Source organism: Helianthus annuus, chromosome 16, assembly GCF_002127325.2.
Source record: "Helianthus annuus cultivar XRQ/B chromosome 16, HanXRQr2.0-SUNRISE, whole genome shotgun sequence".
NCBI lineage: Eukaryota > Viridiplantae > Streptophyta > Magnoliopsida > Asterales > Asteraceae > Helianthus > Helianthus annuus.
In genome coordinates, this window is record NC_035448.2 from 130,358,263 (window position 1) to 130,430,351 (window position 72,089).

The 72,089-nt window shown below is 37.9% G+C and overlaps 4 protein-coding genes and 2 long non-coding RNA genes across 11 annotated transcripts in view; 3 read left to right on the forward strand and 3 right to left on the reverse strand.

Annotated features, from left to right (window-relative positions):
• The first annotated feature begins 15,982 nt into the window (after nt 1-15,982).
• LOC118488062 (probable galacturonosyltransferase 4) lies at nt 15,983-19,041 on the forward strand. Of its 2 annotated transcripts, none has more exons than XM_035985158.1 (8): nt 15,983-16,266; nt 16,343-16,377; nt 16,460-16,529; nt 16,613-16,728; nt 17,130-17,380; nt 17,494-17,851; nt 17,928-18,509; nt 18,602-19,041. In XM_035985158.1, exons 1-8 carry the CDS (start codon nt 16,149-16,151, stop codon nt 18,872-18,874), a joined length of 1,803 nt encoding a protein of 600 aa, XP_035841051.1. In that variant the 5' UTR covers nt 15,983-16,148; the 3' UTR covers nt 18,875-19,041. The 2 variants fall into 2 exon arrangements, with proteins under 2 accessions (XP_035841051.1, XP_035841050.1); XM_035985157.1 differs by having other exon boundaries at nt 15,984-16,266; nt 16,337-16,377.
• A 1,592-nt stretch (nt 19,042-20,633) lies between these two features.
• Nucleotides 20,634-24,231, forward strand: LOC118488063 (ATP-dependent 6-phosphofructokinase 2-like). Its single transcript, XM_035985159.1, has 2 exons — nt 20,634-21,306; nt 23,249-24,231. The coding sequence occupies exons 1-2, from the start codon at nt 20,674-20,676 to the stop codon at nt 24,068-24,070; spliced, it is 1,455 nt and encodes a 484-aa protein (XP_035841052.1). The 5' UTR covers nt 20,634-20,673; the 3' UTR covers nt 24,071-24,231.
• A 7,895-nt stretch (nt 24,232-32,126) lies between these two features.
• On the reverse strand, nt 32,127-35,974 carry LOC110917130. Its single transcript, XM_022161744.2, has 2 exons — nt 32,800-35,974; nt 32,127-32,727 (listed from the first exon to the last, which is right to left on the reverse strand). The coding sequence occupies exons 1-2, from the start codon at nt 35,497-35,499 to the stop codon at nt 32,398-32,400; spliced, it is 3,030 nt and encodes a 1,009-aa protein (XP_022017436.1). The 5' UTR covers nt 35,500-35,974; the 3' UTR covers nt 32,127-32,397.
• A 1,367-nt stretch (nt 35,975-37,341) lies between these two features.
• Nucleotides 37,342-40,931, reverse strand: LOC110915575. 5 transcript variants are annotated; one of them, XR_004883577.1, is made up of 8 exons: nt 40,478-40,931; nt 40,203-40,313; nt 39,737-39,911; nt 39,517-39,576; nt 38,379-39,446; nt 38,085-38,280; nt 37,736-37,924; nt 37,342-37,651 (listed from the first exon to the last, which is right to left on the reverse strand). It is a non-coding gene; the product is annotated as an uncharacterized LOC110915575 (long non-coding RNA). The 5 variants fall into 5 exon arrangements; XR_002579073.2 differs by having other exon boundaries at nt 40,203-40,931; XR_002579071.2 differs by having other exon boundaries at nt 38,379-39,911.
• A 28,370-nt stretch (nt 40,932-69,301) lies between these two features.
• On the forward strand, nt 69,302-71,998 carry LOC110918499 (glucan endo-1,3-beta-glucosidase 5). Its single transcript, XM_022162802.2, has 2 exons — nt 69,302-69,871; nt 70,676-71,998. Exons 1-2 carry the CDS (start codon nt 69,507-69,509, stop codon nt 71,781-71,783), a joined length of 1,473 nt encoding a protein of 490 aa, XP_022018494.1. The 5' UTR covers nt 69,302-69,506; the 3' UTR covers nt 71,784-71,998.
• Nucleotides 71,952-72,089, reverse strand: part of LOC110918501 — a 525-nt gene continuing 387 nt past the window's right edge. Inside the window, exon 2 of the long non-coding RNA XR_002581376.2 lies at nt 71,952-72,089. This exon is cut by the window's right edge and continues 65 nt beyond it. This is a non-coding gene — a long non-coding RNA (uncharacterized LOC110918501).

Sequence of the window (72,089 nt, forward strand, 5' to 3'; positions counted from 1 at the left end):
TGACTACCACATTTGCCGAGCCATGAACTTACTTTATGAGGCGGAAGACGGGACAGTGAGCTTCCAAAGGACACAAGGCTATGCATGGAACCCACAAGAGGCCCTAGTTCTCCACGCACCACCTCCCCACTACCAGTACCAACCCCATGGTGATCCGGGTCAATCCTCCTCACAAGGAGGCAGATTTCCTAACTTTCAAAGCTTACATGATCTTTTGCAGGAAAACCTCATGTGTACCAGGAACACCTACAACCTCGCCAACAACACATACCACCGGGTTGGAGCTATTGAGCGCAACATCAACGATATACAAGATGATATCGGTAGCATCCGGGAGTACATGGCGGGGCATGGGGATGGAGGTGATGATAGCGGTGAAGACATGGACGTTTGAAGAGATAAGGGGCGGGTTGATGATGAGCCCACAGGTTTAAGTACCCTTTTCTACCGAACAATTTATGGCCTGCGTGCCACTTGTTGAACAATTTACTTTCCTTGACTACTTTTTATTTCTGTTTTATTTTTCTACTTTATGTTTGGAGACAATTAACTGTGGTAATGTAGGATGTTTTATGTTTTCTTGGTGTGGTATTAAGTGATGAAACAGGTACAATGCAAGGGTTAGAGTGCTAAACCTTAGCACTTACAGGCCCAAAATGGAGAAACCGGGAGACGAAACCTGTTTTTCAGGCTCACAGACTGTCCACACGGGGACGTGTCCAGCCGACACGCCCCCGTGTTCATCTCCCAGACCTGCTGTTTGGTTACTGACCTGCAATTATTTGCCAGACACGGGGCCGTGTCTAACCCACACGCCCCCGTGTTCATCTTCTGTAAGTTTTCAATACTGGCAGTTCACCACGGGGTCGTGTCCAGTGGACACGGGGCCGTGTCCAGACTGCCAGTAACATAAATCTTTGTTTTTTTTACACTACACCACACATCCAATCAACCTAAAAATTTATTTTTGGGACACATTGAGGACAATGTGTAATTTAAGTGTGGGGGGGAAGCTAACACTTTGAAATTTTGCAAGTCCTAACAACAAGCCTTACACAAAACTCTATTGGAACCGCTAAACACCCAAATTTTTTCAAAAATCCTTTCATTTTTACTTGTCTAAAGTTTAAGTTGGGAATCACAAGATTAATAAGGTTATATTTTTAAAAATTTACAACCGAAAGCGTCGTGATACAAGAACCAACATAAGAAAATTATAAAATGGCATAACAAGTCTAGTTAAAATTTAATTATATATACTTGATCACATTAAAAACCCATTCCCACAAAAGTGAGTTTTGAGCCTTTATTGAGCATACAAATTTACATCTTTAGACTAAATGCTCATTTTTTGTTTCTTGTGTGAATAGCCGCTTGGTTCTTACAACTCTAGAACTTGCCACGTCGATTCATTCCCGGTCCTTACCAACTTAAACCCAAGTAAGTAAATGATGGAGGCATTAGGACTAACCATTTTTCTTTCTACACCATTATTTTTCAATTTTTTTTACCACCTACCCAAAATCCCCCTAGTTAACCCCTTTGAGCCTAAACCTTTCATTTCATTACCCTAAAAAACCCTTTTTACCCACCAAAAACCTTTTTTTTTTATTTTTCACCCCTTATTTTAGTAACAAAGCTCGGTCTTTCGCAAGCTCGTTCTTTTATGTGACTAAAATATATATATATATATATATAATGATGAAGTTAAAAACAAACAAAGCTATACAAACAAAAGCTTGTTTGGAGAAATACTTCAAAATAAAAAGTCACTAAAGAAATTTTTTTCGAAAACCGACGCTTTTTTACGCTTTTCACCCTTTTACTAACCACTAACCCAACCACCCACCTTTAGCCCAAGCCTAACCCTTCACCCAAAAAGTCCTCTTGATATTTACAAAGGTATAAAGTTAAAAAGGAGGAGGATTGATTGCTTGGCAAGCCTATGGAAGGCGTGAGTTCTATGCCGCTCTCGAGTGATTCACTAAAAATACACCTACGGCCGAGTGTTGAGTGATTTATCCCGTGAGGTATGTGAACTTGTATATAAATAAAATTTTAAAAAGGCATGTTATGCCCAAATAAGTAATTTATCCTATGAGACGTTCTCAATAAATCATAACGAATAGGATTGTGAATAAATAAAAATAAAACCTAAAAAGATCTTGGATTCCCGACACTCTATGACAAACCAAAAACTTTCTCTTCTACCTATTCCATTTGGGAGTGTAAGCCACATTTTAAAGAGTTTTGCTTGAGGACAAGCAAAAGTTCAAGTGTGGGGGTATTTGATGTGTGTAAAATGCAACATATAAATCACATCAATTAAGGCATAAAACTAACCCTTTTTAAGTGCTAATGTTGGAAAAAGAGTGTTTTTGTCTTCCTTTTGTATTTTCAGGATGAAATGAGCTCAAATTCACAAAAGAAGCAAAAAGACAACTAATTCTAGCATAAATACAAGAAAAGGAATAAAAGTAGACTGCCCGGACCCTCAACGGCATCCTCCAAAGCAAAGAAGAGAAAACAGAAGCCTGAACACACCCCGTGCTCAGCCAGCACGGGGCCGTGCCCAAGAAGCAGCATAAAAGACAAACTTGTAGAAGCTTCCATTGCCCACCACGGGGCCGTGTCCAGTGAGCACGGGGGCGTGGTGAAAGTACAGCAGGCGCATTAATTGTAATTGCGAATTACAATTAATGAGGAGAGAGACTGTCAGACGGGCACGGGGGCGTGTCCAGCGGACACGGGGCCGTGCCCAACCTTCTGTTCAGCCTATAAATAGGGGTGCTTGGTTTCATTCCATCTCATCCCTTGGCACACCACCTCTCTCACACCTCATCCACCACCCACCACCACCATAACACCATCATCCACCACCATCATCCATTGTCCATCGTAGAGTGTGTGTGAGTCGTCTCGGGATCCAAGATTGATCGTAAGAGTTCTTGACAATCAAGGCCGTGTTTGCCTAAGTCTCTTACATCACTTGGTGAAGACAAGTGTTTAGTATAATACTTTTTATTTTTAATCTTTTGCACTTTTTATTTGGTTTTGTATTAATGACTTTAATAACTAGTTGCTTATGTTGAAGGTGATCTTTCCTTATCGTTTGTCCGTGGTGTCTTGGCATTATTTTACTGTCTATATAAAATAAAAGATTTTCACCATTCATATCTCCACGGTCTATATGGAGGTATGTTGGCTACCTGGTCGGGGGTTAAGGGAACGGTTTGGTAAGGGTCTTGCCCTTGTTCAGCGTTTAGAGGTCCTGCTTGGGACCTGGGTCAAATTTAGTAGGATCTCCTTCAATGCCCATAGGTATTGGATGGCGGGGATCCAAACTCTTTGACCCCCTCATAAGTTAACTACTATTAATACTATAACCCGGCTATTTAGGACTGTATCCCTGCTGACTCAGACTACTTAGCCGAGGGTAACGTCACCGCCAAAAGCGGGGCCTACCATAATTTGCATTAATAACTTAATTCATTATCTTCCAATAATCTGACCCTTTAGGATTGTATCCTTGCTGACTCAAACTACTGGGTTGAGGGTAACATCGCCTTCAAAAGAGGGGCCTACTACAATAACTAAGATAATCTCTTAAACAAGTGCAAAGGTGCGAAAATAATCAAAGGTTATACTAATACACGAGTCGGATCCAAGTGATTCATCTTGTCTATCTGTTTTTATTTTTATTTTTATTTTTCAGCATTTAGTTAGTTTTTATTTTCTTAGTTTAAAAACATTTTTCTCACTTTTTGATTTGATTAGACGTTAAGGATAAACCGGTATTAAAAGCTCTTGTGTCCTTGGACGACCTCGGTATCTTACCAACACTATACTACGTCCACGATGGGTGCACTTGCCCATATGTGTGTTTAGTGTTAGTGAATATCGTGTTTTATAAATTTAATACTTGGCTAAAGGTGTAAAAAGGGCTTAATTATATATCTAAATTATATACACACCAACACACATCAATAACCATCGTGATCACGCTCACGTTATGAAGTTCCAATGAACTTCGTGTTGACCATAGGCTGGTCAACGCAGAAAGTCAAACAAAGTTTGACTTTAGCACAAGAAAGCGATTAAAAGTACGAAAGAACACTTACGAAGGGTCCCGGAAAGCTAAACTTGATCCAGGAGCTCAGGTATGAAGCAATGGCATCAACTTAGAGCTCTTTGATCAGTTTTGTGGGTTTTAACACAAATGGGGGGGTATTTATAGGAAAAGTAAAGCCGTTAGGATCGTTTCTTGAATATCATGCCACGATCCTATGCGTACACTTGTCAAGATGTTGTGGTGGCTTATAATGACCTTAACCCCAGAGATGGTGAAAGGGCATTGCCCTTTGGAGTGTTTGAAAGGCCAAGTTTTGCAAGAAAACAAAGTTTCTGCAACTGTAGGGGCCACGCGGCCCGCTTCAGGATCAGACAAAACTCAGGCGGGCCGCCTGGGCATGTCTGATCTGCACATACTTTCAGAAATGGCAGTTTTGGTCCCTGTTGCATGTTTAAGCCATTTCCGACATTTCTAAGGCCCGTAAAGCCAACTTTAAGGCCCTAAAATGATGCCTAAACATTGTGGACATGAAACATGCTCAAAAATATGTCGGATGTTGGTTCGTTTGGCCGTACGATCGCGATGTTCGGTTAATTACGACGGAATGCGCATAAGCGCGAAAAAACGATCCAAATGACGCGACGAATGGATTTTTCTCATGCCAAACACTAAGGCATAATATAAGGATGCTTACATAAATTTTTGGATGTCCGGATGTATTCAGAACGTAAGTTATGCGCGAAAGTGCAAACTTATGCACTTTTTGACACTTTTAGTCCCTGAATGATCCAAAAGTTTGTTTTAGCATACCCAACCTTTCAAAGCCTATTTCTAAGCTATGTAAAGGATATTTATGGTATTTTTAACTTATGGACATGTTCCGGAATGTTCGTTACAGTTCAAATTGGCATACTTTCGCAGTTTGTCAAGTTTAGTCCCTGTAAGCGAATTAACTTGTTTTTGCCATACCAAAGCCTTCAAAACTTATTTCTAAGTTATGTAAAGGTTATTTAAGGTATGTTAAGTATATGATGGTCTTCCGGAGTATTTGTCGCATTAAACTGAGTACGTTTACGCACTAGTTTGCGTATAATTCCCCAGAAAGCGTTGTAGAATTTGAAATTGAACAAGAATTGATATGTGCAAAAGATACACATATTTATACACGATCCTAAGTATGAAATACAATATTTCATCGGCTTGGTATTTGTTTGATGGTCGTGGTGACACAGGTGTCACAGTCTCCCCTACATTAGGAAATTTCGTCCCGAAATTTATTCGTAGGAGTCTATTTGTGACTTTGTGTCAAATAACCACCAAAGATATGCAAGGCAATATCCTGTCATTTCCTTGACGGAGACTCTTCAGAAATGGAAATGAAGGAAGAATCAAGGATATGCATTTTCCCTTCGATGGAAAATTTTCAGAAACGAAAATGCACAGAATGGGTTATTTTCCTTAATGGGTATCCTTTAGAAACGAAAATGCACAGAATGAGTCATTTTCCTTAATGGGTATTCTTTAGAAACGAAAATGAACGGAATGAGTCATTTTCCTTAATGGGTATCCTTTAGAAACGAAAATGCACGGAATGAGTCATTTTCCTTAATGGGTATTCTTTAGAAACGAAAATGAACAGAATGAGTCATTTTCCTTAATGAGTATCCTTTAGAAACGAAAATGAACGGAACGAGTCATCTTCCACAATTTCTTCAGAAACGAAAATGAACGGAACGAGTCATTTTCCACAATTTCTTCAGAAACGAAAATGAATAGGGTTAACTCTAGATACACGACAAAACTTGCTATGGTTTCTGTGCACTAAATTCCATAATTATGTATGCATCTATAATTACGTAATTCCTTGCACAGTCCGCACAGTTTGTTTTGTAATGTTTTGGGGAAGAATATCAAACTTGTGATGAGGGTGACTAGACTACCATAGGGTCCTTTTAATTAGATCGACAGATGATCTTTTTAACTAGGCCACCAAGGAGTCCTTTCAGCTATATCATCACATGATATTCCTAACTAGATTTTTGGATCAATCTGTTTAACTAGACCACTCAAGGGGTCTAATTATGGAATAGTACAATATAATCCAAGGGTCTTTACTATCACGTAAAAGCCCATTGAGTATTTAATATAGCACCTTTGGATATCCTACTATGAATCCTTTATACGAATGATATGGAAGATTCTACAAGGATTTGGATAACATAATTTGGATCACACAACAACACATAAGGGAACACATAAGCACAAGGTCACATAATTGTTTAACCGGATTATAATTTGTTATTAACTTGTTATTGATTGAATACGGATATGGAAACCAGTAGATGGACTTCAATGTCCCCTGGGATCTATCTAAAAAGATAGGAAGATATTCCAAAAATTCGATTTTTGTTTCCAAAGAAACGTAATATTCGAATTAAGGAACACATCAATTTTTGAATTTATGGAAATACCCTTAGGTACCCTATTAAGGATTTATAGTGGTACTTTAGGTATTCGCCCAGTGTTGTAACTTGCGCCTTGTACTTCGTTTTCCTTAGAAGAAATGAGTACTTAGGAACTTCATGGAAACGCAAGATATCATAACATGGAAAAAAAATTTGGGTGGTAGTTTGCTTTTCAAGGAATATGATTCCTTAATTGTCGGTATTGTAAGGGATATGTTCTTTATACATACAACCTCATAAATACATTGCAATGTAAATAAAAGATTTATTTATAAACAATGATAACAACTGTTTCATGGACCTTGACAACAAAAGAAAATAATACACAAGACATGATTATTTCTAAAGGGTGTTGTCTTCTAGTCGGTCAGATGCTCATCACGGTGCTGGATTAGCATTAGCAAGCTTTGGGCAATTTCTTCGGAAATGACCCATCTCACCACAATTGTAGCAAGAACCTAGTGGAAAGCGAGCTTGAGCAGGATTGTTGTCAGCTTGATTTGGTGCAACTGCAGCTCGACAAACCTTTGCTGTGTGACCTTTAAGTCCACAAATTTGGCATTCGCGGCACTTCACCCTAGCATGATGATGAAGGTTACATTGGTTGCACAAGGGTGAAGTTCCATTGTATGGCTTCCTAGCGGGGGGTTGAGCTGGTTGGTTGGGGACAGCTTGATCATTGTGAGTAACCATGGCGAAGTTCTGAGAAGCCTTTCGCTTCTTTGACTTCTTAGGGGATCCAGTCTGTTCATCCATAGTCTTTGATTCCTCGATTGGTTTCGATTCCTCGACCGGTTTCTTGTCCCCCTTTCAGAAAAGCTTACGTTTCCTGATCTGAGATTCAGTCAAGGTTGCAGATAGCTCAATGGCCTGCCTAACCGTAGTGGGGTTACTACCAGTAACAATGTCCTGAACTGAGTCAGGGAGGCCATCAATGTATTTTTCGATCGCCTTATTCAAAGGCGTAACCATGGAAGGACACAACAGGCTCAGCTCCTCATATCAATCAGTGTATGCTCGATGTTCGCCGCTGTCTTGCTTAAGATCGTCGAATTCCCTTTCTAAGGCCCTGACCTCGTGACGAGGACAGAATTCCTTCATCATCAGTGCCCGAAGTTCTTCCCACGTTTGAGCCAGTGCCCCATCGGCACCCCTATCTCTCATCACACCATTCCACCATGTCAAAGCTCGTTTCTCAAAGACGCTAGATGCGAATTCTACCTTTTGCTCGTTTGGACATTGAACATGTCTGAAGGTGCTCTCTAAACTCTCGAACCATTGCAGAAGTGCAGTCGCTCCTTGAGACCCAGAAAACTTTGATGGCTTAGCTGAGTTGAACGTCTTGAAGTTGCAGGGGGCATGATTGTTGTTGTTGGCTTAGTTCCATTGAGCAAAGAGGTTTAGGAATTGAGCAGCCATTTGCTGCGCAATGATCTCTGCCAGTTTGGCAGTTGCTATCCGGTTTTCGCGTCGAGGAGGCATTCTAAAAGAGAAACAAGAAAGAAAACAAATGAAATGGCATTGGGTAAGAATATGATGTTACAATTACCGGCCATAATCGTGGTTGATGGTCATTTGTTTGAATCCACGAAGCAAACAAACAACACCAAGGCTGAATCATAGTAAATAGATCCTCATAGTGTATCGCGAAAACATGCTCGCCTATAAGTGGACACTCACCCCAAGAGTTCCCAGGTAAGAGTGACTGGTCCGATTATGTGGATTTGTACGAACACTCTAGCCTTAGACAGAAAACCCAGGGTACAGGCATTCACTCTTCCAGCTTGCACGTGTTCACACTATTTCGGACCCAAAACTTTGACGAGAGTTTTGAAAGTTCAAAGGGGTTCAAAACCTTATAACAGAGGGTTCAAAACCTAGTAATCAATCATCCTAGAAAAGATGATTAGTTTTCAAAGCGGTTTTGAAATTTATGTTCTTGTTGTGGTCGTCGCCTAAGGATAGGTGACGGTATTGTTTTATGACTAAACGCAAGCAAACTCGCGTTAGGGTCCTAGGAAGGTTATAGACTAGGTCAAAGCATTACTAATAACCTAATTCCCTATAACCATTGGCTCTGATACCAACTTTTCTGTCACACCCCGGCCGCGTATAACATGCAACCGCGGCGGAAACGCCGGGGAGTGTTGGGACAGAATTAGTTGTTTCAAATCCATGGCAATTGAAGTTTCGTTTTATTAATCAAACATGAAAGTTTACATTGTTTTAATCAAGAACCAGAGAGTACATAACATAAATTAACTAATTCTTGTCGCGTTTTAAGTCACTAAAGCACAGGTCCGCCTAAGTATGTCTTGATAAGTCATATGCATCATATCCTGAAACACATGTGAAAGTAGGTACGTCAGCATAAAAATGCCTGTGAGATACATAGGTTTTGTGAAAATAGAATTCATGACTTATGTTTAAGAAAATGTTTAGTCATGAACCTTGTAATTTGCTTTGTCTTGTAAATCATTTGGAAAATGATAAGATCAGATGATGTGTATAAATAAAATGTAAGGTTAAATGAATAACCTAGTAAGATGAGTTTATATAAGATGAGTTGTTTGTAAAATAAAATAATGTCTTGTGAAGAATATGTTATTTGTGTAAAACGTAATATGTCTAAACTGAAATGATTTAGATAACGCTACGATATGTAATATTATACAAGCATTTATATATAGGAAGTACCAGCGGCGTATCCACCATGTTTGTACCATATTACATACGCCACGTTACTCAAACCATTTACCCAAACCAACCACCATGTGAATTGTTCATGTATAAACCAATTGTCAAGTGTTATTGTGTAAACCATATCGAAATGTCTATGTTCAATGTAAACCACCAAGTATGTATATCAATGTCAAAATGTTTATGTTTAATGTAGATCATGTAATGTGTACCCAAAATATATCTTGTATGGTAAGTGAGATGTATCAACTAAACCATATGTAAAATGCACAAAACAAGGTATTGAAGTAAAACATGGTTTAAATCAACGTTATGTTTTGTGGAACAATGCATGCTATACTGATACAAACATTTATGCGGTATTGTGAAAATGCATACATCCAAGCCTTGAGACTGTGGCGATAAACCCTTAAACGAATTTAAAGGTCTATCTTGTGTAAATGTATATCGAATTCGGTCATTCCTTCCAATCCAAACAAACCCAGGATTTCAGGAACGGGAGTTGTCAATTCCTATGGTACCACTACCTACTAACGAACGGCGTAGCTAATGTTAATGATTGTATTGTTCCATGTTAAACAAACCAAATGTCATACCAAAATGAAGGCATGTGATGTAAGCAATTGTACTAAGTATGCACACAATGGGCATAAATAGCATGAAATGTAATGTGAAACAATGTACTAGTATGCACACAATGGGCATACATAGCATGAAATGTAATGTAAAGCAATGTACTAAGTACGCACACAATGGGCATACATAGCATGAAATGTAATGTAAAGCAATGTACTAAGTACGCACACAATGGGCATACATAACATGAAATGTAATGTAAAGCAATGTACTAAGTACGCACACAATGGGCATACATAGCATGAAATGTAATGAAATCATGTACTATAATGTACTAACGAACATAGCAGGTATATGATGTGAAAACATGGAAAGCATGAAAGTAACAAGTAGGCACATGTGTTCCACCCCAAAACAGTTTGGAAAACAGTAAAAGAGGGGTTCAATGTACTCACCTGAGATTGCTTTGAAGTTCTTGTGTAATAATCACACAATGCTAGAGATCACGGAATATCAAACGGCACCTAATAGGTAGCTATGTTAATATACCGGACCTAAATCGGAAGATCGGATAGTACGCGGGTTCGTAAACCAAACGAGCATGGAGACTCGTGACATATGGTTTAACAAAGCCTACATACTAAAATGAAACCTAACCCAAGTGTTTGCGACCCATTACGACCCGTTTAGGTAGCTTATGCAACCTTAACGCGTCGTTCGCGTATAACGCGTTTGGAACGCCTAACATCGTGACCACAAGGTATAACCTCGGAAGGTTACAGCTATGGTCACCTAATGTGTTTGGTCGGATCCTAATGATCGACCAAATGGGCCGGGTTCGAAAGTATAAGCGATGGTTTAGAACATGCTTAACTAAGTTTAGAAAACAGGTTTGGCATCAAAACAAACGGCTAAACTTGATCCAGGAGCTCAGGTATGAAGCAATGGCATCAACTTAGAGCTCTTTGATCAGTTTTGTGGGTTTTAACACAAATGGGGGGGGGGTATTTATAGGAAAAGTAAAGCCGTTAGGATCGTTTCTTGAATATCGTGCCACGATCCTATGCGTACACTTGTCAAGATGTTGTGGTGGCTTATAATGACCTTAACCCCAGAGATGGTGAAAGGGCATTGCCCTTTGGAGTGTTTGAAAGGCCAAGTTTTGCAAGAAAACAAAGTTTCTACAACTGTAGGGGCCACGCGGCCCGCGTCAGGATCAGACAAAACTCAGGCGGGCCGCCTGGGCATGTCTGATCTGTACATACTTTCAGAAATGGCAGTTTTGGTCCCTGTTGCATGTTTAAGCCATTTCTGACACTTCTAAGGCCCGTAAAGCCAACTTTAAGGCCCTAAAATGATTCCTAAACATTGTGGACATGAAACATGCTCAAAAATATGTCGGATGTTGGTTCGTTTGGCCGTACGATCGCGATGTTCGGTTAATTACGACGGAATGCGCATAAGCGCGAAAAACGATCCAAATGACGCGACGAATGGATTTTTCTCATGCCAAACACTAAGGCATAATATAAGGATGCTTACATAAATTTTTGGATGTCCTGATGTATTCAGAACGTAAGTTATGCGCGAAAGTGCAAACTTATGCACTTTTTGACACTTTTAGTCCCTGAATGATCCAAAAGTTTGTTTTAGCATACCCAACCCTTCAAAGCCTATTTCTAAGCTATGTAAAGGATATTTATGGTATGTTTAACTTATGGACATGTTCCAGAATGTTCGTTACAGTTCAAATTGGCATACTTTCGCAGTTTGTCAAGTTTAGTCCCTGTAAGCGAATTAACTTGTTTTTGCCATACCAAAGCCTTCAAAACTTATTTCTAAGTTATGTAAAGGTTATTTAAGGTATGTTAAGTATATGATGGTCTTCCGGAGTATTTGTCGCATTAAACTGAGTACGTTTACGCACTAGTTTGCGTATAATTCCCCAAAAAGCGTTGTAGAGTTTGAAATTGAACAAGAATTGATATGTGCAAAAGATACACATATTTATACACGATCCCAAGTATGAAATACAATATTTCATCGGCTTGGTATTTGTTTGATGGTCGTGGTGACACAGGTGTCACAAAAACCCTTAAAAAAAGAAAGTTTAGAGGATTAAAACCTCTGAATTTGTATATTACAACCTTTTTTTTAAGCACACTTAATCATAGTCTTGATTAGTGGCATAAGGACATAGGAATGTATGGTTAAAACATGAGTTTAAGAATGTTTAACAAAGTTTTTGTTCAAAACAGAAAGTTCTTGCATTTTTAACCTCAATGTGGTGATGTTCCATCCTTGGTTTTCCATGGAAAACCTATGGAAACATCCCTAGAGGTGTTCCAAGTGCTAAGAAGCAAGAAGAAGTGAAAAAGATAGAAGATAAGTGAGTTTAAACTCACTTTTGCAACTTGATACGAATCTGCCTTTTGCTACTGTTTCTCAACAGATTTGGAGTGTTTAGAGAGTGAGATTAGTGAGTTTGTAAAGTGGGAGAAGTGTGGAAGTGAGTTGGGTTTTATAGGAAGAGATTAGGGTTGAGTTAGTGGTATTTAATTGAGAAAACACAACTCAACAAACGCAAAATTGGCCAATGGACGAGCTGGGAAAACTTTCTGCCGGATTGGTGTGCTCGCGGCACGCGACCACGAACGGGAATCCCCGTCGCGCGACGCGACGGGTGGAGTTTCCGGGTTAAAGTTTGAATTTTGGCACTTTAGGTCCCTTTAGTTTGTTTTGATAAGTTTTAGGGTATTTTAAGTATAAAAACACATAGTATAAGGGTGTATTTTGTAATGTTAGCATGTGCACAAGTATAGACAAGTATAATCAAGTATTCGTAAGCGGTAAAGACGTATAAATATGCGTGAGAATGTATAAATGGTGTATGTATGATATGTATTCATATGTTTATTATATGTTTACAAGAATTAAGAACAAGGTATCAAACGTATTAATGAATCAAGATGTACAAGTGTAACGAATACTTAAGGTCTATTTTGGGATAAAACAATGGGTTTTATTACAATTAAAGTTTTGGTTTTGCAACGATAAAACAAAATACGATTAAGAGAGGAACAAGCTTCCAAAAATAGAATTATGAAAAAGCGGAGTGTTACAGAATACTTAAGGATCCTTGATCCTGAAAGACGTTGGATCCAGGATACATTGGTGCTGAAGGCCTTGTTGGATAATCCATGGATCCTTGAATTCGAGATGAAGATCCTTGATGCTGAAAATAGGATCCTTGAGCTGGAAACATCTCCATATATCCTTTCGAGTGAAGGAAGGATCCTTGAGGCTGGGTGGTTTCCAATGATCCTTGCCGAAGGATAGAGGATCCTTGAGGTTGGAAGTAAGATCCTTGGGGCTGCGTCATCACTAGTGATCCATGCTGAAGGTTAGAGGATCCTTGAAATTGGACATTGGATCCCCTAGAACGCTGGATCGTTGATGATGGGGTAGTAAAATCCAACGACCTGGGCATCAGTGGAGACTGATCTTCTGCCGGTTTCTTCTGCTTCTTGATTTCATCAATTTCGCAAAGGATCCTTTGGTTGGTTTTGTCTTGCTGCTCCATGTAGCCTTTCATCTACAACATCAAAACAGAAATATCATTGTTAGTAGTTGTACAGGAAGAAATATCAAAAGTTTCTGATCCTGTGAAGACGGATGATGGCTTCTTCTAAGCATTTTCAGCATTCTTCTAGAATGCAGGGGGAATAGGAGGTAATGATGCACTGGTTTGGGACGAGGTAACTGCCGATATGGCACTTGAAGTAGCTTTCCCCTGAGAGGCCATGAAGTTGATCGAAATGAATGGGAATGAAAGAAAATTCTTAGAATTGAAGCACCACTTACCCCACGGTGGGCGCCAAATTGTTTTGGTCAAACATCAATCTAAGGATAATGTAACCAAATCTGATTTTGTGAGGTAGTGTGCTTGAATGATGAACAAGTGTATGATCAAAAATGAAATGTAATGAACGGTGAACACAATGATTTATACGAGGAAAAAGTCATTGATCTTAAGAAGATCTCCGACACAAAAAACCTCGGGTGATGGCAACTACTGATCACCAACTATATTGAACAAAATAAGCTAGAATTCAATACAACTTTGGAAGATAATGAGCTCAATACAATGAAATCTAGTGTTAGTGCGTAGAACAGTTTGAATGTTGCGAGAGAGAGAGAGAGAGAGAGAGTGTGTTCGTATATGTGTCTATCTAAAATGAGCTCCCTTATCCCCTTATAAAATTGGAAACAACTAGATAACTAACAATCCGAAAATAGTGCAACCATCCCACGTACGGCTACACTTGAATATGCACGTGCCTATTTGGAGCATATCCACCGATATTCCAGCTTAGACCTAGTCCACTTCGTCAACTACCTGCGAATACAAGTAAAAAATATAGGAAACAATTGTTAGTAAACATAAGTAATAACAAGAATCCTTGATCCTCAGACTTCCTGCAGTATCCACTAAGGATCCGTGGTCCATGATAAATCTCAGGATGTATGATCCACAGTTAGGGCTGTAAACGAACCAAACATTTGGTGAACAGTTCGTGAACCGTTCGGCGGAAAGTTCGTTTGTGTTCGTTCGTTTATTAAACAAACGAACACGAACAAGAAATTTCGTTCGTTTAGCTAAATGAACAAAGATGAACAAAGGTTGCGTTCGTTCATTTATGTTCGTGAACGTTCGGTAACGTGTTCATTTGTGTTCGATAGTTTATTAGTGTTTTGTTTTTATATTTTATTTAAATATTACAAGATCCCAACAAATAAAATACTTAATAAATGTTAGTGTATTATATGATCTATTCATGAACGCATGTTTGTGTTTGTTTATTTCCATTTGTATTCATCAACGTTTGTTTTTGTTTGTTGCCTAAACTTAACAACAAACACGAACAAGTTTATTTCCTTAACAAACGAACACGAACATAAAATCTAGTTCGGTAAGTGTTTATGAACCGTTTGTGAACACATATATTCTTTAACAAACGAACATGAACAAGTCTGGTTCGTGTTCGTTCGGTTCGTTTATAGCCCTATCCATACTATTAAAAATCAATGCCCTAACAAGTTGGATCGTTTTTATGCAAATTTCGGATTCAGCTATTAACTACGGTCACTGAAAACAACAAATCAAACTGATTGTGCCAGTGAAACTGTTCAAAACATTTCAGTTTTACTTGTTTAGTTTTCGTGTATGTTTTGTCATGTCACTTCGAGGTCTTTTTTTCTTTCCAAGAGAGGTTTCAATTTCTTGCTTAGTTACAACTCAACTTTGCAAGTTTTTTTTTTTAATTAAATGATTTTTTGATTATTATTATTTTTGTTATAAACATTATCTACTGTAAAATGAAAATGAAGAATGAAGATAATAAAAAGGGTTAAGATGCATGATTGTTTTGAAAGATGCCATGCTTCCGAAATCGAAAATTTGAAGAATTACCATTGTTGAGTAGTGGTTACGATCCTGTTCGAAAATATTTTGATACAATTGTTAACTAAGATTTTAAAACATGAGAAACTAAATTGGCTAGGTTGGATGAGTCACTTAAACCCACCAAATTGGTTTAAATTCATGGCTAAAGAGTTTTAACCTGTTTTTTTTTTTTTTCTCAAAGCGTTACATGTATTCATTCAATAATATATATTTATATTGTAAAAATAATTATTATAGATATATTAATTTTCAAATTCTTAATACTTTAATAGTTGTAGATTATGATTTTTTGATATTATTTATTTTCTTTTACTTGTAACCCATGTATTTTTCATATTTTATAAATTTGTTACAAGACATTTTTATTTATTTTTTCTCAGTATGTATTTTCGGACTTTCAACTTTAGTTTCATATACTTTTCATCTTTTACAAATTTTTCATTTTACATTTCAATCTAAATTTTGCGAGTTAACTAGTTGCAAAGTGAGTGTGGTTCATCGTTTTACGTCTATTTTTTCCCCATTTTTTCCCCATTTAACAGCTCCGTCGCAACTTGCAGATCACATATCGACTTAGTTATTATTCTTTATCTTTTCCGTTTCGATCTAAATTTTTGCACGTTACGTTAACACGTTACAACAAACGCCAACGGTTTAACATTTTCATGCTACTTTTTATTCATTCGGTTAAATTTACACAATTACACGAGCTGATTACTCAAACGAGTGATGGGTTCAACCTGATAGAATCAAGGAACACCATTGTTAACGGCAAACTCATCCCTCCCCATTTGAATAATCTGATTCCGTTGCGAGTTGTAAACCCCGATTTAAAACAATCCTACCCTTTTCTTGTTTTCTTTTAAACATGATGAATAGGATCACCAGGATCACGATCAGGATTAGAAACCCACTCCTACTCTTACTATTATTCCTCACAATTGTTGCCCCATTTGTTCTCAACCCTCTCGCAATTTCTTTATTTTGTAAGTCATCTATCTTTTCATCATCATATTCTGTATTGTCTTCTAATCAATTTTATGTTCCTTCTCCTAGTTGCAGATACATATGAATTCATTCCTAATAATTCTACAGTTGTAAGTCCTATATTCTTTCTTTGCAAATTCATTGATCTTGAATACATTGTTTCGTAATTTTTGTTTCATAATTTATTTACAGATACCTAAGGATAATTTGAATGAATCTGTTGATGGTGAATTATTAAGGAAAGATAGAGAGCTTACTGAAGGTTTATTTGCTTACTCGCATTTCGTTTTTTTTTTTTTTTTTTTTTTTTTGGACTTATTATGTGGTTTGAGACTGATGTTTTAGAGACAAAGGGTGTGTTTCTCATTAAGGAAGTTACTCGTGGTGAACGACAAGAAGCGGGTGACAAGGAGAATGTGAAGTCGAGGTCGAATGATCGTGCAATGTTAGCCGTTGAAGTTGTAAGTTTTTTGTCTAAAAAAGGTTATGTGGAATTGTTCATGTGATGTCACTTTCATTCACCTTGTTGCCTGTCAATTGTGAAATATTAGTCAATGTAGCATAAACTATTTCATGGTATTAGAGCATGCATATTGATTGATTCCCACATCCCTTTACACACACCTAAACTATGTATGATAACACATGAAAGATGAAGACTGAAATTAGTCACCTGCCACTTGTTTATCTTTACCGTCATTATTTCTAACATCATTTACTTTCATAACTGGTAATCTTATGTTCTATTGACCAATTACTGCTGTTAACAGAGAGACAGATCCACATAGCATTAGACACATAACATGCAAAAATCTGCTACGTGTGTCGGGCCTAAATCATGTTTTGATGTCTGATCCTTTAGGAAACTAAACAAGAGGCTCAGAAAGTTGGTAAAAGGGAACTTACAAAAACAAAAAGTAAGAAACCGGATGAACATCCTTTGGCCGATACTCGCGTGCGGTATCTCAAAGACCAGTTGATTGGGGGAAGACTTTTTCTTTCCCTTCTTGCAACAAGAAGCAACTCTCATTTTATTAAAGAACTTCGGGGCCGTATGAAGGACGTTCAAAAGGCACTTGGTGATGCAACCAACGATGCAGATTTACCAAAGAAGTAAACCTTACTTTTAAATTATGCCATAAATGTTAGCTATATTAACTTCTTCTTCTTTTTTTTTTAAATCTGTTGATGGCTTATAGTATTTAGTTAACCTGTTATAAATTCAGTGCATATAACAAGCTGAAGGCGATGGATCAAACATTGGCAAAAGGAAAGCAAATACATGATGATTGCACTGCCATTGTAAGAAAACTTCGTGCTATGATCTACTCAACCGAAGAACAACTACGTGTCTACCAGAAACAGGCCTTGTTTTTGACTCACTTAACTGCCAAAACTGTTCCTAAGGGCCTCCATTGTCTTACTTTACGCCTTTCAACCGAATACTATTCTATAAACTCTTCTGCACAACAATTCCCAAATCAAGAAAATCTTGACGACCCGAACCTGTTCCACTATGCATTGTTTTCGGATAATGTGTTAGCTACAGCAGTGGTTGTCAATTCAACTGTTACAAATGCCAATGTGAGTGATATGTTCTTTTCGACATTTTTATTATGGTATTTTGAAAGTTGTGATTGTTAACGTGTAAGCATGGCAGGATCCTTCGAAACATGTGTTCCACATTGTTACCGACAAGCTGAATTATGCTGCAATGCGGATGTGGTTTCTTGTAAACCCACCCGGGAAGGCTACAATCCAAGTTCAGAACATCGATGAATTCACGTGGCTAAATGCGAGTTATAGCCCGGTTCTTAAACGGCTGGCTTCTCAGAAGATGATTGACTATTATTACAAAACACATAAGGCGGGCGAGCCTGGTTCAAATCTGAAGTTTCAGAACCCGAAATATCTGTCAATAATGAACCATCTTCGGTTTTACCTTCCGGAGATATTTCCGAAGCTGAGTAAAGTGGTGTTCTTGGATGATGATATAGTGGTTCAGAAGGATTTAAGTGGTCTTTGGTCTATTGATCTGAAAGGTAAGGTGAATGGTGCCGTTGAGACGTGTGGGGGAAACTTGTTCCATCGGTTTGACCGCTACCTCAACTTCTTGAATCCCATCATCGCTAAGAACTTTGACCCACATGCATGTGGATGGGCATATGGAATGAATGTATTCGATCTTGAGGAATGGAAGAAACAAAATATTACACAGGTTTATCACTCGTGGCAGAATCTGGTGTGTGCTTCATTCACTAATCAACCTTCTCAAATAGTCAAATACTTGAATCTTGATGGTTTCGTGATCATTTGTTATGTGTTTGGATGCAGAATAACGAGAGGCAACTTTGGAAGCTGGGGACGTTGCCACCTGGTTTGATAACTTTCTGGAAACGGGTATACACGTTAGAAAAGTCATGGCATGTACTTGGGCTCGGGTACAACCCGAGTGTGAGCCAGAAGGAGATTGAACGAGCAGCAGTGATTCACTACAATGGGAATTTGAAACCGTGGCTCGAGATGGGGATACCCAAGTTTAGAGGTTACTGGAGCAGGTATGTGGACTATGATCAGTCGTACATGCGGGATTGCAATATGAGTTGATGAGTAGACTGAAAAGAAGACGTAAAGCGGGTCAATAAGTAGTTTATATTCTTTGATTGTTCATGGCATTGATGGTTAGTTTGATCATGTATCAACCTTGCTAAAAGAGAACCCGGCCATTTCTCAACATAAAAATAGAATCAAGTAGCACACGCTCTAACTGAAAATTTGAAAATATGTCGATAAAGTTTAACCATAGTAAGTGACTAACATGCAAGTCGAATAAAGAAAAAACAAAACCAACCAACGAAAGAGAAAAGGTTGATTTATCGAATATGGAGGGAATGTGTTTTCATATGATCGTCAAGAAGGCTAAGGGTATGTGTATGTCGTGTTAGGTACTTTTCTTAAGGTTATCTTAGATGTCATGTTAGGTATTTTTCTTATTTGTTATATACTTACTCGCGTGTTATTTGACTCTGGTGTGTGTCGTTCTTTTGCCTCTACTAATATAATCAAGAACTTAATCTATCTTAACTAGACCTTTACCAAGAGTTTCCTATCGTGGATCATGGATGTATATCCTAGTTGTGTTTTGAAAATTGACACAGAGCAATACACCCTTAATCTTATCCCAATGTTGATGATGGGAGAGTTTAATGTTTTTGTTAGCATGGAATGTCTTATCTCGTTATGTTATTGGCATTGTGTGTGACAAGTTTGTAAAAGAACTCGCTGACAACAAACCTATTACTATTCATGCTTATATAAAGTAAAAAAAATATTATATGTATATTAGAAGGTTAAATTTATAAAAAAAAAAAAAAATTGATGTAAATTATTGATTAGGATTTAAAAGTCAGTTGACTTCCATAACAAACAAGTTGTAAATAATCGTATCTATAGTGTTAAAATGTATAAATCACCTCATTTTCGAAGATATATCTCCCAGATTAATAATTCCCTATGAAAAGTATTTCTCATTTGATAATTTTCCTCAAAAGGCATCTCTTAAAATTTTCGTGTTTTCCTGCTATGACAACATCTTTTGTTTTATTTCAAGTACCAACTGTTAGTACGTGTATATATATAATTCGTTTAGAGAAAATCAAAGTAAAAAAAAAACCTTATGACAACATCTTTTGTTTTATTTCAAGTACCAACTGTTAGTACGTGTATATATATAATTCGTTTAGAGAAAATCAAAGTAAAAAAAAAAAACCTTATAAATGTATTAATTAAGTTTTATGATAATATGTAATTGTAGTTCATATAAAAAAGGTAGAAAAAAAAAAAACATTTTACGTGATAGCAAATACTGAGTGATTTTAGTAAAACTATAACAACTAAAATATAAAGAGTTAAATGTTATTTTAGTCTTTTTAGTTTGGGTCATTTTGCTAGTTTAGTTCACAAGTTTCATTTTTCTTCTATGTATTTCACCGTTGCCATTTTAGTCCACTGCGTTAACTTCATCTATTTTTCCTGTTAACCAGAAGGGCGATTCGGTCATTTTTTATGTAATTTTGTTAACTAGAAAGACAATTCGCCATATAAAATGCCCGAATCGCCCTTCTCGTTAACATAAATAATGGATGAAGTTAGCCAATGGGCTAAAATGGCAACAGTAAAACCTGTTTGAATCTATAAAAAAAATGAAACCTTTATACTAAACTGATAAAATTACCCAAATTAAAGGACTAAAATGACATTTAACTCTAAAATAAAAGAAACTTAAAGATGTAAAAATACAGATTGATTTTGCCCGTCTTTTTCTATTATCTAAGAACTTCATACGTTTATGCAGAAACACACGCGTCACACTATCGGTTCGCCACGTATCTATCCACGTGTATAACATGATACAACCCCACCAAAACACTCAACACGTCTCACCACTCTCTCTGTCCAACTTCATCTTCCGACCACCGTTAACCACCATGAACAACCCACCAAACCCCCACAACAACAACCTCACCATCAACATCAACCTCGTACACCTCCCTCACCTAACCAACACCCTCCCCAACCTCCAACCACATACCACCCCATTAGACCACAACCACTTCTACCACCCCTCCAACGAATTCTACCTCTCCGAATCCGACGTCATCATCCGCCGGACCCTTTTCGACCTCTCCAGACCCTCCCCCTCCTCCCACTTAGCCTACCACCGTGCAGGCCCCCGCAAGAACATATTTTACCAGCCTGAAAATGTTCGGGCTGCTATTGTTACATGCGGGGGCCTGTGTCCCGGACTTAATACGGTTATCCGGGAGCTGGTGGTGGGGCTGTGGGAGCAGTATGGGGTCCGGGAGATATTCGGGATCAAGGCGGGTTACCGCGGGTTTTATTCGATGGAGCCGGTTAGGCTTGATGTGAAAATGGTTCATAATTGGCATAAGAGAGGTGGGACTGTGCTTGAGACTTCTAGAGGTGGTTTTGATCTTGATAAGATTGTTAATGCCATTGAAGATCATGGATATAATCAGGTTCTTTTGAATGATTATTGGTTTATTTATTTTAATTTAACATATATGTTTTTATATTTTATTGTATATGCTTCATTTGGTCTATAGTTGAAGATAGGCTAGAACAGGTGCACCTACACCCAGACTTATGGCCAGAATCCATTTGAACGTTTTTTACAAAGTGTCACATCGCCCGAATCCAGTTTGACCTCGTTACACAAGGGGGTGGTTGACCCGGCCCACCCGTTTTGCCACTAGGAATAGAAATGGTCTAAGATAGCAGATGAAGTTTGTTAATTTGTTGTGTTTGACCATTAGTGTGTAACCAAACCATATACACTGCTAACATGAGTTAGGGGGAGGGGGTGGTCACTAGTGATAGAATTCTATCACTCACAAGCACCAATCAAGTTCCGCCGTGTCATCAACCATTTTTCCATCACTCACAACCTTTTTTTTGGTGGCAATGGTCATCACTCACCACCACACCCAACAATTTCCCCCCAACCAACAATTCCTCTCACAAAATCTGGCCATCAGGCCGTTGAATTTTACACGCGTTATAAACTCATGGTGGGGGTGGGAATTTGTGATGTTCCACGCGTTGAACTTGCTTTACGTGATAGAATCACGCACCGCCCCCTGGGCCCTTATAAATGTAGTGATTTGGACCCCTTTATCCATAACCAAGTAGTTCAGTTATATTTTTTTTATTGTTAGTTAAATCTCAAATCTAAAATTCTAACAAGATTTGTTTGTGTTCGGCGTAAAAGAGTTGTGATCAAAACTAATTGGCGATTCTGTATTAATATTGTGGGTGATGTGTTGTTTTGTTTCTCTTTACCGGGCTATCATTAGGTCGATTTCGTGTTGAAATGTACGATCCCGACAAACCTACGAGGTCCTACCATGTTATATGTTACAGGAGTCGAACAAAAGTGTACAACAAGATACACTCATGCCAATTAAGGTATAATCCACCATTATGAGGCCCTCACAAAATAATATGGTCCGGCAGAAGCTTATTTAGGTTTAAGTTTAGAACTGAGTTACATAATTATACATTCAAAAGCAGGGAGGTAGGGTGTTTTCATTTAGGGTTGTAAATGAACCATACGAGGGCTTGTTCATATTTTGTCATTTAAGTTTAATCAAACAAACGAACAAACATGGACACTTAACAAATGAATTTTCTTGTTCACATTCGTTAATGCAATAGATAGATATGTGTTTTCGTTCTTAAGAAAATATGTATGTTTGTAATTGTTTATTTAATAGATAAACGAATAGCCTAGTGGCATCTTGGGGGTGGGATAAAGCTTTGGGACCAATAGGTCCCGGGTTCGATTCCCACAAGGGGGTTTTCCCATATTTATTGGGTTTCCTCCTGAATTGGTGTATAGGCATTATGCCTAGTGGAGATGGATATGATCGGGTGGTTTCGCTGGTGGCACGATGATACTCCAGTGGTCCGTCAGTGATCCAAATTTGCCGTTCAAAAAAAAAATAGATAAACGAATATATATATATGAAAAGTATAAGTTATTTATAAAAATAGATCATCAGAAAAGATATTAACGTTAAAATATACATAAGATTGATTTTCTTATATGATAATTATTAGTCATCTGTATAAATATTATTAAAATTACTATGTGTGTGTGTAACTGTGTATATAGATATTTGTACATGCACAAACGTACATATACAAATAGTTTACCAAGGTTTACGAATATAAATGAACGAACAAAAAGCTTGTTGGTGTTCTTGTTAATCGAACTAATCGTCCATTTTAAACGAACTTCTTGCCGAATGGTTTCGGTTTGTTTACAGCCCAATTTATATTTGTTGAAATTTGGCTTAGTTCTTTATCCTTTTGTAACTTTATTTGTTTTCTGTTATTCCCTGCATTGGTTTAGAGAAGCTTTAGTTTTACCAACCAAATCTTACATGATATATTCAGGTATACATAATAGGGGGAGATGGAACCCTACGGGGAGCAGTAAAGATATTCAACGAAATCAAGCGTCGGAAGTTGTATGTTGGTGTCGCTGCAATTCCCAAAACAGTAGATAACGACGTCGGAATCATCGACAGATCATTCGGGTTTCAGACGGCCGTGGAGAAGGCCCAGCAAGCAATTAGTGCGGCTCACGTGGAGGCCGAGAGTGCACCCAATGGCATAGGCCTGGTTAAACTTATGGGTCGAAGCACAGGCCACATTGCTCTTTACGCAACCCTAAGCAGTCGCGACGTCGACTGCTGTTTAATACCTGAAAATGACTTTTACCTTCACGGAAAAGGCGGACTCTTCGAGTTTCTTGACGACCGGTTGAAACAAAACGGGCATGCTGTCGTGGTGGTTGCCGAAGGGGCCGGTCAGGATATGATTCCACGAACCGATGAGCAGAAACAAGAGCGAGATGAATCTGGGAATCCAGTGTTTTTAGATGTAGGGGTGTGGTTGAAATCGGAGTTGAAGAGCTGGTGGAGTAAGGATCATGAGGGTGAGTTGTTTACCGTCAAGTATATCGATCCTACATACATGATCCGAGCGGTTACGGCGAATGCGACTGATAACCTTTACTGCACGCTCTTGGCACACTCGGCAATTCATGGTGTCATGGCTGGGTACACCGGGTTTGTAGCCGGACCGATCAATGGTAACTATGCGTATATTCCGATGGAAGAGATTGCGGTCACCAAGAATCCAGTGGACACCAAAGATCATAAATGGGCATGGGTTAGATCCGTCACTACACAACCCGATTTCCAGAGGAATTGATGCACAAGTTTGTTGGTGCTAGCTAGCTAAATCATACCCATAATGATCCTGTGTTTAAAGTAACATTTCATATGTGCTTTTCTTAGTTAATATTGTTGGTGTACTAGCTTACCATACTGATCATGTTTAAGATTACTAAATGGGGCAACTAACTTTTAATACATGGTTTGTTTGTTTGTTTGTTTAATTCACCATTTCTTTTGTGAGATCTTTGTCTTTAGGCTGTTCGGGGCGTTCGCGGGGAATGGGAATGGGGAGGGTTTGCCGTGAGTGGGGAGGGTGCTGCCGGTATGTTTTGCCGCGTGAGGAGGAGGTAATTCGGTGGATAGTCACTGATTGTGGGGAAGAGAGAGAGGGGATGAAGGTGGGCCGAGCTTTTCAACCAATCATGCTTTTTCTGTTTCTTTTTTTTTTTAATGGTTTCCCCCACCTCATGAGAGGTGTATTCCGTATGTTTTTGGGCAAGAGGGGAGTTAGAGAGGGGAAATGACATGGCATCGTACGATTAGGTTAAAAGAATTTTCCCCTCGTCTCAATAGGGGGTGCCCCCTTCACCCTTACTTGATATTAAAATTAATTTTATGATGGTTATTATTGTATTTTGTATTTGTCTCTTTTCTAGTCAGAAATGATACTTAACAATTGAAATTGGGTTCTAGTGCATCTTATATTCAAAACAATTATTATCTAGCTAGAATTTTGTAAGCAGTTATTATCCAGCTAAAATTTGGTTTTAAGTGCATAAAAATTAATCAGAAGTGTAAAGTCACTTTGTGAGGAATATGGGCTTATCCATAGGCCTACAATATTCTTGTTAGAATTTGGTTTTAAGTGCATAAAAATTAATCAGAAGTGTAAAGCCACTTTGTGAGAAATATGGGCTTATCCATGGGCCTACAATATTCTTGCAATATTCTAAAGTAGTAAAGTGGTAGATGCTCAAATTTTGTGTAATTAAAGTAGTGAAAACTTGTGTTATAAAAGTGGTGAAAATTTGCATAAAGTGCTAGAAAGTATGTATAAAAAGTGCAAAAGAAGGTATATAAAAGTGCATGAAATTGGTATATGTATTGCTGAAAATGGTTTGTAAAATGAAAGAATTATTAGAACTTAAAGTGATGAAAAGGTTCACTTGTTTAGAAACTCTCTTATGATTGAAACCTTAATTTAACTCTAATTTAAGAAATATTATCGTTTTAAAAAGAAAGTAATTATTTTAACATTATATATCAACTCAGTTTATATATTTTCACACCAATCTTATATCTTCCTTTCGATCTCAAAATTTCACCCTACAGTTTACCATGGATGGATTTCAAATCCTATTTTATTCATCAAGTTCTAACAATTCACCTTTTGATATGAATGTTGATAACTTTCAATTTCTCACTAACGTTATTAAAACATTGTTGCATCATGAAGTTGAAGATATAGGAAATTCGTTTACTTGAAGATTGTGAAGTCACACATGATCGTCTCGTGCAAGATTACTTCACTGAGAATCCAATGTTTGGTGATGAGGTGTTCAAACGAAGGTTTCGAATGCCAGCAGAACTATTTCTAGAAATAGTTAGTGATATGGAGAGGAACTTTTATCGGTGGTTCGTCAAATAGCATATGAGAATGTTCTTGACACGTATGATGAGTACCTGAATATGTATGAAAGAATCTCAAGCAAAAGTCTACCTTACTTTTGAACGTTGTTATTTGGTTCAATGGTTGTATGGTAATGAACATTTGCGTAGACCAAGTTCCAACGACATCCAACTTTTGTGTGCTGCACATGAAACCAAACATGGATTTTCGGGAATGCTAGGTAGCATTGATTGTACACAATGGACTTGTAGGAATGCCCAGCGATATGGCAACGTCAATACATGATAGGCGATCACGAGAATTATGCTTGAAGCAGAAGCCTCTTAAAATTTATGGTTTTGGCAATTATTCTTTAGTGTGGTTGGTTTCAACTTTCAACAACTACCTCATTGTCCTCCCAACAAGGTTGGACATAGATCTTCACCGAAGTGTCCATTTGTGGTAATCAAATTACAATAGAAGGGTGGGAGTTATCTTTATTATGGGATATACCCCAGGTTGGAAACTTTTGTGAAATCATTTGCTTATTTACAAATAAATGGAAAGGTTCAAGCTAGCTTAAGAAGTGGCAAGAAAGGACATGGAACAAGCTTTTGGTGTCCTAAAAACTCGGTGGGCTATAGTTAGACTCCTTGCGCAGTCAATGCTTCTGTCCAAAAGTAGAAATATAACGTATGCTTGTATTACATTACATAATATGATTTTGAAAGATGAAGGTGTAACGATATGTTGTGAATATGAAACTGATTTTCTAACTAAAGAAGAAGTAAATGATGATATTTTAATGGCATTGTATTGCCTAGAAATTCACACCACCATTCGGTTTGATCTAGTGGAACATATTGCAAAGGCCAACATACCAATGTAGATGGCGAGTAGTATTCGTTTTATTTACATGTTTTTTATCGAGTCTTGTATTAAAATTTATTAACAGAATGTTTTTTGTTTTCATATTTTTGTATATTAGTTTCTATATTTATTATATTAAGTTATTGGTTTTTATCTATTTGTATTCCATGGTTTAGATAGGTTCTTTATATGATTTTGGGTATACGAGGGTATGTACCGAAACAACTAAACTTAGGTGGTGTTTGTTTTTTGGGCAAAAGCTCTTCTGAGCACTTATGTCCGCGTCGCGTAGACGCGCGCAGACCTTTGGGTCCTGCAGCTTGTTTGTTTTCTTGATGAGCTTCTTACTAAAAACATCTTCCCCACGCAGACATCAACCCAAGTCTTCAAACCTCTTCAAACATCTTTTCCCTCTTCTCCCTCTTCTCCGCTTCTCCCTCCAGCCGACACCACCTCCTCTAGCACCACCTCCACCTTCGACACCACCTCCTCCGCCACCCACCTCCACTCCGCCACCTCCGCCACCACCTCCACCTCCGCCTCGTCGGCTTCTCTCCTCTTCTCCGCCGCTCAGCTCTGTTCTGCAAGATGGGGGTGTGGGTGTGGCTGCCGTCGGAGGGGTGTGGGTTAACCGGCGCCGGTTGATGTTCACCTAAGAGAGGGGCATTTTAATTGAGTCGGTGTGTGCTCCGGTCGTCTTTGTCGTTCGAGAGGAAGAGGGACTAGAGCCGAAAGGTGTGTGTGTGACAGATGATGAAGATGAAGGGGTAGATGAAGGCAGAGAGAGAGAGAGGTGTTGTGTTGTGTTGTGAGAAGAGAACAAGGGTTTTTGTAGAAGTAAAAAAAGCAAACAGTCTTCTCCTTGCAGACTGCAGACCTTTGGTCCACCTCTTCTCCTGCAGATGTTTGCATATGTGGTCCACAGACTGCAGACATTTTACCTCTTCAAAAACAAACAGCACCTTAGGTTAGTAGAGGTATCTGATATGATTTTCTTTTTACTCAAACTGGATTATATAATTTTGTTTTCTTCATATGTAAATTAAAGAAAAACAAGGTATAACTGAAGAATACATATAGAGTTATCTATCTATATGCTTAATCGGAGATCAGTGGCGGAGCTAGCCTAAAAATCTTCTATGTATTGAAGAGTCAAATGTTTGGAAAGACTTAAAGATGAGTTTAACTTCATTAAACCTCCTATATTTTCTTTTTGTGACTACATGCTTTTAAACTATGTTCTGTAGCAAGACATCCAAACTTTATTAAGACCTACCTTTTAATCATTTATAATTCAAATTAGCTTTTAATAATCCTTTTATATATCACTTGTAGTTTCAAATGTCATGAACGATGGAATTATTTAAAGTGTTTAGAAATCTAAGCCAAATGTAATTTCTACCTCCATTAGTTATTCAGTAGTCTTTTGTTGCATGTGTCAAGCAAAATCATTTTTTTTCTCCACGACAATTAAGTAACATAGGACTATATTTAGAAAAAGCAAAGAGTCTCTAGCAAGAAAGGAAGATGTCAAAAAAGCTATTGCTTATAGTTCAAGACATATTTGTAAGTCATAATGTCCTTGAAGCTACTAATAAGTAATGTTCATTTTATTATGTAGTACGTATTTATTGTTTTTGATTCTGTATTTCTGTGAATCGGATGTCATCCATGGCCGGTTCCATAAGCTTGGTAACCTAGGCACGGGTCTAGGGCCACCAAAAAATTAGGGCCTCTGAATTTTTAAAAAGTTTTTATATATAGTTATATGTATTAGGCCCAAATAAATACGATTATTTCAAACTAAACAGGTTTTTCATTAAAGGAGTCCAAAATAAATATTATTTGGCAAAAAAAAGGCCAAGTTTCAAAGCCCATTTCACCTTGATTTCCTGCTATTACAACACAACCACCATTGACCTAATCATCATTATTTAGCAGCCTAAAACTCCCAAATACAGCCACAATCATCGTTCTCATTTCCTATAGCAACCTGCTAGGCTATCCGCTATCACTAGCCGAAAAAAATAAGGGTAATCACCCATGGCGTCGGGATTGGAGGAGAGTTTGTTGACGAAATTAGGGCCCTCACTTTATAGTTTGCTTAGGATCTCAAAAACGTAGGAACGGGCGTCATCTCAATCCATGTTAAGATGTTATATAGTGTGCACCTATATTAATTATGATAGAAAATGTTTATATAATGTGTACTTAATTAATTGCAATATACTAGAATACTTATTTTTTTAGCAAGTGGATAAATGATTACCCGTTGGCCATATATGTGGTGGGTCTTTAAAGTATGCTACCGCTAAAAGCAGCCGACAACCGAGTAGTAACAAATTCTGGATTTTAGAAAAACTAACACTTTCATGCTTACAAAGTTAAAAGTTTTTTTAACGGGAAATTTGGACCATTCACAAGCAACTAGCCACTGGAGTATTATCATATCACCAATAAAACCATTCTATCATATCTTTTTTTTTTTTGAAAGGTGAATTTCTTTAATCTCTGCCGTCTGTGGGACTTGAACCCAAGACCTTCCCATTCCCAACCTAGGTGTTTTAAAGGCTTTGCCTTTGCCAATGAACCACCACCCCATTGGTTCCATTCTATCATATCTATCTATCTCCGGTAGGCAATAATGCCTATAAGAAAAAACCCTTTTGAGATCAAACTCAGAAACTAATAGTATCAAGTTTTATCACACCTTTAAAATACCAATAGGCTATAATGTGATTGGCTACAAAGTTAAAATTGACATTGGTGATTGATTACCCCTTATAAAAGGGGTGTATGTTCAAATTTCTATATTAAAACCAAACACATCAACAATGTTTCGTTTTTATACCTTTCGTAACTTCTAATTTTTTATTACTATAGTTAATGTTAGCATATTTTGTTTTTTAATTATAACTTTAAAAATACAATATTTTATAAAATGTTGAATATGCTGTTGCGACGTGCTTATTTTTATATACGTCTTGATATACATTTTTTTCTTTTTTATAAAATGTTGAATATGCTGTTGCGACGTCCTTATTTTTATATACGTCTTGATATACATTTTTTCTTTATAAAACCAAGTTGTTAGTGTTAATGTACAAGTAATTATTATCTATGTCTTGATAGATTTTTTTTTAAACCGAGTTGTAAGTAGCGATCTACAAATAACCGAAACACAAACGTACATGTTATCAAAGCTACCTCATATTTCGTTACTCTAATAATACTAGTGGGAGACCCGCGCGTTGCGGCGGAGTCGATAATACCGGGCATGAATATATCACCAAGTCGAGAGGGTGAAGGTTAAAAGGCTTGTGGGAGTATTACGAAAGTTTCGCATAACTCACCTGGATTACCGAGTTGGCCAGAGACAGCCATGTAATCATCTTCTGTGATGGTTGTATTGAACGCAAGACATCCTGGTTTAGGCGGTGGTATTTTATAAAGAATGTGGTTAAGAAGATGAATTAGAGGTTGCACCCATGTTGAGAATGGTATGCGAGTCACTGGTCGTGTTGAGAATACGCTGTACCAGCGATCACCGTTAAGAGTCCATAACCCTGCTGACCTTTTAGTCCCACGAAGTATAGTCAGTAGAAGCATTTGTAGCGAGTCTTGTACATTTGCCAAAACCCCCTGATAAATGGATGTCAGTGGAACACCCGTGGGGGATGGTATATCGATAAATTAATTACAGAACAAACTATATAATAATAATTATTAATTACAAAACAAACTATATAAAAACTCAATTTGATTTGAGTCAAATAACTGTAGAAACTAATAGTTTTATTAATTGGGTAACACCATAATCGGGTTCATGTTAGTTTTATTCGGGTCTGTTTCCAGGTTTCAGTTAAAGAAACATCCCTACCGAGAAGACTGAGACCAACTCTTTCGCCTGCACCCTAAGTTGACAAACAACCAATATTCAAAGTTTAATAAAAATTTCATTTTGGCAATTGATAAAATCTTGGAAGGGTACAGAGTAGTTATGAACACAAAGGATAACCAAGGGGGTCGCAAATTATCAAAACATTATCAATGTTGAAACACGGAATCACCGCCGGAAAATAAAGCCGAGGCGCGGAAAATCCAATATAAATCAGAACATTATCAAATGGCGGATGGGATATTGTACCGAAAGTCATATCTCGGCCCTCTGTTGAGATGTGTCGACGCCGACGACGCAAATTATCTGATCCGGGAAGTACATGAGGGCATCTGCGGCATCCACGCCGGGCCACGCATGGTAGTGGCTAAAGTAATGAACGCCGGGTACTACTGGCCCGGAATGCACCTCGATGCCGTGAAAGAACTAAGGAAATGCAGCGGCTGCCAACGGCATGCACCAAAAACCATGCGTCCAAAAAATGCGTTGGTGCCTGTAACAACCGCATGGCCCTTTCAGCAATGGGGCATAGACATGGTGGGCCCCTTTCCAGAAGCTCCGGGGGCAGTCAAGTTTATCATCGTCGCGGTCGATTACTTCACCAAGTGGGTAGAAGCAAAAGCACTTGCGTCAACCACGTCAGCAGTCGTTAAACGCTTTATCTGGGAACAAATCATATGCCGTTTCGGCCTGCCACTCCGAATCATCACCGACAATGGTACAAACTTTGCAGCAGATGATCTCGAACGATGGTTCAAGGAACTAAACATCGAACATACCTTCTCGTCGGTCGCACATCCGCAAGGGAATGGGCAAGTTGAAGCGGTCAACAAGAGCATCGTCGATGGCATCAAAGCAAGGCTCGGTGAAAAAAGACGAGGGTGGGTCGACGAGCTACCAAGCATATTATGGGCCCATAGAACAATGCCCAAAACAAGCAATGGAGAAACACCCTTCAGCTTGGTCTATGGGTCCGAAGCTGTGATCCCAGCAGAAATCGGACTCCCATCTCCAAGAATGCTCTCCATGAATCTGATCAATAACGAAGAAGAACGGAGGATCGATCTAGACCTCCTAGAAGAACGAAGAGAGATGGCTGCAATCAATGAAGCCAAGTACAAATCAAAGCTTGAAAAGTATTACAATTCCCGAGTCCGGATCTGCACCTTCAACCCAGGCGATTATGTCTTAAGGGACAATGAAGCATCCAACACAGAAAAACCAGGGAAACTGGCTCCCAAATGGGAAGGCCCATACATCATTGATGCGGTCCTCGGCAAGGGAGCATACAAGCTACGCACCATGAACGACAAAGAGGTCCCGCGAACCTGGAACGCCCAACAGTTACGAAAATGCTACATATAAACATGTAATCGTATAAGGCAAATCGCCGACACATTTACTTAATACAAGAAGCGTTTGGCTACCTCTATTTCATGCAAAATTTTTGTCACAACTGCATTTATTACTTCGGGCGTACGCGAAAACATCAATGGCTCGACCATAGGAAACGTTGTAGACCTCCAAGGCTCGTCACAACCAAGTGAACAGCCGGGTCAGAAACACAACCAAAGCCTACAAAACGCCAAAAAACATAACTTCGTGCCCACATAAACACGAAAACATCGATAGCAAGGCAACTAAACATTGTAACGCTCCCAAGGCTGCAATCCCAGCCGAGCTCACACAATAACCTGCAACTCGATCACTTCGTATATCACATACAAGCGCGCATACTTAAACGACAGAATAAAAACGTTGTCATAACACAACATCACCTGTCAGCGCCATCATTCATTCGCGACACCTAATCAAAGTAATTAAAACATGCACATATTATGACGATTTCAAAATTTGCATAAACACAATCAGAGCAACAAACAATCGTCAAAGTACACAAAAGTACAAAGTAAGCAAATTGTCTTGAAACATCATTACAAGCCCATACAAGGCTGTACGCGGCGCACAGGCCGGAAATCCCAAACTAAGTGCGGCTGGAACCAGCACCACCCGCACCGCTAGCATCATCTTCTCCCAATGCCTTCTTCAACAAAGCTACCCCATCCGCTTTGAGGGCCAACTTACCAGCAGCCTTAACTACGGCAAAATCAAGCATTGCAAACTCTCGCCGTTTCTTCGCATACGCATTATCGCAATCAGCTTTATACAGCTCAAACTTATAATCCTTCTCATTGTTTGCAGCAGCACACCTGCCTTCAGCATATCCATTCTTGCGGCCACTATTATAACCTGCCCCACCCAACTCAAACATGTATTGGGCAAGCTCAGGAGAATTCAAGATACGATCAGCAAGCTACATGAAAAACAAGGTTGAATAAGATAGCAGAAAAAACTACACAAAAGTAGAACAGGCAAAGAACATTACCAATGGAACACCACGAGATAGCAGCCATCTACTATCAGCTGAAGCTTCCTCAGCAAGGAGCTCAGCGGCACGGCACTCCGCCGCCTTCTCATCAAGAAGACGCTGAGCAGCCTCACATTCCGAAGTCTTCGCCTGCACAAGAAGCTCCAGCTTATCTATCCGCGCAATGTACTCCTTTTCCTTCTTCTCCGCCGCAAGACGCGTTTGATGAGCCTCTTCCGCGAGAGCAGTCTTCTCACCAGACAGCCGCACAATAGCATCACGCTGCGACTGCATCTCCGCGTTCGTACGAGCACAGGCCGACTCCCAATCCTTTTGTTTTTGCTCGTTTAACTGTTTCTGCTCTTCAAATTTCCGCTCAGCCTCAGTAACCCGCCATTGAAGACCCTTCTGCTCTGTATTAAATTTTTCCTTCTCTTCAGCAAATGTCTTCTTGGCCTCCTCAAACGCCATAGTTTCTTCTCCCATAGAACGCCACTCACGAAGAATCTCCTGAGAGGTGGCAAAGAAGTTAACCCCAGCCGTAACATGATCATCTATAAGGGCAAATCGGCTGCGGTTTTTCTGAAACATCCTCTCGGCAGGAGGAAGGGATAATGAGAAGAACTCCTGACAGTTCTGCAAGTCATTCATGCGGGAGCCCTGAGTAAGGCCCCAACGGGGGACGTGCGGCAAATCATCGCAAGCCGGGTTACCCCAGGAATCACCAGGATTTTGTTCAAAGTGCGGACTCCGCACAAAGCCAGAAGTGGCTCCACCTTCAACGGGAGGACGTTTTGTGTAAATGGTTTGTTGTGGAGTAGTCTCACTAGACTCCATCTCCACCTCAATACCTTTACCCTTATCAACTCCACCAGCATCACCACCAACATCACCACCAGCAGCGTCACCTCCCTCAAATATACCTTCAAACCCTTCACCGCCCTTCACAGTTACATCAGCATCATCTCGAGGAGGGGTCAAGCCAACAGTCCTCGAAGGAGGAGAGGTAGGTGGCGTAATCTGCGAAATATCCACCGGCCGTGGCTTCTTGCTAGTCTTAGATTCTGCCACAAAATTACAATTAGCTAAAAAGACAAAATAAAAGATGACAAAAACATACACAGAAACTAAGTTACCAGGCCGGGGAGCAGAAGCCTCAAATATCTTCTCCAACAAATTCCCTCGACCCCCACTAAATACACCCAAATCAACCTCAGATTCAGAAGGGGCTGGGGGGGCATCCTTTTGAAGCTTGGCCCTCTTGGCCGCAAGAAGGGCAGCAGCTTGTTCATCAAGATGACGCTTATGATCATCAAGAGCCTTCTTCTTCATATGCTCAGTTAAAGTGGCTTTATCATCAAGATCTGACCCTTGACGCACCTCCCCAGGGCCTAAGCCAGACAACGTATCAGACACTACTACATAATCTAGATAAGAAAGAATGGAGGGTCGCTTACGAGAAGATCCGGCAGCTCCACCCTCAACTCCCTCTCCTTTCCTTCCAGACCTATCAATCCGAGCTTTCTTCCTCGTCTCCAACTGAGCAGACGGATCAATAGACGCTTCCACGTCATCATCATCATCTCCAACAACCTCGTGTACAGGTTCAGCATTGCCACCAGGCACGGTACCTGCACGCGCGGAACGAGACGTTAGATCCCCACCACTCCGACCAGAACTCCCACTGGAAACAACGATGACATCCTCTTGATCAGAGTCAACAAAGTCACCCAAAACATCCTCACCAAGAACCTCAGCAGCATATCGGTTCAAACTTTGCTCGGTAGGGTGCAAGAAGCGATCTTGTATTTGATCCAGCCACGTCGGGTTACCATCAGCCTGGATGGCTTCAACCATGGCACCAGCAGCCTTGGGGTCCAAAGCATTCAACAAGCTATAACCAACTGCAGAAAAACAACAAAGATCAAAGCACAAAACAAGCCTAAAGGGAAGTAAACAACCGACAAAATAAGAAGGAATCATACATTTGCCCTTATGGCTGTATACAGGCTGACCCAAAGGATGCTTAGGCACCCATAACATGCTCATCCCAGCACCGACCAAGGCCATTTCATCCAGTTGAGAAATAGCAGTTGCCTTGGCCGTTATCCTCCCATACCATTCTTGGGCAGCAAAATTCTCCAACGGTTCCACCCTTGGAATCCCTTGATCGACCTGCCTGTACGTCATCTCCGACGGAATCACTCCACGACGAATGTAGAAAAACTTCTGTTTCCAGTCATGAATACCCTTTATTGGGGCAGAACACACTGGGACAACCCCCGTCCTGGCTTGAAAAGAATAAAAACCACTAGAATATGTCACACTATAAAAAGTGTTGAACATCTGAAACGTTGGTTCAACCCGATAAGACCGGCAAACAAACTCGAAGTGAGTAATCCGGGGAAGCCCAATGGCATTTATCTGAGAGATATGAAGACCATAACCCCTCAAAACACCGGCAACAAACTTAGTAATGGGCAACCTAAAATTGCCCTCTCGGAAAAAAGCAGCATATAAAGTGATAAAACCGGGGGGGGCATCCAGTGCAGTAGATCCAGACGGAGGATATCGAGCCCCCCACTCAGGTCGAAAGTTATGCCCCCTAACGAGGTTATGAAATTCCTCCTCTTTCCAGTTAATGACGGCCTGATCCGGGCCAGGAGGACCCCTACTCCGTTGTTTCCTTTTCTTCTGAGAAGGATTTTTCTCCGCCATTAAGAAAAATCAAGAGTAAGATACTTCGGATTTGAAAAAATATGAAGGACAAGAAGAACAAAGGAGAAAGGAAGGGAGAGAATCACTTAGAAATTTCGAAGATATGGGAGAAGTGAATAACCGCTCTACTATTTATACTCATCGCATTAAATGCGAGAGATAGTGGAACGTCAGGAGGCAGGAAAAGTAACCAATAGATGGCCGACACGTCAGAGGAAAGAGAAGACGTCGGCTCATTTTTCGGGAAGCATGGGCAACAGGGTCTGCTGATGTGACAGAAAGTCACTGCAAAAGCAACTGTTCACCTCCGAAAAGACAGGGATGTCAGACGGTCACACCAAACACTCCCCCATAACCACCAAACTTCAAACAGAAGAAAGCACGAAAGGGCCAAAACCCATGCGGCATGCGTCCATTTGGCTCACTTTTTTCAAAGGGCCAAAACCCATGCGGCATGCGTCCATTTGGCTCACTTTTTTCAAAGGGCCAAAACCCATGCGGCATGCGTCCATTTGGCTCACTTTTTCAAAGAGCCAAAACCCATGCGGCATGCGTCCATTTGGCTCACTTTTTTCAAAGGGCCAAAACCCATGCGGCATGCGTCCATTTGGCTCACTTTTTTCAAAGAGCCAAAACCCATGCGGCATGCGTCCATTTGGCTCACTTTTTTCAAAGGGCCAAAACCCATGCGGCATGCGTCCATTTGGCTCACTTTTTTCAAAGAGCCAAAACCCATGCGGCATGCGTCCATTTGGCTCACTTTTTTCAAAGGGCCAAAACCCATGCGGCATGCGTCCATTTGGCTCACTTTTTTCAAAGAGCCAAAACCCATGCGGCATGCGTCCATTTGGCTCACTTTTTTCAAAGAGCCAAAACCCATGCGGCATGCGTCCATTTGGCTCACTTTTTTCAAAGAGCCAAAACCCATGCGGCATGCGTCCATTTGGCTCACTTTTTTCAAAGAGCCAAAACCCATGCGGCATGCGTCCATTTGGCTCACTTTTTTCAAAAGGCCAAGACTCACGCGGCATGCGTCCACTCGGCTCAATTTATATTCACCAATTCCAACGCGATGCATAAAAAACCACAACTCTCATAAGTCCAGAATCCCTCCTAGACGATCAACTCAACTAGAAGGCACACTGGACTGGGGGGACTTGAAGAGGTATGGTCCCAATTCCCCGCCTACATGGCAGGGACCACACCACTTTTTGTGCACACAAGGCATCCACATCATCTGGATCTTCTAGAAGCTTCCAGAAGACAACCGGATAAGGCCCGGCGGGCATCAAAGATGCCTCGCCCAACATCAAGGACAATACGTGGCACCATACACAAGAAGCCACATGGGCCTGCGACAATCCAGGGAGCAGGGCTGACATGACCAGTACGAGGTGCCCAACACCGTCGAATGCGGGGACGCCACGTGTACCACTACGCCGTCCCTGACAGAGCAGACCAAGAGGATATTCCCCTTGGTCGGACAGCTGGCGCACATCCACAGCTGGCACAGCTACTTCCTCCTTCTTCACCCTCCGGCTATAAATAGAACCCTTCATCATTCAGGTTAAGGATCTTGGCTCTCTTTACTCACTCTATACACACACTGTTTTATTCATCTCGGAACAGTACTTATTCTCACGCCGGAGCCTGGTTAAGAGGGAAAACCTCTCTTTCCCCTCTTAACGAGACTAACGGTGTTTACTGTTTTGCAGATCTCGAGCCTTGGATACGAGCAAGAGAGGAGGTTGAACCCTATAAGTGAAACGACCCCCTTGGTTATCCTTTGTGTTAACCATTGTTTCAACAAGACCTGATGACAAACCAAATGTTCTGTTCATCTACACCCTAACTTAAATTCATATTTGACACACATTTCTCTTTATAGTTTATATACACTCTTTTTTTTTTTTTTTGGTTTCTTACTTGTCTTTATCAACTCTATTATGATGTTACATAGTAATACAGCACGGCCATCTTTACGTTACGCCAAAATTTTCCGTTCACACGGAATCCCAGTTTATAAAACCCCCAAATGTATTCAACTCCAGTGGGGGTTTTCAGTAAAATGTAGCCTCTGTTACCAGCATCAGTCAGCATACGGTTCAACCATAACACAGGATGCAATATAATGGTTCTTTGACCATTTTTCCTGCAGAATGAACAATCAAACAAAAATATTCATAAAAACTTAAAAAAATGCTAGCAATTACAGGTTTTACTATTACGGTACTACCTTCACATGGGTACTCTGGAAGGCGGATGTTCTCAAGGTTTCTTGTGTCTCGTCCATTATTTTACGCCACGGGAAACTCAAAATGAACGCTGCTTGATCAGGTGTGGCAGCCATAGATGGTATCCTGTACCCACTCTCCCATCTACGATGTATTCCTTCACTTGGGTAAAGAAAATCAAGTTCTACAACCTGTTGTTAATTGCCAAAATATTAACGATGTACATTCAAATTTGCGGATTTAACATTCTGTTATAACTTTTAGAGGCTCAATGAAAGAACGTAATATTACCTGGTGAACGTAATATTGTCTGTAAAGACTACATAATCTAAAAGGACCAAAACTACTTACTCTGAAATACCATTTGGTTCACTCGTTGCAAGGCGTCCCACATGCTCCCACTGTTTAGCTATAAAAAAAAAAGGCAATTAGACTGAAACTGAAACATTAAGGGCTTTGATCAATGGGACCATTGATGCACCACAGCTTGTTCCCTTTAAGAAGTAACCGCCATCAACACGATCAGCTTTGCATTTGATGCCAATATCTGAGGCAGCTCATGATATGATAAACAGAAATCGATTTAAGATAAGGCCTCAGTGGTCTGTAATGACAACACAATCCAAAAGAACCAAAACTACTTACTCTGAAATACCATTTGGTTCACTCGGTGCAAGGGGTCCTACATGCTCCCACTGTTTAGCTATAAAAAAAGGAAATTTGGCTGAAACTGAAACATTAGTGGCTGAAGTAATTGTATTGGTCTACACTATGCATATTAACTCAAACAAACAAATGTTCAATCATCCAACAATTCAATCAAGCAAACTAATACCAATTTCTTTAGAGTTATGAGGCTATAACACATCTCTTACACTATCGACGGGATTATTCAACAGAGTATTGCATAATCCATCAATTTGCATGAACTAATACATAAACTAAATGTAAACAACGTGGAGTAGGGGTGTCACTCGTGTCGGGTTGATGGGTTGGCGGGTTAAAGGGTTGCGGGTTGGCTGGTTGAAATGTTCTACCCAAACCCGACCCATATAAATTCGGGTCAACCCGAACCCGACCCGTTTAACCCATATTTTGAAATGAGTCATATAAGTTGATGATTTGTTATCGAGTTATTGGGTTTTAAGCAGGTTACCGATAACATGTTTAATGATGAGTATGAGTGTGACTAATAAATAATATAATGTATCAAAATTAACATTATTATAACTAACCATGTAAAATAAAAACAGGAAAAAAAACAAAAAAAAAAAATATAAAAGATTGTTTTTCTAAATAGTTAAACGGGTTAATAGGTCAACCTGTTTTTTATACGGGTCAACCTGAACCCGACCCGCTTTTAATACGGTCAACCCGAACCGACCCGTTTTTTTAAACGGGTTGTGTTAGTCGACCTAATCTTGTTTTTTTCATGTCGGGTTGATGGCTCGTGTCAAGAATTGTCGCCCCTAGCATGGAGCCACTCCCTTTCAAGTTAATTTGACCCCTCACCATGTCAGTTGCCATTAACCAAAGCAAACTCTAATTCTAATATATTTACAAACACAAAACATGCGAAACAATTCATCAAATTGAATACGAAAGGCAAGGACTCTAAATGTTATAGTAACATATTAAGAACAAAAATACAGTAGAGTGTATATACCCACTTTTGATCAATGACATCAAGGATGACTATGAGCAGCGATTCTTCTACATTTAAAAATAATATTTAAAGAAAAACAAGAAAATTGAACTGCAACAAAACTGCAATACTACTCACCAGAATATGAAATGTGGAGATGTAAACAATTTCTCAATCAACTCAAATTGAAAAACTGACCTGAAGTAATACAAAGCATTTCATAGATATTAATTCAATCTCGATAAGATATATCGCAAATATGAACGAACTCCGGTGGAAAAACTCCACAACCACCAACTGATAGTTACCAGAGAAGAATAATAGAACACGGTAACCCAAAAATTTACCCCAACCGTACCGATTCTGATGAAGAATACATCGTCGTTGCCACTATTTCATGGCGGAACCATAGCCGTTGGAAGACGCGTAAGACCCTTTTATGGCTGAACCCTAACCACCACCCCAACTGTTTCACAACCTTGAACCACAACGCCGCTGACGACTGAGGAAAACCTTATTGTCACCGCTAGTACCTACAATTTAAAAATTATACAGATAACTTTATAAATAAATAAATATTAAAGCTTAAGGGTGTGTAACCAAAGTTCTAGTTTGAGGTCACAAAAATTAAAATTTTGTTAAGGATATTGAAATCATTCATTCCAGCTATAAATGTATTACTCACAACACCAGAGAAAGAGCAATATGATCATTTGAACAATCAATGTGACAGATAATTGCACAAAATAATTAACTACAAAACCCTACAATCCTTGCGTACTATAGAAAGATATATAATCAAAGTAACAAAACAAGAGACTTACATCCAACCGTTCTCTTCTGCAATTTTTCATCCTAGGGTTGCAATTTGAGACCGAAGAAACAACAGCAGGTGGTTGTTTACTTAGAACGTCCAGGAATTAATATCCATAACACTAAATAAAACTCATAAATTTTGTCAATTACAAACAACATATCCTCATTTCATAATCGAATCCAAGTATTAAACCAAGAACGAGGGCTGAGGTAATCAACAATCAGCTGCAATGAGGAATTAAAAATCAACAAATCAAATTAAAACAAAAACAAAACAACTTACCACATCGAGAGATTGGAGAGCATCAGCCATGGCGACATTGGTGATGTTATCAGGGATCTTGTTCAGTTTGCAGAGAGATTGAAGATCTGTTCTGGTAAGGCTATGGAAATCCATGAGATCTGAAAATTAGGGTTTGTTGAAGCAACGAGGGCAATTCGCAAGCAAGAAAGACCCTAATCTGCGCTTGACTGGGGTTCTATATGAACATGAGGGAGCGACGCTTGGTTGGGTGGGATGGAAACGCACGAATGCTTTAGTTTCAGCATTCAATCACCTGCAATAATGTGGAAGAGAAGCGTATGTGTTGAAATACCAACATTACCCCCTTTGGCGTCTTAAACTTGAGTGGAAATTCCAAATTCCATGGCTTTAAGCACCTTGTACATGTTGCTTTAAAATTGATACACATCGTAAAATTACCATCTTGTACATCACTTCTCCTTTTTATAGTATTATAGATAAGGTAATGATGGGTTGAGATCCTGTACAAACATTGCTAATTATAAGAACCGTAAGAACAGATCTGAACCATTGATAATTTAAATCAAGGGTTGATATTGATTATAAAAAAACCCTTATAATTAAAAGTTACTACTAAAAAATTAGGGGTAATTTTGTAAAATTGCTAGTCATTTGACCATTTTCCATTAAATACAAATTCCACCAAGGTTTTTAAACTAAAATAACTTTTATATACTTCATTATTTTTTTAAAAAAAATATATCATAAAATCAAGTATTTTTTTATCTTTAATATGAGTACCATATTGCTATACTTTTTTGTATTTATAAAAGTGATTTTTAAAAAAGTTAACAAAAGGTGTTTTATAATTGTGCTGATAACGTGCTGATTATGTGTTAATTACAAAATAATACAACCAAACACCAAAAGTAGATATAATCAGCACATCTGGTGTGCTGATAATGGAGAACAATTGAGGTTGTTGTGCTGATGTCGTTTATGTTGATAATGGAGAACGATTGAGGATGATGTGCTGATAATGAAGAACGATTAAGCATGTTATGCTAATTATATAGTGTTGTGCTGATTATATTTTTTGTAATTATTTTTAATTAGTTTTAAATAAATATGGTCAAAAGGTCTAAATTACCCTTAAACTAATTTTTTTATTGATAGACACTTGTCAATTATTTGTTGGTTCTTACGGTTCTTACAAACTTAAGTGTTTGTATTTGATCCCATTCCAGGTAATGATTTATAAAATTCCTAATATTCCGTTGCGAGTGGGTCAAAAAATATTGATTTTTTTTGTTCTTTACCATGACGAATAGAACCTATACCATCCGAACAACTTTGGTACCGGTACCAATATTCGTTTTTATGGTTTTTGACATAAATTTTGTTGAAAATGAAGTTGTATTCGCAATAGCGTATCTTTTTGGTATCATAATTCGTAAACTATAGCAAGTGATGACATGGTACCAGTACCAGGATGACTATAAACTTATAAGGTCCTAACAATTTTGGTTCCATAACTGATATTTGTTTTTTATCTCTTTAATTGCTATACTTAGTACCAGTATTTTACTAAAATTATATTAAACTGTTACTCACTTAATTCTCACCACACCTGAAATAATTCCTCTGGTAGGTAAATTATATGAAATGCTGCCTTTTAAAAAAAAAAATTAATATTTGTAAAAGTACTTAGTTCATTGACTTAAAATGACTTGCTTCTTAACTTTACCAATTAAAGTATTAAAATAAATATATATTATCATCAACTAAAAAGTCAAAATTGAGCCTTACTTTAAGAGATATTTCTTCATTTTTTATATTTTTTATAATATCCAACAGGAATGATTCCCTTTTCATTTGCCGTGTTTCACGATTACTTGTTTATCTAAAATTTGTTATTCTAACTAGAGGGTATGGAGAGTCTCATCCTCATAAGGATGAGCCGCCCCGTAGACGCCATATCACCATCCCATGGAGGATGGGCCTCCTTGCATTTTGAGGAAGGTGGAGGATTAGGCTACCCCACATTATTTTTATTGTTTAATTTATTTTATTTGTTTAACTTTTATTGTTTAACTTTTTTATTTGTTTAACTTTATAAAAAAAACAATTTAAAATTTAAATAAAGCTAAAAAACGCTTAAAAACATGTCAAGTCGTATGTCACATTAGAAAAAACTCATTATTTAAGACATTCAAAACTCACCCAATAAAAAAACTTAAAAACATCTTAAAATATTATCACATCATCACTACCTTTTTTATAATTTTATAACCACTTATCTCTCTTTCTATATATATTTTATAATTTAAAAGTATAACACCCCCCCCCCCCATTATCCATTTTTTCTAGTTTTTAGCCAAAAACTACATAAGAGAAAAATGAATGATGTGGAAAAACAAAAAAAAAATGGATGCCAAAAATACCTTGTTGGTCATGCTCTAACAAAATAAATAACTAGAAGGGATATTGGATTTAAATAATCTCAATTTTTACCAATTGTTCGATAGCACTCCTAACTGTCGATTTGTGTCACACCACTATTAACTTTCAACTTATTGGCCGATAGTACTCCAAAACTAACCCAACACTAATCCAATTTGCTGACATCAGCTGCCACATCAGCAAACTAGTGCCACATTAGCTGCTACATAATCAAAAAGTCACGTCAGCTGCCACATCATAAAAAAAGCCAAGTTATATGACACGTCAGTGGCCACCTCATTTGCCACATCATCAAAAAAATCCCCATCACATACCACGTCAACGCACAAGTGTCACATCTGTCACACCCCCAAAACCCACACGCGGAGTACCACCGCTTGGAGGCGTGACATGACCAGGATCAAGCCATCAATCATATTGAACATAGCATAATATAAATAAGATAGTTCGTAAAACCCAATTCAATACAATTGATGTTCTAAACCAAACATAGTATCAATAGCGGAAGCGTAATAATGATAATCCAAAGTATGTAAATGTAAACCCAAAGTAATGTTAAGTTTGATTGTTTAAACGTTTTAACATGGCATCCACGATCCATGTTCCACAACGACCTGCTCCTTCCTAGTGCAAGCTCCATAAGTACCTAAGGTCCTGCAAGGTATGCGGCAGAGAGTCAACAACTAGTTGAGCGAGTTCACAGTTAATAGTTCAGAAATAGTAAAGTGTGAGTAGTAGTATGTTCGTTCGTTATGTCATGTATCGTATTAGTTTCCATCGCGGCCTCCCAGGCAGGTATGCGAAGATATTAGGGGATGTTTTTCCCAAGTATTCTAGACTAGGTTTATTTGTATCGCGGCCTCCCAGGCAGGTGTGCGAAGATTAGTAAATTTAGTTCGCGGCCTTCCTAAGGCAGTTGTGCGAAGTCAGTCATAATATCGCGGCCAACCCTTGGCAGGTGTGCGAAGATCAGTTCAATAAGTGTTACTAGTCTAGTCATATCTTATCGTTAGGTTCTACCATCTGAGTATACACAATAATTCATCAAAACCCATTCCCACCCGGGAACCCCATTCCTTGGCTGTGTGAACTCCCCTTGGGTTTGCTCGGTATGCTAAGTATGTGCTCGAAGTAAATCAATCACGTCCTAGGGTATGCACGTATACACAATCAGTTTGTATTCATTTTGTTCACGTATAGACATATCACCAAGTAGCACATTGCACGTATTCAAGATTATGCAAGTCATGTTCATCATTTAACAGCAGTTAGTTAATACAGTTGACTTCTAACAGAGTCTAACTAAGTTACTGTGCAAGTTGTTCAAGTTGGCGAAACACAGGTTGGCGAAACACTTGTTTGACGAAACACTCTCTGTTTCGCCAACCACCCTTGGCGAAACACCCCACCTGTTTCATCAAGAATTCTATTCCGTCGAGTTGCCTATTTCGTCAAGTTTCCTATTTCGTCAAGGCATCCGTTACGTCAACAACTAGGGGTGTGCATGGGTCGGTTTGGGTCGGTTTTTACTATTATCCATAACCATAACCGCTAGTTCGGTTATGGAGTTTTGGTAACCATAACCATAACCAAACTTCGGTTATGGTTATGAGGTTATGAGGTCGGTTATGATTCGGTTATGGTTAATTTCGGTTAAGTAACCAAGCAAGGTTTGAAATAAATAGGGTTGTGCACAATTTGAACTTAGCTTGAGCCTATTTTATAAGATAACGAAGACTAAAATTTTTTGGTTAAACTACCGATTTAGAGTTCTTTTTAATAAGGTAATTCTCAAACAAAAACAATTATGGCCATAACACCTTAGTTCTTTATCAAAATAAATGACATCTATATTAAGATCATTTTGTTACTAACATACTTTTATCTTATTAGTAAAACCCCTCTATATGGTTTTGTAAAACACAAATCTATTATATAAAGTTAACATCATAACTTCGGTTCGGTTTCGGTTATATTCGGTTAACCAAAGCTTCATAACCATAACCATAACCGATTGAGCAGTTATACAAAGTTTCATAACCATAACCATTGGTTATATTGGTTATCGGTTATTAGTGGTTCGGTTATGTCGGTTATGGTTCGATTATCGGTTATGGTGGTTAATTTGCTCACCCCTATCAACAACAGTTACAATTTCAGAAACCCTAATCATGCTAACAGCCGTCAACAGCATTATCGATCAAACAACAATCATGCAGCAACCATAAAATCATCATCTAATCACTATCAGTAGATCATGGGTATTCAATCAATCACACAGAATCAATCATCAATCTTAACAGTTTATATCACGAGTATCACTCGAGCACGGTTCCATTTATTAATCAGCTTTAACGTTAGATAGTACTCCGAACAAATTACCAGAAACCCTATATGGCAACTAGTTTAGACCTTTGTGCACAGACTAACCGAACCGTGTTTACCGGTTTCTTTACCGTTCACCACAACTCATATTAACAACAACAACAGAGATTTGCGCATAAGATCAAGCATCATACATCATCAGTGAATCAGGTTTTTAATAAACAGTTAGCAAGGACAATAATCTAATAATCATGCAAAAGTTAAACGCTAACCGATTACGGGATGAATTAGCAAGGATCCGAAGAGAGTCGGGACAATACGTGGCCACCAGTGCACAAGGGATTTCTAGGGTTTCGTGTTTGCAGAAAGTGTAACGAAGTAACTCAATCCGTGCAACTTATACGCATTTTAACGTTCGGGCCGTAACTGGGCCTCAACGAATCTGGGCCGGCGAATCACTTGTGTTTCGCCGAGATTGAATTGGCGAAACAGGCTTGTTTCGTTGAGTGGTCCTTGGCGAATCACAACCGGATTCGTCGAGATGGTTTGATGGTGAATAGGTCTAAGTGTTTCATAAATATCCATGTTATGTTTTACCACGACAATAAATCACATATATGTACAACCATAACACGTTTCATTAAACATAACACGTATGGTTACAAATCAAACAAGTCAACTACTAAACAGTCAAAGTCAACGTGCAATAAATACGAAAGTGAAAGTCGGAAAGTTCGAGTTGTCACATTATCCCCAACTTAAAAGAAATTTCGTCCCGAAATTTAGTACGTACCCACTGAGGAAGCTAGATAGGTTGCATCGTTCACTGGTTTTCTTGGGGTGTCACATCCTCCCCCCGTTGATCTGGAATTTCGTCCCGAAATTCCGTGGTAGTAGCTTCAGCCTCAGCAGTGGTTGTATTGGTTTCAAATAACTGGGGATACTTTTCTGTCATCTGGTCTTCGCGTTCCCAAGTGTACTCTGGGCCACGACGGGAGTTCCAACGAACTCGAACAAGAGGGATTCTCTTGTTTTTGAGGACCTTAACATCCCGGTCCGTGATTTCAACTGGCTCCTCGACGAACTGCAACCGCTCGTCGATAGTGAGTTCCTTAAAAGGAACTATGAGGGTCTCATCTGACAGACACTTCTTCAGATTCGACACGTGAAATACATTGTGAACTGCACCGAGTTCAGCTGGTAGGTTTAGCTTGTAGGCCACTTTGCCTATTTTCTCAATGATTTCGAACGGTCCGACGTACCGCGGATTTAGTTTGCCCCGCTTGCCAAAACGTACCACACCCTTCCAGGGTGAGACTTTAAGTAAAACCCGGTCCCCGACCTGAAATTCCAATGGCTTCCTACGCTTATCCGCATAGGCTTTCTGACAGTCGCGTGCTACCGCCATGCGTTGTTGTATCTGTGCAATCTTTTCCGTGGCGTCCACTACAATCTCTGGACCCGTGATCTGACTATCCCCCACCTCTGCCCAACAGAGAGGTGACCGGCATTTACGCCCGTACAATGCCTCGAATGGAGCGGCTTGTATGCTGGTGTGATAACTGTTATTGTATGAGAACTCCACCAAAGGGAGATGTCTTTCCCAGCTGTTGCCGAAATCAATAACACATGCCCGAAGCATGTCTTCGAGAGTCTGGATCGTTCGCTCAGACTGCCCATCCGTCTGAGGATGATATGCTGTGCTCATGTCTAATCGTGAGCCAAAAGATTTGTGCATTGCTTGCCATAGTTCTGACGTGAATCGTGCACCCCGATCGGAAATGATGGAGGTGGGCACCCCGTGCCTCGAAACAACTTCTTTAAGATAAATGTCTGCGAGGGTGGAGAACTTATCCGTTTCCTTTATAGCCAGGAAGTGTGCAGACTTGGTGAGTCGATCCACAATCACCCATATGGTATCATTCCCACGCTGGGATCTGGGTAGGCCTGTAACAAAATCCATGGAAATTTCTTCCCATTTCCATTGCGGTATCTTGGGTTGCTGAAGTAGGCTCGCTGGTTTCTGATACTCCACTTTGACTTTTGCACATGTCAAACACTTGCCGACGTAAGTAGCGATGTGGGCCTTCATGCTAGGCCACCAGTATGTTGTTTTGAGATCGTGGTACATTTTATCCAACGCTGGATGTACCGAGTAGCGAGACTTGTGTGCTTCATCCATCACAAGCTCTCGTAAACCGCCATAAAGTGGGACCCAAATACGCCCCGTTACATAGTAGGCGTCGTCTTCCTGTTGTTCCATTCGTTGCTTCGAGCCGCGTAAGGCTTCAGCCTTGACGTTTTCGGGTTTTAATGCTTCTATCTGAGCAGTTCGTATCTGTGCAGGAAGACTGGACTGAATGGTGAGTTGCAAAGCTCGTACACGCCTAGGTGTAGTATCTTTCCGACTGAGGGCATCAGCCACAACATTGGCCTTGCCTGGATGGTACTTGATGGCGCATTCGCAATCGTTCAGAAGTTCGACCCATCTTCGTTGACGCATGTTCAAATCCTTTTGCTTAAGTATATGCTCGAGACTCCTATGATCGGTGTAAATTGTGCACTTGGTACCGTACAGGTAGTGTCGCCATATCTTAAGCGCGAAAACAACAGCTCCCAGCTCTAAATCGTGCGTCGTGTAATTTCGTTCGTGAATCTTGAGTTGACGAGAAGCGTAGGCAACAACTTTATCCCGTTGCATCAATACACACCCAAGACCCTGTATTGACGCGTCACAATAAACCACAAAATCATCCGTGCCCTCTGGCAATGAGAGAATAGGTGCGCTGCAAAGCCTATCCTTTAGGTACTGAAAAGCGGTTTCCTGGGAATCTCCCCAACGGTAGGTGACACCCTTCTGTGTCAGTGGTGTAAGCGGCTGTGCGATCTTCGAGAAGTCTTTGATGAATCGTCTGTAATAACCCGCCAAACCCAAGAATTGGCGTATTTCCGTTGGTGTACGCGGTGCAGGCCAGTTCCTGATCGAATCTACCTTGGATGGATCGACATGAATCCCATCCCTGTTCACCACATGGCCTAAGAAGTGGACTTCACGAAGCCAGAAGTCGCATTTGGAAAACTTGGCGTACAGTTGTTCCTTTCGAAGAAGTTCCAAAATCAATCGTAGGTGCTGTTCGTGCTCCTCTTGACTCTTGGAGTAAATCAGAATGTCGTCGATGAAGACAATCACAAACTTGTCTAAGTACGGCTTGCAACCCTGTTCATCAGATCCATAAATACGGCAGGCGCATTCGTTAACCCAAATGGCATGACAAGAAACTCGTAGTGACCGTAGCGAGTTCTGAATGCGGTTTTGGAGACGTCCTCATCCCGGACTCTCAGCTGATGATACCCTGACCTCAAGTCTATCTTGGAGTAGTAGCTCGACCCCTGCAACTGGTCGAATAAGTCGTCTATACGCGGAAGAGGATAACGGTTCTTCACCGTCACCTTGTTCAGTTCACGGTAGTCGATGCACATCCTGAAAGTGCCATCCTTCTTTTTCACGAAAAGTACTGGAGCTCCCCAAGACGATGAGCTTGGACGAATAAAGCCCTTTTCCAAGAGCTCTTGTAGCTGCTTCGACAGTTCTTCCAATTCGGTTGGAGCTAAACGATACGGTGCGCGGGCTATTGGTGCTGCTCCAGGAGCTAACTCAATCTGGAATTCGACTTGGCGGTGAGGCGGTAAACCGGGTAAATCTTCAGAAAACACCTGAGGAAAGTCACGTACAACTGGAATATCCTCCAGCTTCTTTTCCTTTGCTGATGCATCAGTGACAAGTGCCAGAATTGCAGTGTGCCCCTTTCGTAAACATTTCTGCGCCTTTAAGAAAGAGATGATGCCAACCACAGCACCACTCTTGTCGCCTTGAACTTCGAGAGGTTCTTGACTAGAGCGAGGAATACGAATGATCTTTTCCTTGCATAAAATCTCTGCGTGATGTTGGGATAACCAATCCATACCGATGACGACGTCGAAACTACCCAAAACTATGGGTATAAGATCAATCGAGAAGGTCTGACCAGCTAAAACGATGCTACAACCCTTGATTACATATGCGGCTTCTACACTTTTACCATTTGCTAACTCTACGACATGTTTGGTGTTTAGGGGTGTTGGTGTACGTTTTAACAATTTACTCATTTTCAAGGACATATAACTTGTATCAGCACTCGAATCAAATAAGACAGTAACATAAATATCGTCGAGAAGAAACTTACCCATAACCACATTGGGATCATTCATTGCGTCGCCCCGACCCAGCACAAAAGCACGACCTCGAGCTTCGTTGCCATTGTTGTTGTTGTTTCCCCCGTTGTTGTTGTTCCCGTTGCCCTGGTTATTGTTGTTGTTGCGATTCTGGTTCTGGTTCAATTGAGGGCAATCACGTTTGAAGTGGCCTTCAGCCCCACACTGGAAACATCCCCGGTTTCCACGCTGTGGCTGCTGCTGCTAGTTCTGTGGAGCTGGCGGTGGGAGTTGCTGGTTCTGATTTGCTGGCCGTGAGCTTCTACAATCCTTAGCCTCATGACCCATCTTGAGGCATCTTTGACAACGTTCCCTGCGACATCTTCCACTGTGGTGTTTGTTGCACCTACTACACCATGGGTGAATTCCCCGATTTCCACCCTGTCCCTGACTGCCTGATGATTGCTGATTCGGACTCTGGTAGTCATTTGTCTTGCGCTGCTGTGCTTGAGACTGAACAGAAACTGATCCCTTGCTGGAATCCCCCTCCCATTTCCTCTTGTTGTCATTAGGGGTAGCAGAAGTAGTAACAGCAGTAGTGGTAGCACTGATGCGTTTTGGCAGCTTGTTCTGTTCCACTGCCTGATCGGTGAGTCGATGAGCAAGACGCTGAATGTCTTGGATGTTGTTGAGGTTAGCCGACGTCACGTGGCTCTGAATCTCTGGCGCAAGCCCCTTGAGATATAACTCAATGCGCTTAACTGGAGGGTCCACCATCGTTGGACACAAGATGGCCAGTTCATTTGACCGTTTCGTGTAAGCCTCAATCTCTGACCCCGTCATCTTCAAGTGGTATAACTCATCCTCCAACTTGTGGATGTCGTCTCACGTGCAGTATTCTCGTTTGATCAGTTCTTTGAAATCTTCCCAGGGTGTGGCGTTAGCAGCTGCCAACCCTAGGATCTGTACTTGCGCGTTCCACCAGGTTAGCGCAATCCCTTCCAACGTGCCAGTGGCGTACTTGACCCTGCGAGCCTCAGGGCATTCACACATCTCAAATACCGACTCGAGCTTTTCAAACCAATGGAGGAGTCCCACTGCCCCCTCGGTGCCACTGAAAGTGCTTGGACGACAGTCCATGAAGTTCTTGAATGTGCAGACAGGTTGTGGAGCGTTTTGACCTATTGTGCATAGAATAGGACAATGTTAAATACAAGGGTTTATTTAGGAATGTAGGATTCAAAGATCCTAGTGTGTATCCCATCCGCAGGGTATACTACCTGCTGGTGCAGCTGCAAGTGTCGCAGCTACTCGTTCATTGATAAGTGCCGTCAACTGGGCTTGAGTCATGTTCACACATCCAGACATGATCTTCATAGTAAAAGTAGAGTAAGTGAGAAAGGTTCGCGAGTAGTGCGATGACAGAAGAGTGTAAGCACAGAGGTATTCTCATGTAACGACGTATAGTAGGCAATGTCAATCTAGCATACTACGAGCAAAGTTCTATATAGTTCTAGCAAGCAGGTAATAAACGTAAACCTTATTACCTAGGATGTTGAGTCTTGCACGTGGAGCGAAGCGTCGTTGTGGATCGTTGAGAGCACTGTTCTGGTTATAGTCTGGTTTTAATAAAAACGTTTTTCCCATATTAAAACCAAGTTCTCTATAATCAATGGCTCTGATACCAATCTGTCACACCCCCAAAACCCACACGCGGAGTACCACCGCTTGGAGGCGTGACATGACCAGGATCAAGCCATCAATCATATTGAACATAGCATAATATAAATAAGATAGTTCGTAAAACCCAATTCAATACAATTGATGTTCTAAACCAAACATAGTATCAATAGCGGAAGCGTAATAATGATAATCCAAAGTATGTAAATGTAAACCCAAAGTAATGTTAAGTTTGATTGTTTAAACGTTTTAACATGGCATCCACGATCCATGTTCCACAACGACCTGCTCCTTCCTAGTGCAAGCTCCATAAGTACCTAAGGTCCTGCAAGGTATGCGGCAGAGAGTCAACAACTAGTTGAGCGAGTTCACAGTTAATAGTTCAGAAATAGTAAACTGTGAGTAGTAGCAGTGTTGTAAAAGTCGGATTACTCGGCCGAGTACTCGGCGAGTACTCGGTCCTCGGACCCCCTCCGAGGCGACTTCCTCCTAGGCGGTCTCAATTAGTCGGCCTCGGGATTACTCGGGAGTACTCGGTGCCTAGTCGGCCTAGTCGGCGCCTAGTCGGACGTAGTCGGCCTAGTCAGTCAACGTGGTTTGTTGACTTTTAATCGGTCAAACTCGGTCAAAATCGGCATACTCGGCCTTGTACTCGGACTACTCGGCCTTGTACTCAGACTAGTCGGACTTGTATTTAGAATATTTGAACTTTAAACATGTTTCATTTTAAATTATACTCAGTTGACATGAATTATGCTTATTTTAACACATAAATAATATATAACAATTAATTTTCTTTATATTTACCATGTCCGCGTACTCCCCGAGTACTCTCCGAGTACTCCGATTACTCCCAACTCCCCAGTCGGCCGACTAGGGACCGCCTAGCGACTTTTACAACACTGAGTAGTAGTATGTTCGTTCGTTATGTCATGTATCGTATTAGTTTCCATCACGGCCTCCCAGGCAGGTATGCGAAGATATTAGGGGATGTTTTTCCCAAGTATTCTAGACTAGGTTTATTTGTATCGCGACCTCCCAGGCAGGTGTGCGAAGATTAGTAAATTTAGTTCGCGGCCTTCCTAAGGCAGGTGTGCGAAGTCAGTCATAATATCGCGGCCAACCCTTGGCAGGTGTGCGAAGATCAGTTCAATAAGTGTTACTAGTCTAGTCGTATCTTATCGTTAGGTTCTACCATCTGAGTATACACAATAATTCATCAAAACCCATTCCTACCCGGGAACCCCATGCCTTGGCTGTGTGAACTCACCTTGGGTTTGCTCGGTATGCTAAGTATGTGCTCGAAGTAAATCAATCACGTCCTAGGGTATGCACGTATACACAATCAGTTTGTATTCATTTTGTTTACGTATAGACATATCACCAAGTAGCACATTGCACGTATTCAAGATTATGCAAGTCATGTTCATCATTTAACAGCAGTTAGTTAATACAGTTGACTTCTAACAGAGTCTAACTAAGTTACTGTGCAAGTTGTTCAAGTTGGCGAAACACAGGTTGGCGAAACACCTGTTTGACGAAACACTCTCTGTTTCGCCAACCACCCTTGGCGAAACACCCCACCTGTTTCGTCAAGAATTCTATTCCATCGAGTTGCCTATTTCGTCAAGTTTCCTATTTCGTCAAGGCATCAGTTACGTCAACAACAGTTACAATTTCAGAAACCCTAATCATGCTAACAGCCGTCAACAGCATTATCGATCAAACAACAATCATGCAGCAACCATAAAATCATCATCTAATCACTATCATTAGATCATGGGTATTCAATCAATCACACAGAATCAATCATCAATCTTAACAGTTTATATCAGGAGTATCACTCGAGCACGGTTCCACTTTATTAATCAGCTTTAACGTTAGATAGTACTCCGAACAAATTACCAGAAACCCTATATGGCAACTAGTTTAGACCTTTGTGCACAGACTAACCGAACCGTGTTTACCGGTTTCTTTACCGTTCACCACAACTCATATTAACAACAACAACAGAGATTTGCGCATAAGATCAAGCATCATACATCATCAGTGAATCAGGTTTTTAATAAACAGTTAGCAAGGACAATAATCTAATAATCATGCAAAAGTTAAACGCTAACCGATTACGGGATGAATTAGCAAGGATCCGAAGAGAGTCGGGACAATACGTGGCCACCAGTGCACAAGGGATTTCTAGGGTTTCGTGTTTGCAGAAAGTGTAACGAAGTAACTCAATCCGTGCAACTTATACGCGTTTTAACGTTTCGGGCCGTAACTGGGCCTCAACGAATCTGGGCCGGCGAATCACTTGTGTTTCGCCGAGATTGAATTGGCGAAACAGGCTTGTTTCGTTGAGTGGTCCTTGGCGAATCACAACCGGATTCGTCGAGATGGTTTGATGGTGAATAGGTCTAAGTGTTTCATAAATATCCATGTTATGTTTTACCACGACAATAAATCACATATATGTACAACCATAACACGTTTCATTAAACATAACACGTATGGTTACAAATCAAACAAGTCAACTACTAAACAGTCAAAGTCAACGTGCAATAAATACGAAAGTGAAAGTCGGAAAGTTCGAGTTGTCACATTATCCCCAACTTAAAAGAAATTTCGTCCCGAAATTTAGTACGTACCCACTGAGGAAGCTAGATAGGTTGCATCGTTCACTGGTTTTCTTGGGGTTTCACAACATCAACAAAAAAACTAACTAGTTAAGGTTCAGTCAGTTTAGGAATATTATCAGTCAATAAGTTGAAAGTTGAGATTGATATGATAAAATCAAAAGTTTGGAGTGCTATAAAAAGGGGCATCAAGTTTCACAAAAAGTTATAAATAAACTAACTATATACGAATTTAAATATGTGGAATTGATTTTTATAATATATTTTCCCCTTTATTAGTGCCACGACTCGGGTTATTCTCGGAGTACTCCATTTGTTCAGTGGGTGCCCCGAGAATACTTGGGATTGATTTGTTGGCGGTTAAAAAAAACATACCTAAGAAATAGACCCATTTTCATGAATAGGGTTCAAATTGTCCATTAAAAAACCGGTACATTAAGGGATTTAAAACCCAAAAAATTATAAGAATCAGATTTTGATACGGTGTCTAAACTCAAAATTTATAATATCTTGCAAATCTTAAGAATCAGATTCTGATACAGTGTCTAAACTTAAAATTTATAATATCTCGCAAATCTTTTTACATATGCAATCTCTCTTTTTTCTTATTTTCTCACATATGCTCTGTAGTTTCATTTTCATTATTCTTTTAAAATCATGGTATGTCTCTGCTTTATTTTTTAAATATCACATAACAATGTTGGATATGTTTTCACACTCTTATGAAGCAATAACTGTTTGATATGCTTTCATTCCTATGAGTCTATGACATACATACACATGTTATAAAGCTTTTTTTTTTTTTTTTTTTTTGCTTTTTGATTTTGTGTTTTTCTTTTCGACATATATATTGCTTGTAATACAACTTTTGCTACACACATATTTGATTTTTCAACTACTATCAAAAAGGTTGTAATACTTCTGGGTTATTGAATATAGATAAAAGAAATATATGTAATGAAAATCCATACCAAGAGATATGTATTTTATGGATTTCTGCCATTTCATTTTAACTTAAACACATTGATATCATATCTATTTTGCTGGATCTAACTAACACACATGATCTTCGTTTGTAAATGCTAGTGATAAAAGAGTTAAGAGCTCATTTCTCACCTTATTATTTATTTGTTTTTTTTTTTCACTCTCTTAAAATTTATAACTTTTTCATCTTCATTGAACAACAATTTTTTTACTAGCATTGGCAAGAGTGTTTTAAACTGTTACTTTTATGGGTCAAACACTATTGCACTAGACATCATACGACATGGGTTTATAACTTTTCATATAATAATACTAGACATCATAGGACATGGGTGTATAACTTTTCATATTTCATATAATAATACTAGACATCATAGGACATGGGTTTATAACTTTTCATATAATAATACTTAATGCTTTTTTAACTTTTCATTTAAATACTTAATACTTTAATTTTGGTTTATGCTTTGTATTTACTTAAAATTATTATTTTCTACTTTAAACTAAAGTTTTTATATTTAATTATTAGTATTTAATATAAAATATTTATTATGAAAATTATTTTTAATATTAAATTGATAATAACTAGGATTAAGCACCCTCCGCGTTGCGACAGGGGCATAAAATCGTGACTTGTTTATTATGACATCGATAACATTCCTAGAGTCTTGGGCTGAACTGGAATCCGGTTATTCATCGTGGCCATTTGTTTTTGCTCATCACACTTAACAGTCCCACAATATGCAGCAACAACTCAATAACTACTGACACTTGCATTTCAAGTTAAATCATCTGTACAAACAACTTAACTCCCAAAGTCTACATAAACCCTCACGTTGGAGTCATTTAAATTATCAAAACAAACCCAAACAACATCTCGCATTCGGTCTGTGGGATTTAAACTCCCTAAAACAACAACCAAGAAGGCAAGAATGTCACAGAAACAACAAACAGCCAGCGATGAAGTTCAAAACCCCCTTAAAAACTACGCTGCAAGAGAGATTTTAGAGAGAACCTGTATGTGGTGAAGAGAGAAACTCTTTATGGTGTGTCAAAAAAACCCAAAATACTAATATGTGTCAACGCCCAAATATGAGAAGCCGAAGATGGTTTTCAAAAGTCACACATGGTTTAACAAAAAAACCACCATATAGTACAAAAAAACCACCTGTATGTGGTGAAGAGAGAAACTCTTTATGGTGTGTCAAAAAAACCCAAAATACTAATACGTGTCAACGCCCAAATATGAGAAGCCGAAGATTGTTTTCAAAAGTCACACATGGTTTAACAAAAAAACCACCATATAGTACAAAACAATTAGACATGCATAGCGTACAACATGGTATGCATAGAAAATGGTACAAACCATAAAGGAAAAGATGCAACTAAGTCATTGCATGAAACATCAATAAAGCACAAGTTACAAGTTCCTAATACACAAACATAACCACCACAAGTGGCCTAGTGGTGGAGTGACTTGGGTTCTCCAATGGAGACCCAAGTTCAATTCCCATTAGTGCCACTTTGGTGGCCACCGACACCCGCTTTAAAGCCGAACCGAGGACACTCGAGGTCTCGGGTTCGAAACATGTTTCTTACCCCTCTTTGATGGCTATGGATATTTGCCGCCAGGGATCCTTATCGGGTGGTGAACTGGGAAGGGAGTTCCCTTCCGCGGTCAGGGGTACCGTGCAACTACCCTTTTTTTTAATACACAAACATGTTGCAAATATGGTGAAGAGAGAAACTCTTTATGGTGTGTCAAAAAAACCTAAAATACTAATATGTGTCAACGCCCAAATATGAGAAGCCGAAGATGGTTTTCAAAAGTCACACATGGTTTAACAAAAAAACCACCATATAGTACAAAAAAAACACCTGTATGTGGTGAAGAGAGATACTCTTTATGGTGTGTCAAAAAAACCCAAAATACTAATACGTGTCAACGCCCAAATATGAGAAGCCGAAGATGGTTTTCAAAAGTCACACATGGTTTAACAAAAAAAACACCATATAGTACAAAACAATTAGACATGCATAGTGTACAACATGGTATGCATAGAAAATGGTACAAACGATAAAGGAAAAGATGCAACTAAGTCATTGCATGAAACATCAATAAAGCACAAGTTACAAGTTCCTAATACACAAACATGTTGCAAATTAGATAGTTATATAATATTTAACATTTAGTTTTTTGAACTTCTATTTTCTAATTCTTTTACTATGTATTTTTGTTTCCATAGTGTGGTGATAATATGGCTGACAATTTTAGACACGGACACGATTACATGACGCAAACTTACATGACCTTAACAAGTTTCGTGTATGACCTTAACATGTTTCGTGTACTAAACAAGTAGACACGATAGAATCTGTTAATTTTCGTGTCTAAGCATGTAAAATATATTTACATGTTAAGTACCCGCTAATACATGTTAAAATTTTTATTAACTAAAAAATATGATATGGGATGGTGTGTTAACAACCCGTATATGAAATATGCTTGTAACGATATTTTGATTACTCTTCTATTTTGTTTTTTACTTGGTTTCATTATATAAATACTTGTTGAACATGTCTTAACAAGTATTTTTCGTGTATATCAGGTTCCTAACATGTGATTATTATATCGTTCCGGTAAACAGGTCTTAACATGTATTTTCCGTGTAGACATGTAAGAAAATAAATCGTGTCCGTGTTTGAAAAAAGAGGACATGATAAGTTATCATGTCGTGTTCGTGTATAACATTTCGTGTCTTATCGTGTTGTGTATACATGATATGCCAGTCCTAGGTGATAAATGTCTCTCCTCTATTTTAAAGGTGGAGACTGGAGAGTTCAAATCCTTGATGATTAATAGAAGTCCAACTAGTTTGTTAAAAAAACTTATTATTTTTGTTTTTAGATGATTTTAATTTCGTGTCTAATATTTATAACTTAACATTTGATCCATAATATTTTAACTCCTTTCTTTAGTATGTAACTATTGGATGTTTTAGAGTAATTGTTGTGGGTTCTAAACGTACATTTGGTGATCGTGTTTAAATTTGTAACGTTTGGTTACGATGACTTGTATATTAGTATGACTTATATGTTAGTATTCATATCACTAAAAAGATTAAAAGTGAAAATTAAAGAAAAAAAGTTAACCCAAATGAAAATTTTAATGTAAAAAAAATAAAGTAATGATAAAAAGATAACCCGGAAAGAATGTAAAAAACTAATAGAAAACTATAACTTTATTAAATTTTAGGGATTATAAAGTAATTTATTAAAGTTTAGTGGCAATAGTGTAAACTGAAAAACAAAAAGAAAAAAATAATAAAGAGGTGTTAGGGGCTGTTTGTTTACCTCTTAATGAGACTCTTAATGGTTCAGAACTCTTACTGATTTAACACTTAATGATTCAGACTCTTTGTTTCGCGAGCAGATGTCTGAATGGTTTAGACATTTGCCTTTGAATGATTAAGTTTTATACTGAGTTTGAATGGTTAAGACCTCTAATCTGAATTGGTCAGACATTTACCTCTGAACGGTTAAGCGTTATACTGGCTCTTAATGGTTCAGACCTCTTATTGGTTCAGCACTTAATGGTTTAGACCTCTTACTAATTCAGCACTTAACCATTCAGAAGTTGCCGAACAGTAAAACATTTGTAATAACATTCTTGAAAAAACACGGCTAGAACTGAATGAGCCCGGGTTTGAACCAGCGTCCATAGGCAACCAAACATCTAATTATAATAAAAAAAAACTCCAACTAATGCCACATGCCATCTTCTTATTTAAAGTTACAACTAATGTCATATGGCATTTTCTTCTTCAAATCATTAACTAATAATATTATTTAATTTATATGTAATTCTAATTAATGATTATTAAAAGTATTATGCAAATACTTAAAATTTTTATTAGAATACTTCAATTTTTTTAAACTTTTTAACGGTAATTATCTATAATTTTAAAACCTATGATTTTAATACTTTTTTAAAATGAATAATCATGCTTAAGTTTTTTTTTTCATATAATATGTAATTTATATATTCCACATATTAGTTGTGGTTTCCGATTTACTTTTTTATTTCACAATAATTTATCTTTAAGATGAATATTATAAACTACTCAGGTCAACCATATATTTGTAAAATAGGATTTTTGTTTCCTTTTTAATGGGAAGTATTTGAATCTTATTTATCTTTCTTTTCTGGTTGTAACGGGTTCATGCCAAAATGGGTGATTTTTTTACGGGTCAAAAGGATTTGAGTCATGTTAGGGCAACGTTTAAACACCTTTTGTGCATTCACTTTTTTATATATACATTTTGTAATGTTTGATGTATTGTTATGAGTAGCGAAAACATATTATCAAAAGTATGATATAAGATTTCTTTTTAATAAAACGATTAAGAACATTTTAAGCATTCAAATACTTTTGACACATTTGGTCATTTCACTTTTTTGTTTTTTTTTTTTTAATGAAACATGTTACTCAGTTGATCTTTCCAACAAAATACAACTTTAATTGATTGTTGATTACATCTAATGCCAAGTGGCATTATCTCCTCTAACCTATTTCCAATTAATGCCACATGGCAATTTCATCTTTAACTCATTAATAATATATAAATTTATGATTAAAATATATACATAAATGATCTATAATTTTAGAAACTATGATTTTAGTATTTCTTAAAAAAAATAGTTTAAATTAAAAAAAAAAGTTGCCATCCATGTCTGAGATTATATAGAAAGTCGATATATAAGTTTTTCTAACATATGAATAAAAGCTAAAAAAGAGCAACTAACCATATAACTTAACGTTTTGAAGTTTTATAGATGAGATAATATTAAGGTTTGTAGCTACACCGATTTATGATTAATAAATGTGTTTTCAATTTAATAGAAGTAAGAAATATATTAATATCATTTTATATTCATTTGTGACATAGCCAATTAACCTTTAATAATGATAAAATTTTATTCATCATATATAAACCTTTAACTTATATCATAACTTTACAATAATTATTTATTAATTAAATCTGCATAACAATTATTAGTAAGAATAACAACCTAATTTATGTCATACCAATAAAATTGACTTTTTATCAATACAGAGAAAAAGAACAACTTAAATAATGATTTTTGCAAACATAATTGAGGTCTTAGAGATTTATTTTAAATAAAAGTTAGATTTAAAAGATAAACAATTATAGAAATTATTATATGTATACACTGTTATAAGTAATGTAATAGGTAATTTCATTCATATTAATAATATATAAATTGGTATATTACATGTTTTTCAGTATTCAACATTTGTGTTACACGGCTATTATGGTATTTTTAGTGTTACTGATTAAGATGTGTTGGTTTTTGTGATAAATTCAAGTTAGTGTGTCAACTATCATATGATAATAAAAATTCGTTTATATAAAGTTTCGTTACTAATTAACATAGGTCGTAAGTTTTTAAAGATTATATAATTATATCGTTTAAGTTATATAAAGTTTTTTAAAGATTATATAATTATATCGTATATATTGCATAAACTCGTGTAATACACGGGTCTATAAACTAGTAAATTATATACCACACCAATTGGCGTTTTTTGTGTTAATAGTTGTTTCCGCATGTATATATACTAAACTAAAGGTATCAAAATAATAATAATAATAATAATAATAATAATAATAATAATAATAATAATAATAATAATAATAAGACCATGCTTAGTCGTTTATTGAATAATGCCCCCACCCTGGGGCGTTTTCTGTCACGTGGCAGTCCAGTCAACATGAGGGCATTATTGGGCGTTTTTGCAAAAGTGGCGTAGTGAGAATAATGCCCCTTCCAATCATTTTTTTATAAAATTGTAGTATTGTATGAGAGTGTATGAGAGTTTTGCTTTGAAAAATTGTAGAAGTGTGTGTGTGTGTGTGTGTGTGTATATATATATATATATAGGTAGAGGATCCTGTACATTAATCCAGAAGTGTGAGAAGTGTATTATAACACTATATATAACACTATATAACACCATATAAACACCGTATAACACGATTTAACACCATATAACACTATGTAACACTATATAACAAATATAACACTATATGTTGTCTAATAGCATCTCTATGATAGATGTATATATTGTTATATAGTGTTATACAGTGTTACATAGTGTTATATGGTGTTATATGGTGTTACATAGTGTTCTCACACTTCTGAATTAATGTACACTATCCCTACCCTATATATGGGTGAGAGGTTAAAAAAGAAAAAAAATAAAAATAAAATAAAAGCTAGTCGTTGCCAACTAGCCTTTACCCCTCGTCCCCATTGGTCCAACATTTGCCCGTTCAGCGTTATTCAAAAAATGCCAAAACGATTTTCAGGCCAAAACACACCCAATAACGCCGTGGGGGGCGGGTGGGGGCGGAATGGGGCGTTTTTGAGGGGCAATTTTGAAAAAAAATCAAGCCCACTACGGGTGGTCTAACAACAACAACAACAACAACAACAATAATAAGAGAAAAGTGTCTGGATAGTCCCTGTGGTTTGCTCAGATTTCACCTATAGTGCCTACATTTTCAAAATTACAGTTATAGTCCCCAATTTTGGCAAATTAATCATATTTTGGTATGATTGTGAATGATTTGAGCAGATGATAATGATGATTGTTCTACAGTTGTTTCTACTAAACGCAAGAAACTCTCTGCTTCTGCTGTAAGATAAAATTTTATTTAATAACATAGATAAGTAGCTTTAGTTTGTTTTTTTTCCTTTCTTTCTCTCAAATGCAGAATTTTCATATTCAGTCGGTTAATCTCCGATTACAGATCTTTGTACTTCACATAATTGTTCCAACATCTGTCACACCCCTTTCTAAGGCGGAAGCACGAGGTGTGATCATGAAAGGTTTTCATTGCATACGATTGGTAAACATACTACATGCTCATAAAAATAACTTCAAACACCATTAACATTACATAACGGAAAATATAGTTTAAGTGTTTACATCACGAGACAACATATTGTCTGAAAGTTTACAACTTTATTTAAGGATAAACATAAACAACATCCAGGAGCATGAGTAAGACCGCACGCACATCCACTTTAGTTACCTGAAATACATGTGAGTTTTTGGAAAAACTTCAACATAATGTTGGTGTGAATTCATGCAGTTCTTGTATTGAACGTTTGTATACTTTGTATGAAAAACATGGTATGTATCTTGTATAAATCAAGTATTTCTGTATGTATCAAGTTGTTAATGGGGTGCAAGGCCATTAACATGTGACACGACATAGGAAGCATCCAAACCATAGGCATTTTTCTAGTTGCCGATTCACGACTGAGACACAAAAGCACTACTCGGTACTGGTTTTCACCAAGAGTGTGGCTGCCCGAAAACCCATTAGATCTAACCTTTTGTTCTGCGATCTTAGTATGTACACGATTAATGGTGCTTATGTTACCCTATTCGTGACACGATTTCTCGTATCATTCCTCAATTCTTGTATCCATCATACCATAACTCATGTATTTTCCCCAAGTTTAAAAGCATGTAAAAGTTTAAAAGTGGGGAATTTTCTGTAAACATTTAGTAACATGTATTTCACCCCCGAAGTTATAAAACTAAAAACAGTTAAAAGAAAAGGGGGAGCATGAACTCACAACTTTGCGTTCCTTGCGCCGTAAACTTCACCGGTTTTTGCTTATCTAGCGTCGTGACCTAAACGTGTTTTATTAACGTTAGTCACTAGACTTGTATCGCACAAGTACAAGTCACTATCTTTTGTATATGTGTTCTTGTGTTAAAAATAATTTATATTTTTAACTATGTATCTTACTTGTATTATTTTCTCTAAAATAAATATAAGTATCTTGTATTTTTCACCCGAATTATGTATTTTGTCCAAAACTTCATTTCATGTTCATAACTTATCCAAGTTATTTATTTTTTTTGAAGAAATATATTTTCATAAATATATTTTCTTGTATTTGTCTAAGCATGTTGTATGTGTATTTTTGTATTTTTACTTCTTAGAAGTACTTAGTGTATTTTCAAGTCCTAATACACTATCACGTATAATACATACTACATACACTTAGCACAAAATTTGGTGATCAATAAATATATATATTTTTTCTCGAAAATATACATACTTAATATCAATTTAATCTTGAAGAAATCGTTATTTCTTAACACAAAAATTAGGGAAACCTTGGTAAATGTTTTTAGATACATTTTTTTGGGAATAAGTTTCTCAAAAACTTATATTTTTCTAAGTGTCAAAATTTATAGAAATTTTGACATAGTTTCCCTTAAAAATGGAGGTTTCCCATGTTTTCAAAACATATGTTTATTTTCTTTTAAATCATCATCAAACATCAACAACTCATTCAACACTTAACGAGTGTCAAAATTAAGTAAATTTCACTACATCATGAACTTGAAGTTTTTGTAAAAACTTGTAGTAACTTACCATGTTATTTAGTAGGTTTAGTTACCCTTAAAAATATGGTTGTTTGTTTGTAAATCTCATTCTTGAAGGATTTGGTCATTTACAACTTGTAGGATGATTTCTCTAAAAATCTTTCTTTTGTATTTTCTTGTTTCATAAGTGTTTATACACTTGTTTTTCTAATAAAAATAGTGTAGGTTTAAGTAAAAACCAAGATCTTTTAAAAATCATATTTTAACTTGGTTCTTTTAGAAAAACCATTCATACATCTTAGATCTATAAGTTTACTAGCTTACTTTGTTTGTTATTTTCCAAGAATCATTTATTCATCAAGTTCATGTTTATACATGAGGATGATCTTCTTGTGTTAACACATAATCATCCTCTAACTTGCTAGATCATGTGTTTAACCACAATCTAACAAGCTTCATGTATTGATCAACATCAATATTTCTAGTAATCAACAAGCAAACATTACACATCTACTAAACAACATTATTTCATCAATATATCATCATATTTCATCTTATGTTTCAAGACTCAAGTTCAAGTCTTTTAGTGTTCATGTGATTTTCACCATAATATATCTTTTAACCAATCAAAATATAAAGTAATAAGAGATCATGAGGGCTCACCACTAGCAACAAGGCTAGAGAAGATTACTAGAACTTGAAGATGACAAAAGTGTTGGATAAAAGCAAATGAAGAAGGTCCTTCAAGATCCACAAGCTTCCAACTTCCTAATTCACCTTCTAGCACCTTATGTGAACCTTGGAATGGATTGAAATGGAATGAAAATGGTGGATGTACGGCGGGTGGATTGGGGCCGTGAACAATGGAGGAGGGAGGAGAGAGTTTGTTGGTGAAGATGAAATGTGGGTCTTGTATGCTTATAACCAATCAAGCCCTTTAACCTTTGTATAATATGTTCAACAAGTACAAGACAAATCCTTACACAAATCTTGGGGATCTTTAGGAGATCATGGGAGATCAAGTAAGATCTTGCATGTGGGGTCACACATGTGACCATAATATGAGGGGGGAGGGGGGTATAAGTTGTGATTGAATGGTAAGTTAGAGTGTTTAGTTGGAAATTAAGTGTAAAGTTTAATGTTTAAGTGTATGAGGTACTATGTAGTGTGTTAGGGTGTTCGGGGACCGTAACTAGCTCAAAAATAATAAAACAATGCTTCTAGCAATATTTTGGTGTTCCGGGTTATGTCCGGTTGTTCGGTTAAATACCATTTCGTTAAAGTGTTAAATTGCACCGTTTAGTGTCTTTCAAGTACCCTTTTGTGACACTTTTAATTCCTGACACTTAGGGAAGTATTCTGGATGATAAAACATGAATTCTGCATAATATTTTGAGGTTATAAAGCTGATTATAGCTGAATTCTGTAAAATTCTGCACTTAAAGTGCGTTTCGGGTGCTTTTTAGTGCGTATTTTAGCTTCCGGAATGTCTATATGTTAACCCTTGTATGTACTCTTGGGTTTTAATGTATTCTTGACGTTGGACCTACACCTAGGCCCTAATTCTTTTGTCTGACTGCTTTCAGCAGATTTGTTGACACAATGTGTCTTACCGGTGAGTTTACTAGTATTTCTAACGCAACGCTATCATAAAGTAATTCTTGTAGTATAAAACGTGCATGAATTCACTTGTTTAGTATGTAATCAGACAATGTTGACATTTAAGCACATAATTGCAGTCATTAAATAATAATTAAAGTGTACGGAAATTACCGGTTTGGTGCCAGTTGTCACAACATCGTTGAAAATATGTTTTTTTTTTTTTTTGTAATTTTGAATTTTAAATTTTGAACTGATCTACTCTAATTCTCGTTTTGTATTTAAGCCTAATCAGAGTTGTTTGAGATTCATACAATCGTCTGCGGTTTATTTTAGGTTTGTGGATTTTTTTAAACTGTTGATAATCTTGATAATTTTTATTTTAAAGTGTATGAATATATCTCAGCTCTATTTTCTTCGAGCGGCCAGTGGTAGAAGCATCTGTGGAGCCAGAATGGTTTTAGAATATGTTAATATGGATATTGATAATATTAAATTAAATACAAAGAAAGATTAAACACTTATATGAATTTATGTTTGCTTATATTAAATGTACACATTTTTTCTCCTAGATTATTAAATGTACAGTGAAATTAATTCTGACCTTTGGGCTGTTAGCTATTTCACTATATAATATCGTTGCCAATTCACCTGTTTTTCATCACGTTTGTTTTTGTTTTTGATATTTTTAATTGTTTTTTATCTGGATTATGACTAAATGATGATTATGAATGATTTGAGCAGATGATGATGATGATTGTTCTACAGTTGTTCCTACTAAATGTAAGAAACTCTCTGCTTCAGCTGTAAGATACTTCATTCCATTACCACATGATAACCAAACATGTTTCTTTTCATTCCGTCATAATGATCCATTCCATTCCACTTTCTATTCTTTCGTACCAAACGCTACCTTAGGGTGTGGGATTGGGTTTACTAAGCAAAATCATTAGAGTTTAGATGTTACCCTCTTTAAATTTAAGGGTTCAAGCTCTGACAAAAACGAATTTAGTATAATTTAATTCGTTAGAAAATATGAAACAACATTTAAGTATGCAACATATTATTATTACTATCAGAATTGAAATTAATAGTGATTTTAATATTATAATAATATATAGTTTTTTTAATATAAGGGGTTGGGATAAGCTTGGTGTCAACCGGGATAATAGAAAAAACATAATATTATAATAATATATAGTTTTTTTAATACTTTTATTATTTTAATATTATAATAATAGTTATTTTCTTTACTTTTTAACTTTAATTCTTTTTTTAATATCAGAGGTTGGGATAAGCTTGGTGTCATCCGGTATCGAACCAGTACGGGTATCGAAAATACTGTGACGGTCCTGTTCGGTATCAGTATAGTATATGAAGGTAAAAACCGGCACTAATACAGAAAACACCAAAATTTGGTGCCGAATTGATTTTAGAAATCTTTTGGTTCGGGAAATTCAATGCTACTACCGGTACCATTTGCTCATCCCTGATCACGGTTACCGTACGAACAACGGTATCGTACAACTTTTTTTTGTTGATTTTCTTCAACTTTTAATTTTTTCTTTTTTTAGTTTCAGGGGTAGGGATGAGCTCGGTGCCAACTGATACAGAATTGGTACTGATACCGAAAATACCGGTTACGGTACCGGTATATGAAGGTAAAAAACGATAGTGAACCGGTACCAGGAACGCCAAAAGTTGGTACCGAATTGGTACTTAAGATTTTTCGGTTCGGCAAATTTGGTACCGGTACCCAGAACAATTTGCTCATCTCTGACCACGAGTTTCATACAAACAACATCGTTACCATACAACTTTTTTGGTTGATTTTCTTTCGGTTATCTTTTAGTGTTTTTTTCTACATTTTCTTTTTATTCTTGTCAGTAGTTCCGTTTACAACACGCTCGTAGTGATTTCAAAACACATGTAAACACGGAGTAAATAACAAAAGAAATTCGTCGCAACGCGACGAACTTCTTTAAACCTAGTTAGTTACATGAATCACAATTAAACAATATAACATTTAAAAAATAGAAGTTCTTAAAAAGTAGGAAATAATAATATAACATTATTTATGAAATTGGACTAAATTATATTATAGGATGAAAACATTGCTTATTTTACTTTTTATGTTAACTAATGATTTTTCCTCCGCGCTTTGCGGGGAAAATTCAGTTGGTATCTGTTCGGTTCATTATGATACCTATACTCGCTATAGTAATCAAAGAGAAAACCTTACATCGGTCGAAAACAATAAAAACAAATATCCATACCAGTACCGATGTTCAATGTTCATTTTTTTTGAATGACAACGTCTGGTCTGCTCTATTCACCAATAGTTCTAATATTTATCACCCTTGCCCAGGATTGAACATGGAGCATCTCCCTTAAGAGGCATACGCTTCTACCGAGTAGGCTAGCCCCACATTGGCAAAACATAGAATCGGACATAACTTCGGCTGCTTGCGATACAACGCATCAACCCTCACAACACATCATTTTGATTTGTATGTTGTTTAGTTGATATCAGTTTGATTGGTTTGCCTTCTATGTTTATTTTTTTCAGCGTTGCCATATAAAAACTATGGAAAACAGCTATTGTGCCGCTATCGTACCAACTCAAACCGAAACCGATTGAACAACATTTGTATCATTACCGGGATTTATTTATACTGTTTTTCCTTTCGATAAATTAAGATCGTATTGTTATCATACCGTAACAAACTGTACAACATCGGTAACGGTATGTATTAATTTTTATGTTTTTTTTGTTTGATAACATATATCGTGTCGTTTGATAACATATATCGTGTCGCTATCGTAGTGATCCTAACGTAAGTTATTATAAAAAAATCAAACTGAATGTTAAACAAAATGCTACTAATAAAAAGAATAAATACCTAATAATTACATTATCACTAAACAATTAAATAAATAATGGATAAAATATTACTAAATAAAAACAAATAATTAAATATATAAACTACTGTTGATCAAAATTTTCTGTTAATATATATAATATTTGTTCTTACTTAATATATATATAATTAAGTTGGCCAATATTTTTTGATTAGATATGCTAAACCTTTCCATAAAATACGACGTTACTTCAAATTTATCTTTAATTTTAAATTTATAATTATAATGGTATTTTTGAATTAAATCTTAAAAAAGAAAAGATTTTTATGATTTTTTTACATTATACTTATAGTGATAATTACATTTTTTTGCATATTTTGGATGAAAATATGCAGAAAATTCTATGTCACATTTGATGAAAACTATTTCATTACTTAATTGACTAACGATGTAAAAACAATTAAGTTTCCTAAGGAACCAACGTCAAAGCGCTTTAGAAGCGGATTTGGTATTGAATAACTAAAGCAAGAGATTGTAAGCTTGTGTGATGATTATCAGGTACACCTACTTATTTTATAGCATTGTGCAAACAAACACTATTCATAATTGTAAGTTGTAACACCCTAATTCAGCTAGGTTTCATATTATTTGTTGGCATATTTCATCTAACAATTTTTTTCCCATCCAAATTTCTTCATCACCCTAAATGAAGAAATATTTTATAAAGTAAGAAAGAGTAACTTACTCGACTCAAACTAAAGAAATATTTTATAAAATAAGAAATAGTAACTTAATCATATTTTGGTATTATTAATTTTTTTCTCATCAATTTGTGACTTAATAAATTACACATTAATTATAAAAAGATTTTATTCAGCGTATATATTTCATAGTTGTGTATACATATTTTTAGTATTAAGCCCGTGTAATGCACAAGTTATAATGGTATTTCTATGTTACCGATTAATATAGCCAGTTTTAGTGATATATTTAAGTTAGTTGTATGTATTGTCACATGGTAATAAATAACATTGATTATATGAAGTTTTTTTTTTACTAATTATATAATTATATTCTTTTTTTATAAAATATCATGTAATACACGTGTTTATAACCTAGTAAGGCCGGAGGGTATAGGAGGGCGCCACCCCACCACCTCACCACTGATAGCGCCCCGGGGCGCCACCACCCATACCCGACCAAATTAAAGGGGGCGCCATGGGTCTCTCGCCAGCACGGTAAAGAGCAACTTTTGAGTGGATCGATGAAGAATTGGTTGGGGGGCACTATAGTTTAAAGGGGGCTTTATTCCACACCATGCAAGTTAAGAAAAAAAGCCTTAAAGCCTTTTGTCTACGTGGACGTGACATGATAGTGAGGTGGCGTGATAAACCTCCTAGGGGATTTATCACACACCCTCTAACCTAATATAATATATAGGTTTCGGGTTGTATCACGTTACGAGAAAACCTTATAATTAAATAACATATGGAATCTGCTTTAATAATTTAAAACCCAAATATTTTATTCACACAACACATACCTCATGTTGTACCGTCGTTTCTTTTTATATTAAAATAAAAATAAAAATAAATTACGCCCCTCCTAGAAGAAAAAAAAAGAGATATCTAAAGATCTGAATGTTTTCTCTTTTTAAATAATTTTTTATTTTAAAAAAATCTTTACAAAAATTTCAACACTGTCTCTGTTGGTGTTCATTTGGTCTCCTTTACCGACTTCAACATCTCCCTGATTCGATATAACCTCCATCTCCATGGCCCATCACTCTCACCGCCTCTCATCAACCACTATTTAAACCCTAATCTTCACAACATTCAAAACCCCATTACCAAATATTCAATAAAAATCAGATCTTTAACTTATTCAAGAAACATGTGCAAAGATATTATCCTCACCACAACAAGTGCAGCAGTTGGGTTACTGTTAATGTTGGTTGTGTTTGGTGGGTCAGTTCAGTTCGTTGAATCTGCAATAGGGGTGAACTGGGGCACTGTATCTAACCACAGGTTGTCTCCTTCAACTGTGGTGGATCTTCTTAAGGTTAACAAGATTCAAAAAGTGAAGCTTTTTGATGCAGATCAAGATTGTCTTAGGGCACTTATGGGGTCTGGGATTGAGGTCATGGTTGGGGTCTCTAATGATCTGTTGGCTGCTGTTAGTTCATCTACAACTGCTTCTGATTTGTGGGTCTCTCAGAATGTTACCAGATATATGGTTAGAGGTGGAGCTAATATCAAGTATGTATGATCTTTGATACCCTTTTTGTAGTTTGTTAAGTTGATGTATGGTGGTTTGTTGTGATCTGGAAGTTAAAGATGGTTGGTGCTTGTTTTTGTCAGTTAGGGTAGGGTTAACAAGTTAGTGTTTATGTTGTATTGGTGACTTGTAATACTTTACTTTTGTTGTACTCAAAGTCATACCCTTGGTTAAGTCAAATTTGAGAAACTAGAGTTGAGTTCATAGTCATGAACTTGACTTTTTAAATAAACGAATAAACGCGTAGACTACTCAAATCAAAGATTCATGTTTTTTTACGTAGAAAACGGAAGGAATTTAAACTCGTACATTAGGCAAGAAATGTTTGTGTCTGAATAAAAACGATGAGTGATTCGGCCTATGGTAGTTTGCCTTTGCCACATGATTCGGCCCGTTGGGACGTTTTCGTTCATTACTTATGGGCCCTGAAACTCTAGATGTAGTCCAGCCGTATGCGCCTTCTAAGTTGGGACCTTTACTAGCTCGTTTGCCTAAGTTCGGCTGGTCCAAGTATGAGTCTGTACTAGCTACTGGATCAGCTCCGTATCAGAACTTGAACCCATAACCACTTCGGTTGATGGGCACCTAGGATCATAGTAGTTAAAGGCTCAAGGGCTCATTCAAGGCACAAAGGCCTGTTGGTGCTAACTAACTTAGAACACTGATACCGTATATAGGTATTACGTATTGGGGAAACAGATTGATATCGTGAGATATATGCAATACGTATTGATGACATTGAGTATTTGCTTATCAATGGTTCTGATTCTTGTAATTTGATCCAGGTACATTGCAGTTGGAAACGAACCCTTCCTCTCAAGCTACAGTGGTCAATTCCAGTCATACGTAATGCCAGCCATAACAAATCTACAACAATCTCTCGCAAAAGCAAATCTAGCCGGTACAGTGAAGCTAGTTGTCCCTTGCAACGCTGATGCATACGAAGCTTCTCTTCCTTCTCAAGGAGCATTCCGACCCGAACTCACCCAAATCATGACAGATCTCGTTACATTCCTAAATTCTAACGGTTCCCCGTTTATCGTCAACATCTACCCGTTTCTAAGCCTTTACGGAAACTCAGACTTCCCTCAAGACTACGCGTTTTTCGAAGGGACAACCCATTCCGTCACCGACGGACCGAATGTATATTATAACGCGTTTGATGGAAATTACGACACTTTAGTTTCTGCCCTTAATAAACTTGGATTCGGGCAGATGCCTATAGTTATCGGGGAGGTGGGCTGGCCCACAGATGGAGCCGTAAACGCAAATGTCAATGCTGCTAGACTTTTTAATCAAGGACTTATAAATCATGTTTTAAGCAACAAAGGGACCCCGCTTAGACCCGGGCAGCCTCCGATGGACATATATCTTTTCGGTCTTCTTGACGAAGAAGCGAAAAGCGTGCTTCCGGGAAGTTTCGAGAGACATTGGGGCATTTTTTCATTTGACGGGCAGGCAAAGTATCCGTTAAACCTTGGTAACGGGCTGTTGAGAAATGCAGAAAACGTTCAGTATTTACCGTCCAGATGGTGTGTTGCAGACCCGTTTAAAGATTTATCAGGTGTTGAAGAACATGTTAAGCTCGCGTGTGCTGCTGCAGATTGCACGACTTTAAACTATGGCGGTTCATGTAACGGGATTGGTGAAAGGGGTAACATTTCTTATGCGTTCAACAGTTATTACCAGGTACAGAAACAGAATTCTCGGAGCTGTGAATTCGACGGGCTTGGAATGATCACTTTTCAGAATCCTTCAATGGGTCAATGCAAATTTCTTGTCGGTGTTACCGAGAGGGTGGTCACTAAGCGTATTTCACAAGGTTCACGCTTGCACAGCGGGTCTGTTATTCTTTGGTTATTGGTATTTTGCTGGGGAGTTTTAAACTTATGAGCACGGTTATGTGATGTTGGATTTTTTGACGTTCCCGGATCCCTTGAACCTTGTTAGTTAGATAGTTCTACATACCCATTTACAGATTACATAAGTTCTTTAAACTTATGCTAGATGTTAAAAATTTCATGAGCTGCGCATGTGCATTCAGCATTGTAATATAAGATGTGAACAACCAGTAACACTTCCTTCGCGTTTATTTTAATCTTCCAAAACAAGTTTCCGTCCTGTGTACAGGCGAAAGATTACAATATTTTATTAGCGATTGATATCGTGTTGAAGCTCTAGTCAGCAGCATCCATCTAC

Coding starts and splice junctions, on each gene's coding strand:
- LOC118488062 (XM_035985157.1), top strand. CDS start 16,149: ATGATGAATAGGATCACCAGGATCACGATCAGGATTAGAAACCCACTC. Junction 16,530..16,612: donor AGATAGAGAGCTTACTGAAG/GTTTATTTGCTT, acceptor CTGATGTTTTAG/AGACAAAGGGTGTGTTTCTC. Junction 17,852..17,927: donor CAACTGTTACAAATGCCAAT/GTGAGTGATATG, acceptor TAAGCATGGCAG/GATCCTTCGAAACATGTGTT.
- LOC110918499 (XM_022162802.2), top strand. CDS start 69,507: ATGTGCAAAGATATTATCCTCACCACAACAAGTGCAGCAGTTGGGTTA. Junction 69,872..70,675: donor AGAGGTGGAGCTAATATCAA/GTATGTATGATC, acceptor AATTTGATCCAG/GTACATTGCAGTTGGAAACG.
- LOC110917130 (XM_022161744.2), bottom strand. CDS start 35,499: ATGGCGGAGAAAAATCCTTCTCAGAAGAAAAGGAAACAACGGAGTAGG. Junction 32,728..32,799: donor TATCTCGTGGTGTTCCATTG/GTAATGTTCTTT, acceptor TTTTTCATGTAG/CTTGCTGATCGTATCTTGAA.
- LOC118488063 (XM_035985159.1), top strand. CDS start 20,674: ATGATACAACCCCACCAAAACACTCAACACGTCTCACCACTCTCTCTG. Junction 21,307..23,248: donor AAGATCATGGATATAATCAG/GTTCTTTTGAAT, acceptor TGATATATTCAG/GTATACATAATAGGGGGAGA.